Genomic DNA, 72089 nt, shown 5'->3' on the forward strand with positions numbered 1-72089 from the left:
CATCTCGCAAAGTAAAAATAAATGTGACTTGTGCTTGATTATATTGGTCGTCAGGAACAGAGGATTTACAATGTAATCAGCTTCTCCTGCACTTAGTAGATATAAAGTCAGTTATATTTGTGGATTCTAGATCTTCAAATTAATCCTGTGGTCTCGCGTTTTGTTGACCATTGAAAGGATGTTGCCGGATCATCATTTTACAAGTATCCAAGAGGAAGGACAACTCGCGAAGTCTCCTCTTAGGGAAAGTTAATGAAATGTATGTATGGTAGTTTTCTTTTTCCCCAAACACATAATAGACACACTACACATATATACGTTTATACGTTCACCTCTATGAATACATGCACACAATCTTACAACTATAAACAACCTTTCAAGATCTTGATATTGGTGAAGTCACAACAAACATCTCGCTATTAATGGACATATTACTCTCAGTTCATATGAAGAATAATATTTTGGATACAGTTGTTCGATGTAAAAAATCGAGCATGAAATTGGAGGTGCACAGTTTTATTAAGTAAAAGTATAGGTGACCTAAAGGCCTTCCCACTCTCCTAGACTTATATTTGTTCTTCAAATCTCATATGTATATTCTATTTTTCATGGAAGGAGACACAACATCCTGCTCGTGCATGATGCAGCTTATGTCCGTTCTATGACTCATGATAGTTTAACTGGTATGCCAAACATATACAACAAAAAACATGAATTACAAAAATGGTGTACATCGTTGAAACTGACGTAGGCGATATATCTATGATCAAGGTTTGGTCGAGAGGGAAGCTTGGATAATCATCATCATCATCATCAAACAACTCACATGTTTCACCCTTTTTCTCTTATCTCAAAAAAATGTTTTAATAACTTGTAACATGGTAAACTTGTACAAATGTGTGGTTTATCAACTGAGCCAAAATAAGACTACCGTCGTTGGGCCCATGGACCCGCTCCTGTGGCTCGCGACGGCCTGGTCGACGATGCCCCCGTCCGCTGCACCAATCTATACATCTTTCGGAAGTTTTTTACTTACCCATCGCATGAACACATGGTACTCTTATTGGCTGGCCAATTAGAATTCAGGTTCTAAACAACTTCTAGATTTAGAGCTTGGATTATTTTTTCTCTCGAACCGTGAATTATTTTATGAATCTGTTTTAATTACCGTGTTGTTGAGAATTAATCCTACATAATAAGATCTGCTCATAATATATATTTTTATATTTTTTAAAAACAACATTTTAAATGAACTAGTTCAACATTTTTAATGTACCAATTCAACATTTACAAGTAAAACGTTGAATTTGCTTATTCAAATGTTGAATTAGCTTTTATATATTATCGAATCAAGGTTTAAGAATATGTTGAATCTGTATGGGAGTCACTGTTGTCATATAAAATCTTGAATCCTTCATTTTAAATTGTCATAAAAAAACTTGAAAACCTACTTGAATAGAGTTACTCCTATTTTAGATCCTCAAATTATTCTCTCAAGTCACTCCTTCTATTTTAGATCCTCACCAAGATAAAGTTGTTGTCTTCTTTCCTCCTATCATCTAATCAGCCTTATTTGGATCTCAGGGTAGGAGTAAAAGGCATGCTTACTTTGCTCATGTTGCTAAGTCAAAGACAAGATCCAAGAAGAAACAAGGCATAATAAACATTGTTTGCCGTGTAACCTAGCAATGGCACACCACAAACAACCATTGATTGCCGTGTACCACGCCGTTAAGCACACGACAAAGAGGTGATCGCCGTCCTGTGGCCGTGATGCCACTTTTTTTTTGCTGTGAGCCAGTGTTAGCACATGACAAAATATTTACCGTGTGCCCGATATATGACCCACGTCAAATAGCCTCTTTGTCGGCTGTTTGCTATGGGTTCTTTGTTGTGTGCCTTTGGCACACGACAGACAACCTGTGTCCTACCGTGACATTAGTACCGGGGTGGTGTTGCAGCTGGTATTAATATGGGTGGAGGCATTAGCACGGTCTTATCAACCGGTAATAAAGGCTCCCAGATCTTTCCACCCATCTCAAATATACCGATAGGCACGGGATCCAGTACTAATGCAACCATTAGGTACAATGTCTACCGGTATATATATTTGGGTGGGCCTAGATCTTGTTTTCTATTAGTGTTAGAATCATGATCAAAATTCTGTCATCATCGAAGTTTCATCCTAAGCCCAGTACTTTGACGTTTCCCAGATAATTTGTCGTATGTTGATCTGTGTGTGAGCTTTATTGTTGGTCGTCGATCGATAAAGCTCGCCCTTCACCACCGTATGTTGTCGATGGTCACGTCGCATCCAACGTTTGGATATCACGAGCCAAAACATGCATCAAATCCACTCAACGTACCACCGTCGTCCTCAGTTTTCAAGTAGTGGTAGAATCGTGACCAAAATTATTCTTGTCGTCGTTGAAGTTTCATCGTAAGCCCAGTACGTTTGACGTTTCCAGATAATTTGTCGCATGTTTATGTGTGACAGCTTTATTGTTGGTCATCGATGGCCGTCGAACACTCGAACTGGAGGTCTGAAGCTAGCTCTTGACTGTGCCATAGTACTTGTGGTCGTGCTTAGGGTAGGTGCATCCGAGGCCAAACGGCAGCCATCCACCGTACCCCCACCAGTTCTTGCTGCACTCCTTGATGGGGAGGTCGCCGAGCACCCTCCTCCTGGCCCGCGTCACGAGCACCACCTCCTTGCTGCTCTCGAACACGAGCCGGCAGTGCCCGTCGCCGCCGAGCTCCCGGCAGGACCAGGCCTCGGGCCACTGCTCGTCCCACACCACCACCCCGGTCATCACGTTCCCGGCGCAGCGCCACTCGCAGGCCACCGTCGGGCTGGTCCGGTCCAGGGTGTAGTAGCGCGGCGACGGCGCCGGGTCGAAGACGCTGGCGTAGCTCAGGTACTTCATCTCGCCGGGGCCGAAGTGGTACGGCTGGTCGACGTCGCAGTCGAGGTCCATCTCGGTGCCCATCCGGTTCTCGATGTTGCAGTCGAACATAGTCATGTTCGCCGCCGGGTTGTTGATGCGGGAGCACGGCCACTTCCGGCCGTTCGGGTCCTTCTTGAAGCATCCCTTGAACACGTCGTTGTCGGCTTCCGGTCTCGGCTTCAGGGTCACCTGATTCTGGGCGGCCGCCGGGAGAGGAGCCTGCAGGGTGATGGCGGCTACGGCAATAATGGCGGCGGCGCGCAGCCGGCGGTTGAGGCCAGCGGCCTGCGGTGAAATTTTGTCCATCTTTGTTTTGGGGTTTGGGAGGGCATCCACGCAGGTATACGTCTCGTGTCTATCGTATTGCTCGCGCTGGTAAGCTGGCAATTTAACGTGGAGGTTGCCAACTTAAATGCTTGAGGAGCAGTTTTGCTATAAATAAATACATTTATTTACTTTTATTTATTTAGTTACGGTATTGATGCCCTCATGTATTAATCTTGTGCTGTAACCTCTGTTTTTTTTTTCATTTTTCTCTAGACAATATTGCATCCAACGCGAGTAGCCAAATGTATGTGCTTACACATGAGCTCTTTGTAGAAGATATAATGTAGGATTTTTTTTATTTAAACACAAACGCAGACAATCATGTATACATATGAAAAAGTCTAAACTAGACACGTCGCCAGTCAACGCGAGCGCGCGCCAGCCCACCTCTAGACTATGTTGCGTCCACGTACAGCCCAGCAATTCCACGTACCTGTATTTTGGCCAGCCATGTGGGTATGGCCCAGCAACCCCACTCGTCCCTACGCATTGTTGTGTGCTATCAAATTTGCATGCCCATACATGAGGCACAGGTGAGAAGGAAATGGACTCTTTTTATGAAGCTATCCTAAAAATATTTTATCTACATCATAGTACCTCAATTTCGAGAACCGATTGCACCAATGTATTCTATGTGACGAGATGAACAAAACTAGACCCCATTTGCATATGTTTTAATGATGTTTTATGCTAGTAGCAACTTAGGTAATAACTTGCTCTCTTTTCTGTAGCAACTTATGTGTATATCGTATTGTTATAGTAACAACTTTTTTTTGAACGAACGGGCACGATATTGTGCCTATTTAATTGATATAGCAGAAAGGTGCAACCGGCTAGCCGGTGCAAGAAAAAATAAGATTAATCTCGCAAAACTAGACCCGCTACATCTTTCGCTCCTACCGCCACCCAGGCTAGGGCTTCCTTTTTTGTAGTCGACATGACAGCAGTCGCCGACGTTTCCTGATGTCTGAATACTCTACAGTTCCTCTCATTCCAAATCTCCCAAGTAACTAGGATGACGATATGCTTGCCATCGCCTTGCGCAGCATTAATGTTGTCATCGCAGTGTTGGACCACCACTGGGCACTGTTGTTGGGCCATTCTTGCGGACAATGGAGGGTTGAATGCCACGCACTCAAGGACAGTTGTGCCATCCACTCTGCTATGAGATTCCAGATTCTTCTCCTAGCATATCTACATTCGACTAGAAGGTGGTGTGCTGTTTCGGGGGCACGGTGACAAAGAGGGCAATTCTGTGAGTGCGCCCATCCCCTTCTTTGTAGTCGATCAGACGTCCATACACGATTTTGCGTTATGAACCAAACGAAGAACTTGCATTTAGGTGGTGCCCAAGATTTCCAAAGATAGGTTGGCCGCTCTGTTTTGGTGCATCCAAGGAATTGCGCTCTATAGGTTGAAAGCCACAAAGTAATGCCCGGATGAAGTTAATTTCTAGAAGATCTTCCTAATTTGGGCATAGATGGACATTTTGTAGCTTTGTCCGAAGTGCAGCGAACTCCGCAAGGTGTGTTGTTGTAAGGCCGCTATGTAAAGGGATATCGCCAGTCCAGGAGTTGGCCGTGAGTGCCGTTCTCACTGTTATCTTCTTCCTCTTGGCAATATTGAATAGATTAGGTGCGAGATCTTTCGGCCGGCACACTTGCAGCCAACCATCATTCCAAAAACTTGTTTTCATTTCGTTGCCCAGGCTGATGGTCATGCATGCTACGAACAAGAGACGGTCTGTATTGTCACAGGGGATTTCCCGTGCCCACCCAAGCCTTCTGTGGTGCAGTCCATTCCTGCTAGAGCCCACCCAAGCCTTCTGCCGGCCCAAAGGAAGCACTTACGCATCTTGTCTAGATCATCAAGGAATTCTTTTGCTGTCTTGATCACGGTGAGCAGGTAGACCGGCTGGGATGTAAGTACCGATTTGGTGAGGCAGGCGCCCCCCGCTTGTGTTAAGTGCCGATCGTACCATCTTGAGATCTTCGCCTCCGCTTTCTCCACCAAAGGTCGGTACTCAATTTTTCATAGACGCCGCACAGAAAGCGGTAGGTCGAGGTATTTAATTGGGAAATTTGCTCTTCGCATTGGGAAGTTTTTGAGGATGTCAGTCCAGGTCAGAGCTGGTGCAGCTTATAGGAGTGACGGTCATTTTATTGATGTTTGTATGTAGGCCCGTTGTGTTTCCAAACTATTTAAGAATTTCCGCCAGGTTGTCCATGCCATTTTTAGTTGGCTTTATGAAACTGTCGCATCATCAGCATACATTGACACTTTGAAACGCACTAGCCGCCCACCGACCTTGCTGAGCATCCCAAGGTCTGTTGCTTTGGATAGAAGACGATGTAGTGGGTCGATTGCTAGGATGAAGGGAAGCGGGGAGAGCGGATCCCCTTGCCGTAAGCCCCGACCGTGCAGAATTGGCTCAGATGGTATTCCATTTAGTAGTAACAATTTATGTGTATAGCAACTAAAGTTTTGTATCAACTTATGTGTATAAGTATATGATTGATTTTATTTACAATAACTTGTATCTTATACGTGGGAGAAACTCATGTCTATAATAGGTGTTATTTTTGTGGCAACTTTTGTTTTACATATATGCGTGGGAAAAAAATATTTTTATAGCAATTTGTATATAAACTTATGTGTACGGCATCTCACTCCTTTTTTACTACTCATGTGTATGACTTGTTATGTTTGTGACAACTTATGTATATGGTCGATTCTGTTTTTATGACAACTTATGTTCATAACAAATTATGATTTTATGCCACTTTGTTTTTTAATGAGTTATAAATATTTTTTATAACTATTATCTTATATGCGTGGTAATTTATATCTTATATGTGTGCAACTCACGATTTTACTCTTCTTTACTACTTGTATGTATGGCATTTTGTGTTTGTGACTATGTATATGGCAGATTTTGTTTGTGGCAACTTATGTTTATAACACATTAAGATTTTATGACAACTCTATTATATAATATTTTATAAATATTTTTTTACAAAACTTTTATTTTATATATGTGGCAACTCATGTATATAAAACCTTCTATTTTTATGGCAACTAATGTGCATAATATATAGCAATTTGCTACTAGTTCAAAATCTTCAAAATATATGCAAATTAGATCTAGTTTTGACTGTGTCATCACGTAGAACATAATGGTGCAATCGGTATTCAAATGGAGCTCGTACAAAGAAGATAAAGTATATTTTGTGGAAAGATACTTTATACAAAAAAAATTTATTGTAGTATGAAAACGACATCCTCTAGCTCGGAAGGTAAAAGCGGAAGAAGGTGTCACGTGCTGCGCTCCCACGCGACGGGTCGCGTGTTAACATTGTCCTATACATATGTAGACAATTTCTTCAGTATCCTAAACAATATCTTATACTCGATCCAGCCATAAGGGATTGTAGGGGTCAATATTTTTCCAAAAACATAAAAGGATTGCAATATGTTAGGAGATCACATAAGTACCTCACCAAACAAAAAGGCACCCACCTGATGATCAATCCTAATCATCTGGATAACCTACCATTTAATCTCATAGCTTGCCTATGGGATACATGCGTCGTTTTCCATCTAGTTTAAAATAGAAATTATCTTTAAAAATCCTAGAACCCCTTAGGACAAGTACAATGGAGTCGTCTAATAAGCGGTCTTCTGCAATGATACATCATCTTGGGATGACTTAACACATAACTTCTACAATACATTGTATTTTTTTGTCTAGTAGTATACCATATTTCTTGATTTGTAGAATGAGAAAAGAAATATTTTGAGTAGTATGGCAAGAATAAAATCCTACGTGAAACTACACGAGATAATATGAGACCGTTGACGTGTAGCAATGTACTTGCCTTTATATTGGCAGATGAAGGGAGTATCTTTCTTCAGTCTTGACTCATGCATGTAAGGTATGATTCTGTATGTTAAATAAACGGAATGGTATTTGATAATTGATTATTTTTTTCCTTCATCTATGACTTCGATGTTGTCCAACCTATCTATAGTTCAAGTTCATATAGTTTTGTTCCACATTTGGGGAGGACTCTCGTGAGCCTCAATGTAACTAGCTAGGTGTTGAGCTCAACTGGCAAAATTTTTCTAGTAGAACCTACCTATCTTGATTCGAGTCCTCGACTCAGCACGTGTATTCGTATCTTTCTGGATTTACTTTAGGATCTAACTGGTGTTATTCTTCCAGTGGTAAGTGATATAAGTGATGTGCTCGTCGATAGCAAGATGTCTCTGGTGACTTCGTCAATCTCGAAAATTTTCTGGCTCGGTCTTTGAAAGATGCTCATAAAGGTATAGGGTTGCGTGTGTATTCATAAGCGTGACTATGCATATAATGTAAGCATCTGCACCAGTACTGTATTTGTAAAAACTAATAATAAATAATTAGTTGTTCAGAGCTTCTAGAGTTTCAACTCTTGCAAGTTCGATCTCAGGGTATAAAAAGGAAAACTTAGGCGTGGTGAGCAGCATAATAAGGCAACTGACTACCCTACTGTCTTCTTGACTTGCTAATACACACATGCACAGGTGAGTTAGATATCAACCTACTAGAAATAAAGATAGAAACATTTCGCAAACTATTATATCCTCCAACATCTCCATGTTAGTCAAAATAGCAATTTGGAGTTACCGCAAAAAAATAGCAATTTGGAGTAATAATTAAGTAATATGTTTCTAGCTCCTATTTCATAAATGAATGTTCTTCACTCCTATTAAGCTATACCTTTATGAGCACCTAGGGGTGCAAATTGGTGACCTTTGCATGCACCTCCAACCCTCTTTAGTTTAAATATTTTTACTATTTTTAAAATAGGATCACTTTGAAGAAGTGGTACAAATATTTAAACTAAAAAAGTTAGAGATGCACCTAAGATCACCAATTTACACCCCTACTCGCACCCCGCTCTAACATAGCACAAAAAAAATCCTACGCACTCCTAAACTTATCTTTCTAGAAAAAAATGGTAGATATGTGAAATAATTAAGCACAACCGCGGTTACACAAAAAAGCAAGCCAAAAATTAGTTATGATCGAAAGAACTTATATTTCCCAACTTGTGCACAAATCTCGACCAAATTCTAGTCACGATCGCGATATAAATCAATCAACCATAGCCAATACGCGCGCGGTTCAGCTGCGTGTCAACAGTTGGAGCTAGCTAGAAGCTCTTGACTGTGCCATAGTACTTGTGGTCGTGCTTGGGGTAGGTGCAGCCGAGGCCAAACGGCAGCCACCTGCCGAACCCCCACAGGTTGTTGCGGCACTCCTTGATGGCGACGTCGCCGAGCACCCTCCTCCCGGCGGTCGTCACGAGGACCACCACCCTGCTGCGCTCGAACACGAGCTGGCACCGCCCGTCGCCGACGTCCTTCCGGCAGGACCAGGCCTCGGGCCACTGCTCGTCCCACTGTCCCACACCACCATCCCGATCATCACGTTCCCGTCGCACCCCCACTCGCAGGTCACCTTGGGCCCAACGGGCCACACGTTGAAGTTCGGCCGCGGCGCCGGGTCGAAGACGCTGATGTAGCTCTGGTACAGCGTCCTGCCGGGCTCCACGAAGTAGGGCATGATGTAGTTGTCGCAGTCGACGTACATCTCCGCCGCGAGGTGGTTCTCGATCCGGCAGTGGAACACGGTGATGTTCGCCGCCGGGTCGTCCCGGCGGGAGCACGGCCACTGCCGGCCATTCTTGTCGTTGATGAAGCAGTTCTTGCGCGCCGCCGCGTCTGGCGGCCTCGCCTGGAGCTGGAGGCTCGCCTGCGCGTGCGGGCGGCGGCGCTGATCGGCGGCCGACGGGAGAGGGGTGATGAGGATGGCCGCGGCGACAGCAACCAGGACGGCGGCGAGGCCGGCTTCTTGGGATGTCTGCTTCATCTTGGTTGTTGTTTATGGTGTGCTGGGAATGCACCTGCGTACCTAATTTAACGTGGATGTTTTTTTTTATGCCGTTGCAAAATGAATTCAACATGGCTGTTGCCAATTAAATGCAAAAGAACGTTTCATCGTTTTATTTCTGCTGCTGCTGGAGAACTATTACACTACTGTAATTGATCCTTTGTTTAATAGTTTATAATTAATAATTTTGAAGAGATCTATTATTTCTGCTGCTGCTGGAGAACTATCCAGTGTTACCATATTACCGATCGTGATGGCATATCAAAAACTACATTAAAATTTCAAACAAAAAGATGAACAGGTAGAGTATTCCCTCACGAGTCACACCGATGTGCATGTAAATATGACTAGCAAATATGCTCGTGTGTTGCAACGGGAGGTTGCACTTGACTAATCCAATATTCAGGTATAACTTTATATTTATAAAGCATATACCTTGTTACCAAAATAAGCGAGTAAAGATGTTAAAAAAATCTCAAACTGTAATATTGAAACTATGAGGAAATTAAGCAACTCGATTCAGTAGCAGAGAAGAAAACCTCATGACTAATTTAATTAAACATAGAACTTAGATTTTCTTTGAAATAGAAAAAAACATCGAATGTTATGGGGTAAGATAACATCAGCTCAGCCCTCATAAATCGGCATTTAAATTTGCTAGCACATACTTTAGATTTTCTTTAAAAAAGAAAAAAAATCAGCTCAGCCCCCCTGAAATGTACACACAAAGCCGCACATGTTCAATTCCACAACCACGTAGATCTTTGATGTTGATCCGATTAGATGACCATGACGCAGCACTCATCAACAAGAAACCGCACGGCCTTCCTCCCGGACCCGTAGCTTTTATTTGTATCACATGCTTCCACCTTTCTCAAGAATCATAGCGTGACAATGCCACCGTCGACAGTTGCGAATGATGGCGAAGTTCTAAAAGAATTAATAGTACATCATATACTACAAAATAGTTTACCTAAAGGAAAAGTCTGTTTTTTCTCTCTGATGAACTATCATGATCGTCCAATTTGAAATCCAAAACTACAAATCTACATATCCTACACCAGCGAAATAACGAAACCTGAAAATTATCTCTCTCCTCACCCCTCTAGCCGAAACCACCCGATTTCGGGCCACGTCAGCCGTTCGACATAGCGCTACTTGACTCAGTCAGCACCCACACGTACCTTAAAAGACCATCTCCCTCGTCCTGCTTGTGCTCTCACTCTCATGCTCGTGGTTTTGTAGTTTTAAGTTTAAAATCGAACGATCATGATAATTAAAAATGAAAACAGGCTTTTCCCTTTATATAAAGCCTACTAAGTAATAGTACACGTTGAAGCAGAGTTAGGTGGAAAAGATAGGTATCGGACAGGGTTATCTGCAATTTTAGTAAAGACTCAAGAAACAGTAAAATGAGTAGAAAAAAGATGGAGGGGTAAAATGCAAAATCTCCATCCAAGGACTGCCGGGCTACATGGCAAGTCGCTGCGCAGGTCTCCCGTCGGCCGTAGTCCCTTTGTGGGCTGTGGTGTCGGTTTTCTCCTGGGCACGTTGTTTTTCTCCTAGAATTCGGGAAGTCGGTTTTCTCTGGTTCGGATCTATTCCTTCGGTTTTCCATGTCAGGCTTAGTTTGAAACGGTTTTGGACTCCCACCAGCACCAATTGTTGACGGACGAAAGTTAATGATACCGCAGAAACGGACCGTTCTTTATAAGTATGTAAAGACTTTGCACGAAATCGTACCACAAGGACAAACAATGGAAAATCAGTAGATAAATAGTTGTGAGTGAAACTGTTTATGTCAGATTCGCAACCCTTAATTATTATTATTTCTCTCTCAGCGTTGTTTTTTATTGCAAAAGTTTTTATTTGAGCTCCAATTTTAGAGCCCCGTAGACGATTGCATACCTATGAACTCAATGTTGATTTTTTGTGTGTGTGCACACTTTTAGAAGTGCTATCTGGATTGATGATAATGCGGTAATTTAATACATAACCCAACAGTAACACGGGAGGTGTTGCCATCACAGCTCCTGGTCTACTGAAGTTGAAGCGATGAGGTGAACCGGCACCATAGTTGGGATTCGTTTGTTCTAACCGTGGCATTTTCAAAATCTGAATTAGATTGTCAATTTTTTCCGAACATATTTCATTAAGAATAAAGCAATACAATCATTACAGAAGTTTAATAGGCAGAAGCTATTGAGACGAAAACAAAGCACTACCAAACAAGCAAGTGGCATGTGACCCTAACAACAAACAAAAGCAAACCACGGGGGAGGAGACTCACACAACCCCACAAACCTAGACACGACCACATAAATAAACCTCCTAAAAATACTGCAACATCAAGGTTGCAAAGGTCTATAACACATTAAGGGTGGAAAAGCACCCACCCAACCGATAGACCACGGTGGCAAAGCATCCGCCAGAGCAAAATGACGGCAAAATATACGCCAACAAAAAATGGGGCAACAAAGTATCCACCACAGGATAACGACCTATGCAACCCAAACGATGCAAATGAAACATAGCAAGGCAAACACAAAAAACGGAGACTCCAATATTCTAGCTTTGGAGAGGCTCCATCCTACTATAGCTGGGGAGGTGGTTTCTGGATGAATTTTGATATTTTTAAGAGTACTCCCTCCGTTTTAAAATGTAGATCATTTTTAACTTTTGTAGATTCATAAATTTTAATATGCACCTAGACATATATTATATCTAAATACATATCAAATACTATGAATCTGAAAAAGGCAAACGACCTTTGTTTTGAAATGGAGGGAGCATAACATTCATAGTTTGGTACTACCTCTATGAATGTTAACCACATATCAATACCATCCCGCATAATTCATAGATGCACCTCATTTGCACTGAAGCATCCATACAAGGACGACGCAGTGCAACATCGACAACTGATTATGCGGAGGAGCCAGGATTGGTTGGCTAATTTTTGTCCTTCTGGAACGCCCGATTTTCAACAACCATTCCTGCAGATGGCCACGCACGACCAACAATATGGCTTGCATCTAGGGATGCAAGCGGGGCGGGTTCTGCCGCAAGCCCGCTAGGCTGACCCGCGCCGCATACCCGCATAACGCCGCCAATGGGCCCGCAGAGCTGAAGCGGCGCTTCGCGGCCTGGCCGCGATGCCCAGCGGCGCCGCGTAGCTCGCAAAACCAAAGGCTCGCATCCGGCATCTCCCCTCGATCCACTCCGCCGGCCGGCGGCTCCGAAGCCGCCGGCGCCACTCCGCTCCGCCTCCGAAGCCGCCGGCACCACTTCGTCTTCGTCTCCGCTCCGTCTCCGCCGACGCCGGCACCACCCCCCACCAACCCACCGGAGCGTCCACTCCAGCGGCGACTCGAGCACCGGATCCGTCTCGATTTGTTGGTAAGGAATACTTACTCCCTCGCCTCGGTCATTTTTTCTTCGGGAGATGGTGCGGGCACTCTCAGGGAGCATGACGATTCTTGATTTGTTCTGTTCCATTTTCTTCTTCCTCAGCGGCTCTGCGCGCGCAAGATCTATTGGTATCTGTGTAGGAGGCGTATCCATGGTGTCTCCGTCCGCTCGTGTGCCATCGAAAAGAATGGTTCCAGGCCTCCTTGCTGCTTCCCCTGGCCCACTCCTACGTTCGTTGCAGCACCCATCCCTTCCCAGGTCCCTGAACCCCATCGTCAAGAACAGGGAGGAATCTAGACAACAGGGAAAAAACGAAAGGTCAGCTCTGAGTTTGGCAAGAGGGCAAAGGTGCTCCGACCTGCACATCAGGGCTCCTCCCCTGCTGCCACCATTCCCACAGCTGGACATCAGGCACAGCAACTTCCTAGATCTTCTTAATCTCATATTCCTAACTATACTGACTTGTCCATGCATGTTCCTAAACAAATGTGCTTGATCACTGGCCGGAGATAACTAGCTCGCCCAACAATAATTCTCTTACACAGAGCTTTTGGGAAATAAGGCTTGCATTCTTGAACTGAGGTGATCTTTCTGTCTTAATTGCTTTTCAGCAGACTACAAACTGTAATCTTTCCACTTAAAAGGTGTGCACCCTGAGAAATAAATCCAAGCAATGCACCATCCGTACTGAAAACTTTGTTAATTAACCATCTTGACTACATCTTTGTGACCAAGTTTCTCATTGCAGTAAAAGATTTTATGCTAGTTAATTAGAGCTACTGAAGGTTTGAGCATGTATCAACTACCAGTTGGGTATGGAAAACCTTTTTACATCATGCAGTGAATGGCTAGTAACTGCCTATGCCTTCAAATAAATTGGATGTAGTGGACAGTTTTGATAGCAGTTAACTTGCATGCAGTTTACTTTTTCTTTAGTGAACAAGGAGTTGCCTAAACTTGTATTCCAACTGGGCTCATTTTCGCTTCCAGTTTGCTGATCATTGATTTGCAGTAGTAGGGAGTCATTTGGACCGCATTTCTTCAGATCACAAGAACAGGAGCCTTGAAAGAGCAGCCTAGTTGAAGATGGTATTTCAAAATGGTATTTCATACTTTAGTGTCGTCAGATTTGCACAATACAAAACTAGGCAAATCTTTACCTGCATATTTTGGTGCCCTAGATCTTTTACTTGCATTAATTTCTAACTATTTGATCCCATTATTAAGTACAACCACCTTTTCCTTCAATTCACTAATGATGTGTTCTTTTTTGAGAATGCAGGTAGATGTTAGACTGCAATCGAAGAAGCTGCAGCAGCAGGATTGCTAAGCCACGTAGAAGGAAAAATGAGGAGAAAAAGTGATTCCAAGTACAGTGCTAATAGATTAGTGTGGTTCTGTAATGTAATCCATTTTAGTCTTTCCGAGCACTTGCCGATGTCATCATCGGATGCTGAAGTATAGTTGTAACACATATTTGGATTTCGATTTATGGTGTTGCAAAATCTGGAACATATAGTTGTTATAGACTTTTACACATTAGTTGCAAAATCTGGAAACGTCAGCTCTGCTAGCTTGCTAGTGCAGACGGTCAGCTCTGCTAGCTTTGCTAGTGCGGACAGTGTTCTCGAGGTGACGCGGCCTACGCGGGCTGCCGCAAAGCCCGCAAAAACTTTATGCGGGCCGCCGCAGCTGCCCGCGTGAGAGTTTGCGGCGCGTGCGGACGCGGGGCGGGCAGCCGCCACCTGCCCCGCTTGCATCCATACTTGCATCCGTCCAAAAAGAAATCACATCCACACAGCTTAGACGCATCGCAGATACCCCAAAATCACAAATTTAACGAGCGAATATGTACTCGCTACAGGATTGTTTCAACATACTAGATCCATACGAATGCAACTCATGCGAGTGCAATCGTTTTGCTTCTCTTGGCCAACACGTTCAAGGATGCGCCTATCGGCCAGATCTAGTTAGCATGCAAGAAGTCAGAAGCAGCCGAAACATTCTGTGTTTAACGGATGCTCAGGGGAAGGGTACATGTTCAGATGCTTCCCCACTCTTCAGCATGCACATCAACGATCAAGAGAGCAGAGAACTCGCTCAGGGGCTCTTCTACAGATCATCTTTTGGTTCATCCTGCACCAACAACATTGAAATTTCGGGTTTAGATGACACAATTTTCTGAACAATCCTAAAACAGTAGTTTTTGCAATAACAAGCTCAAAATACTCGTTTTGGGGCCATTCTATATTCTACCGCTTTTTCAAAACAAACCCTAAAACAGCAAGTTTTTACTCAAAAACCAGTCGAGCCTTTCACAATATCAATAGAGAATGGCTATGGCTGGAAGGGGTGAAAATGATCCATCTGTCCATCCGACCAGAGGGGTTCAGGTACTAAATGGGATAGCTAGTATTTGAATCCGGATATTCAATATCTGTTCTAATCAATTCCGGATATTAAAAGTTGAATATTTAATATGCTTATAGCATGCATATCTATATCCAACACATTTGACACTATCCGTACCCATATCCAAGTCTGAGGAAAAAATATTTGTATTTGTATCCGTATATATCCGTCCGTATCCATATCCATTTCCATCCCTAGGCTAGTGGCAACATCCACTATCTGCTAGCGATTCCCAGAGCCAAGAGATGTATAGTGTACAGGTTAGCAGCAAACCTTCAGCTTGGAGCTGGCAGTCAAGTCTTTACTCTCACTTTTCATGTTGTCAGGATCCTCTGTATCAGAGTCATAAGCTCCTCCACTCCATAATCTGCTGCGCTGAGGTGGCCTCTTGTCCATGTCCTCCTCTTTCTAATGCAAAAAGACTCTCAAATGAGAAAACATGGAAAACAAAAGAGATCTTAAAATGAAACAAGGAATTGACAATGCAATGAGAGAAACCTCCTCTGGAGCTTCAGGATCTGACGGCCTGTCATGGAACTGAGTGCTGGGAACATGTTCTATCCTTGAGAGATTCTCCAATATCATGTTCCTGCAGATTTGCATAGCAAGGTTAATCTCTGCAGATAGGGAATGTGCACAAGAAGCCCAAATAAATGCATAGTTGTCAAAGATAGGCGCTCAAATGATGCACCACTGAGAAATGGAATTGTAAGAACAAGTGAATGAACTAAGTAATATCAATCCGAGCAACAGAAGAAAGAAAACTCTCAGGACGCATATACAGTGAAATTCCACCATTTTATGGCAATGATGAAGTATTTATACACAGAAAACAAGAACTCTGAATTATAAATGAAATGATTAAGGAAAAAACATAGATAATTGTTTAACTCCCCAAGTGCCAAACACCGAAGCATATGGAACAAGTTGCAGCAAATGATTTCACACAAACAGTAAACATTTGACTTACTTTATGTTCTCCAAGTCCTTCGTAGTATTCAGGTTCTCCACACTTTTCGGTTGGACATGAAGAGTATAATCAGGACCAAAGTACTCATAGTAATCATTGTATGGCAATTTGTTATCAGGTTCAACTCCAACAGCAACTGCTGTCTGCATCACAACCACCCAATTCTGTCAGCACCCGCTAAGTGATAAACTCTCAACCAACTACTGCATTTGACTATATTTAGAAGAAGGGAGGAAAAAAAATACCTCGTAGCACCAGCAGCGTGCAACATTTCTGATGGTGTAACCTCCGCCACCTAAAACCATCATAGGAACATTGTACGACCTAAGGAAACGGAGGCAGTCAGCATGACCCTTCACAGACAGGTTGAAACAACCTAACCTGTCTCCAGCCAATGAGTCAGCTCCACATTGGAGGACAACCACATCTGGCTGATAAACCTCCATAACTTTCTTCATGATGCATTGGAACAGATCACGGAAGGTGGCATCATCAATACCATCACTCAGGGGAACATTGAGAGCATAATGTTTCCCTTCGGCTGCCCCAACGTCAGTGATATGTCCAGTACCAGGGAAAAAGTCCCCATATTTGTGAAAGGAAACTGTCATGACTCGGTTTGTAGTGAAGAAGGCTTCCTCCACACCATCTCCATGGTGGACATCAATGTCTACATATAGCACACGCTGGAACAAATGGACATTATAGCCATCAGAATTATACAAACGAAGTAGTCCAATGCTTGTATTTCCTAGGCTGAAGTAAAGGTTGACAAGAAGCATAGATGATAAGTGCTAAGAAACCTAATTGTTTTTTAACTGTAATATGTGTCCAGGATCTTTTCTATAATAGCAATATTTCATCTAAAAACAAATACTCCCAGAAGATGCATAAATGGGTGACGATGTTTCATCAGAAAACATATTCCTAAACAGAATCATCTTATGGCACTCAAACTGTTGGAAAACTAGATGAAATATGCATTATTAACAAGAAAACACTGAACTGACCTATAATTAGAATCAACCAGTCACCACTCAGTACTTAAAGTTTAAAATCAAAAAGCAAACAAAGAAAGACATATATCATGCATTTAGAATGGCCAAAACATCCATCTCGCCAGAAATATCACACCCAAAAAAAACATTCCATGCATATACACCAACAAATGTCAATTATGTTATGCCAAGAAATGTGAATGATACCAAGCCAGTTAATATTACCAAACACATCTTACCATTGTTCGAACTTGATCCCCCTCGGGACTACATTCACCATTTATTACATCAGTAATATACTCCCTCCGTTTTTCTTTAGGTGTCATACTAGGATTTGGGAAAAAGTCGGAATTAGGTGTGGTATTATGGTCTGGCCGCTTCATGCGCTTCGTGCGTAGAGTCGGAGTAAAAGAAACGCTTCGTTTCTAGTATCTGCTAAAATTAAACATGCATGCAATGCGGAGCCATGCACGTAGTACGCCAAATAGCCAGAGTAGTGTGTGGGCGTGGGCTGTGGTTTGCATGCCGCCATGCAGATGGCTGCGGCTGCGCGTGGTACGAAGGGGAGAAAAGCCGAATTACTCAGACTTAATGACTCCCTTGGTCTGTGCACCACAAGCTTATACGACACCTAAAGAAAAACGGAGGTAGTACATCCCTTTACCAAAATTGGTGCTTCCAAGTTTCAAAGCATAAAATCTGATAATAAAATGTCTCACCATCTAAAGGAAAAGCCATCAGCAGGGCAGAACAAATCATGCAGTAAATAAATATAAGATCTCACTATGCTCAGATTAGGCACAAAATAACCAGGGATGTGAAAGTAATGATGGTTTCAACAAATGAAGTATCTCTTTTAGCACAGGACAGTGTTGTTTTGGTAGCAGAGTGACAGACAGCAACTTCCACTGGTCATTTCCTTCTAAATATTTCCAAATACAAATAAGTTAGGATGATCACCAGTGTATTCTCACATAGTGAATCTAAAATTACTAAAAGAAGATGGTCAGAAGTTCACTTAATGTTCTTAAGGTGGTATGGCAATGCGTTACAAGTTTAGATGGGCCACAACCACAATAGGCAGTCAGCCCACTAGCCAACTAAAGCCCAATAAAAGCCAACAGCCCATAAACCACCCCTCCCCTGTATGCCCTAGCCTCCCTATGTTATCAGCTGCATGCCGCACCCATCCCCAACACCACCTTACACAGATGATGAAGCATGGAGAAGGGAGAAGAGATAAGACCGACTCCACCCCACTGTCCTTAAATTGTGTCTTCCCCTACTCCATGCAGATGGAGTTCTGCCCCCGAGTGCTTCCTGCTAAGCAGAGGCCGGAGGGAATGATGTGTGCCAGTGGCAGAACCAGAGCCGGTGAGGATGGGGTGTGCGGAGATTTGTGATGCCTGTAGGTTTCCCTGATTCAATTTATTTCTTCTCCATGCTCCCTCATCCTTGCTCCCCTTCTTTGCCTAGGCGTCCGGGACACCTTATCCCCTGCAAGCGCCTCATCACCTAGGCGACGCCTTAAAAACACTGAGTTCACTATCCATAGTCGCAAATGTATGCAGGGCAACTCACGAATAGCATAAAGCAATAAATATCCACACATACGACAACGCCAACTTCCCGAAATGCACTATTGCGCACGGTTCCTAGAAACTCCTAGCTTCAGTGGCAGCAAACAAATATTAATACAATAAAACAATAAATATTCACGCATACGACAGCCAACTTCTCAAAATGCACCATTGCAGACGGTTCCTAGAAACTCCTAGCTTCAGTGGCAGCAAACAAATACTAATAATACAATAAAACAATAAATATCCATGCATACAACAACACCAACTTCCCGAAATGCACCACTGCACAGTACCTAGAAACTCCTTGCTTCAGTGGAAGCAAACAAATACTAATAGGATAAAGCAATAAACAACTATGCATATGACAATGCCAACTTCTTGAAATGCACCATTACACACAATTCCTAGAAACTCCTAGCTCCAGTGAAAGCAAACAAATAGCATCCACTTGTCCCCATTTTGTTAGTGGCCACTGAATTGAGAATCAAGACAACCAAAATTCTCTTGCTCCTGCGGAAATCTAAGTAATCTCCAATCCCTTGGGAGATTGGGGCCGCACAACTCCATTCGGAAAAACCAAGCCCCAACCTCAATGCCCCAAATAATCGCATCCATCAATCAGAAACAATTAAAAATCCACATCAAAATCTAGCAAACAACCTACTAAACCTCTCCTCAGATGATGGAACAGTTGAGCAACCAAAACCAAGAGCCCAGATAAGTGCCCCTATATTTGAAGTGGTCGCTGAATTGGGCATCAAGGCAAGCAAAGTTCGGATGCCCCTGCGATCTCCAAATAAGCGCCCTACTCTACTCCTAAAATTATCAGGGCCGAACAATCACATAAATCGATGATAAATCACTTATAATTCAAATCTAAACCTAGCAACCAACCTATTTTCCGAACAATATCTAGCAACCAACCTAATAAACCATCTCCACCGATAACAAAACCACGGATATTACTGGTTAGCACGCGTACCCTATGGAACTTGAGGAGCTCCAGGATGGCGAGAACGATGTCGTTGACGTAGCAGAACCCGGAGGCCTCGCTCTTCTTGGCGTGGTGGAGGCCGCCCGCCCAGTTGACGGTGATGTCGGCGTCCCCGCGGTTGAGCTTGACGGCGGCGCCGATGCTTCCCCCCGCGGAGGCCTGGCAGAAGGGGAAGAGGCCGTCGAAGACGGGGCAGTCCTCGCCGACGTTGAATCGCTTGACGGCGCGCGGATCGAGCATGCCCGGATTCCCGGTGGCGGAGGCGAGGAAGGCGACGTATTCGTCGGAGTGGAAGCGGCGGATGTCGGCGTCAGAAGCCGGGTAGGGGCGGGAGAGCTCGAGGAGGCGGTGGAGGCCGTAGTGGACGACCAGCGAGTGCGCCATCCGGATGCGGTGCGGCTTCATCGGGTGGCCCTGCCCGTAGTAGTAGTCGCCGATCGATGGCTCGTAGAAGTAGCTCACGCGGCGGCGGTGCGCGTCCTCGCCGCCCGCCGGAGACGGCAGCGACGCGCCCTCGCCGGAGGCCGCCATTTCCTCGAGCTTTTTCTCTGTTTGCTCCCCCTTCTGATTTGGGGGTTTAGAGGCACGCACAAGAAAATAGCGAGGGGGTAATGGGTATTTCACTGGAAATAAAAAAAATTGTGAGAGTACATATCCAACGGACTCTTTATATCTTTCGTAGAAATAGAGATGTCGGAGGAAAAAATATCCTCCAACAGCCTCTTCAATTGCATATCTAAATATAGACATCATTTATTTCGTATTTCGAATTTCTCGCTAGTCAAAGATGGAGAATCAGAGTTGCTCTCTAGACTGCATACAAGATATAGAAAAGTTGTTAGAAAGTATAAGAATATAGAAAACGATTTTTACTCAAATGACTCTCTAAATGATGATTTAGAGAGTAGATTTTAGAAAGGCTCTTGGAGATGCTTAATGGATTTTAAAAATATGTAATACTAGGTTTTTTATAAGATGTAAAATAACTTTAACAATAAGTTTAGCCATCTTGAACAAATATATAATAATACAGTACATTCTATGTACGGTACTTTGCACGTAGAAAAAGATTTAATGTTGTATTGCTAATTTGTAAATATGGATAGCTTGGTTTAGAGCATCCTTAACAAATTCCAATTTCGTGGTATAGTACTCTAGTAGTTTGTCAATCCAACCCTAGTTTCATAATTTTTTTTTCAAAACCCCAAAATTATCCTTCTACCTCCAATGGAAATGGGGAACCGCCCTCAATTTTAATTTTTTTTGACAAGTAAACCAACTATCGCAAACCCGTTGAGATCATCTAACAGATAAAAAGAGAATGGAGCAGCGAGGAATAAGGAGAAGTTCACAAACCTATGGAGGGGGCCAAGAGTTGGGCAAGGAGGATGGTCATGTGAATCAAGCTCTGGTGCTTCTATATTTGTGACTCGCCCCTTCACCATCGTCAAGGTGCAAGGCTCGCCATGCCACTCTCCCTGCATGTGTTGGACGTAGAGGCAGAGTGAGGGAGGTAGGGTGGAGGGGACGTAGAGGCAGAGTGAGGGAGGTAAGGTGGAGGAGCATTTGGCGGCCGAGCACATCAGACGCATATGTGGCAATGGAGAGGAAGGCAGAGAAGTGTGGTCATCAAAGATAAGGGGGGGGGGGGGGGGGGGGAGAGAGAGAGAGAGAGAGAGAGAGAGAGAGAGAGAGAGAGAGAGAGAGAGAGAGAGAGAGAGAAGCAATGTGTAAGAAAGAGATGGCAAGAGAAGGTAGAATTTATCAGATAAGGTACGGTGGAGAATAAAGGAAGCCAATGGACCACTTAGATCTAAAACTATGGAAAATATACTAGGGCTCTAACCTAATACCGTATTTGTGTGATTAAGTGTTGTAGGACCGCTAGAAATACTCTTTCATGGTAATATTGTACTAGTGAGACTACATAAATCTTCCACGAATTACTATATACATAGGATGTTTACTCTCTTCTCACTGTTTTATACATCTTCCTGCCTCCTCTAAAAACCAAGGGTGATAGTAGACAAATAATGATGAGGCTTAGGGTAGATGTAAGTGGGCCATTTGGTGAAGTCATATTACCATCAATGGATTGTCGGGATAGGAAACCACAGGTAACATAGAAGTAATAAAAAAAAGTTTATTTGCATGCTATCTTTTAGATAGCATGTGATAGTAAACAAACAATTATGAGGCTTAGGGTAGATGTAAGTGCGCCATTTGGTGAAGTCATATTACCTATTCGATGGATTGTTGGGATAGGAAGCCAGAGGTAACATAGAAGTAATAAAAAAAGGTCTATTTGCACTCTCTCTTTTAAATAGTGAAGGATCGGGTGCTCTAGCCTAAGAGGGGGAGGGGGTGAATTAGGCTCTCTAAAAAACTTAGACCTATGGCTCCAACTAGTTTGCACAAAACTTAAACTAAAACAAGTTATCTAGATGTGCAACTATGGTTGTTCTAGTGTGAAACACCTATCACAAAAGAGTTTAGCAACCTATAGTCTTTCCTATCAAGAAACTACTCTATGAAAGTAGAGGCATACAAATTGCTAGAATGAAATGTGGAAGCTTAATGAACGGGATAGGAGATAGCAAACTCTTGACGCGGGTGTTTATCCCGTGGTTCGGTTAGCCACAAAGGCTCACCTACATCCACGTTGTTGTAGCACTCACTAAGAGTATTGCTACTCGGCCACCAAGTCTCTTCCGTGAACACAATCATGGTCACCTTGGCCCGGGGTTCCACTAAGGAGCTTCTCCACAAAGGATGGGGGTCTCCACGTCCCCCGCACAAAGTGTCGTCGCCGCTCCACACCAAGTCGGAGGGTCGATGACGTTGCCGGCGAGCTTCACAGCTCCAAGGGGCCGGCGCACCAAGCTCTTCTTTTGGTTCACTAAAGAACCACATCACAAAGGCTCAAGGCCTTGCAATCTCACTCACTAAGAGCTAATCTAGCACTCACACTTTACAAGGCTAGTGCTAAAGGCTAAGGATATGATCAATGGGCTCTTGTATGGCTTGGAGATGATCTTGGGTGTGTGTGTGACTTCTAGCAACTCCAGCAAGCTTCAAATGGCCGCGGGATGCCATATATATAGGCCTCCAAGTCGTGGAGCCGTTGCTCCAACGGTCAACAGAAATCTGCGTACCATCGGATGAACCGATGCCTCTGGCTGGGGTAGCATCGGTTCATCCGGTCACTCTAAGACCCGAAGTAGCCGTTGAACTCCTGACAGCTGACACAGTGACCACCGGTTGAACCGATGCTTAGCCGTTGGTTAAACCGGTCACTCACAGCACCCAACTAGCCGTTGGCCCTCTTCTCTTCTGCTGACGTCATTACACCGATGGTATGCACCGATGCTTCACTGGTTCAACCGGTGCTGAAGACTTGGCTCTTGCGCGACTTGCATCGTCTCTGGAACACAGTATGTCCAATGCACCGATGCCTCTCTTGACACCATCGGTTCATCCGTTGCTTCACTTGTTGCTTCACTTGATGTCCAGAGGCGCACAGACTTGTGCCACCCAATAGGGCGTCGGATCTTCCGACAACCGTCGGATGCACCGATGCTAGAGGCATCGGTTCTTCCGGTGCTACTGGTTTCGGTAGAACTCGTCCAATTCAGCGTTTCTTTGAGTTCTTTCTTCGTGTTTTGCTTGGCATGACCTTTTTACTTCATCCATGAGATCTATAAATGTTCTCTTAACAAAACCATTAGTCACATTGATTGCTTTGTCATTTGATCACCAAAAACACTCGAAATGGCATAAATGGTGCCATGTTTGTTACAAATAGCATGATAGATTAGCGCTACCGTAGTTTCCACGTGCACCATACATCATATGCACATGATGATCAACTCTTATCCTATTTTAAGGCCGCACCAATGTTCAAAAGGTGGTCACCGCCTAGAAATCTACAGTGACTAAGCTTAAATGTGGTTATGTGTTTTTTAGCAAGATTCATGAGATACTAAGACAAAAGGAAGGCTAAATGTTGGGTTTAAAAGGCATAAACAGACTTTCCAAGGTGAACTCAAATAGTTTTAAGCAAAATAAAGAGTAATTAATAATCCAAACATAATTAAGGATCTATCCAAACAACAAATCAACAATGTTGATATAGAAGGGAAAAGAGAAAATAAAACTTAACAATGTTGCACACGCACATCCTAGGCTTCAAACAGCAACACAATGAGGCAAAAAATCTTACAACTCATAAATATAATAAGAAAACAATATTCACAATTCATTACATTGGCTGTGTGCACTCGCAGAGACTGGAAACTATCTTTCTAAAAAGCTCAAAAATCAATATTACATGTCTTAATGGTCCACGAAAAAGCTTGCAAACTACATTGTTAATTTCTATCACTAGTCAGGTGGTCACAAATCACAAAACACAAAGGACATAACGAACATAATAGTTCATGCCGCAAGAGACATAGTGGACTAGTTACTGTTTACAGATGAATCTTTAAAAGACCTAAAACGGGGGGATCCCGTGCGTCGGATCGCACGTGGATGGCTCAGGAAGGCTCGACAAGTTTATGAAAAACCTCTCGAACTTTATCAAAATTAATATATAGTCCAGCCCACACTCGGTTAGTTTTATAGAAATCCCCTTGGACTTTGCAGAAATAGCATTTGCTCAAGCCACCTCGCAAACAGTTTTACAGCAACCCCCTTAAGCTTTATAGAAATACAATTTGAGCCACATCATCCGAAATTTCTCGGCCATCGGATCGCGCATGAATGGCTTGGATTATCCATGAGGCTCGACAATTTTATAAAAAAACCTCTTGAACTTTATTAAAATTAATATGTAGTCCAGCCCACACTTAGTTAATTTTATAGAAACCCCCTTGAGCTTCGCTGAAATAGTATTTGCTCAAGCCACCTCTCAAACAGTTTTACGGTAACCCCCTCGAGCTTCATATAAATACAATTTTAATCAAGCCAATTCTCAGGCAGTTTTATGAAAACCACCGCTAACTTTGAACGAATGCCAGCAAAGCTGCCAATTTACAAAACTCTCCCAAACTTTATCAAAATTAAACTGTAGTCCAACCACTCCTCCAACAAGTTACTGAAACCCCCCCGAGCTTTTCATAAATATCATTTATTCAAGCCACCTCTCCGACAATTTTACGACAACTCTCTCGATCCAGCCACCTCTCAGGTAATTTTATGACAACCAACTCGTGATCCATGCATTTTTTACAAACCTAAGCTCTACAGCGATTAACCCACGCTCCACAAACTTTTACAAAAAAGGCCCTAAACTTCCGAAAAATATACCCACAGCTCGAAACTTTGCAGAAAATGCCCCCCAGATTCATGACGATCAACCTTCGTACCCTAAAGTTTCTATAAAACGCCGCGCCATTCTTTCTAGTAGATAACCTAGTGGAGGATAGAAAACAATTTTCTTTTCTAAAGAAACTCACAAATCATCATTACATGTCTTATGGTCCACGAAACAGCATGAAAGCTACATTATTTACTTCTCTAAATAGTCCGGCATTCACAAGTCACAATTCACAAATGACAAAATAGACATAATATTTCACGCCACAACATGCATAACAAACTAGCTAGTATTTAAAGATGAATAGATAACCTAGTAGCATTATGCCATCATCCAACCTCCTCATGCCGTTTATGTATTGAAGTCGAGTTCTATCATAATCTACATCCTCATTATATATCTCATCATCCAAATAGTCATCAATTTCAGCATTAGTTTCATATTCCACTCTTCTTCATCCACCTCTCTAGCCACTCTTGCACAGCTACAAGGATGAAGCTATTCATCAGCTCCCAATGCTTCTCCGAGTCCATGGTATATATATCTACTAATGCTTCTCCATCATGTACATCATCACCCCTAAAGAAAACTAAATGCATGAGGATCCTTGTTATTAAAAGAAAAATCCTTAAGCTCTAGTAGCATATAAGATCTTATATTAGGAGCACTTCATAGTTCTTTTTTGAAAAAAAACTATTTCTTTTTTGGATATCAATTTATTATTGAATTAGATGTAAACAAGAGAGTTGATATGCTATGCAATTAATCTACATAGTATAAATCAAACTTTAAAATCAGTACATCAAATTGAGACTTAAGAGAAATTAGTAAAGGTAGATATCATAAATTGACCTTTCCAAAGGTCACCTAATTTTTTATAGCTAGAAAAGCTAGATGTCAATAAGAGGATTATAACAATCAATTTTTGCAATTTGTTGTGTAGTCTTCATAATACATACGGTGAAATCATCATCTTCTTTATGAACTCACAAAAGGGCTATATGTTCCATTTTCATAGATGAATAGTATTTCACAAGGACTATATATATTCTATTTTCATACATGCCTATGAGATGTGCTACTGTTGTTGTAGGGAAGAAATGATGCAACAATTTATTTAATGTGCCAATATGCATATGAAGATTGGCACTTTGTTGTGAAATAAAAAGGTGTTTTGGCATCAAATGCAAGATCCATCATTAGCTACTGACGAGGAAGCATTGGTCCTTTTGCATCACTGCTTGAAATATTTGGGAGGCAATAAATGTGGTTTATAATGGTGAAAAATAAGTTCATCCCAATTTAATTGCAGAACAGGTGAAAGCTTATGAACAAATGCCTTACTACACTTATTCAAATAACCAACATCACACAGGTCACAGGTGTGAATCTGAATACTCTATTCCAAAGTGGATTCCACCACCAGATGGGTGGTAGATGATTAATGTTGATGTAGCAACATTGAAAAATCCACCTCACATGGGTGCTAGAGTTGTGGTTCATGACCACAGAGGAAATTTCATCGCCATTTGCTTCAGTTAATACAAAGATTTGATGACCCAGAGCTAGCTAAAGCAATAGAGATAAGGAGAGCACAATTTGCAGCAAGTTATTGTGATCTTTGGCTCTCTGAGTACTATTGGGAAGATATATAAAATCAAAGTTTATGATAGATCTCATGTTGGAGTCATTGTCTCCGAGTACTATTAGGAAGATATATAAAATCAAAGTTTATGATAGATCTCATGTTGAAGTCATTGTCCAGGATGTTAAAAACTTGATCATTGAAGATGTAATGAGGCAGCATATGTTTTATAGCTAAGCAAGCTGATGAGTTTAACGATGTAATTTGGTTTAATGAACCTCCAAAGACGGTTGGTTTAACATATTGCTGCCTTGTTATGAAAAAAAACATAAAGGAAAAAACTATAAGAGAATATGCGCGGCCTTGCATGCATCGATTACAGCTAGAGAATATCCTACAGAACAACTGTGGACTGTAGTCACAACAGCCTATTATTAGCCTATACAACCATAGAGGACGTTGGACAAAGTTTATACTGGGTGATCTTGGTCTTGCAAACCCATCCAAATCTTCCACCTTGGGGATTTCCTCCATCCGTTCATACATGTCTAACAAACTGACTTTGCTAACCTACATGACGAGCTCAGGATGTGAATTTCATTTGTAAGCTGATGACAGCCTACATGGTGCCACCTGATGTCTCTGAAACCTCGTAGCCTTCAAATTAGCGGCGACAGTTTTGGCAGAAGCACAACAGTGCCACGAACCAAGGATGATGAACACCATGACCCCAACAATCTGTAGCCGTAATCCGACTGCCCTGCTGTTCCCCGGACTCATCCTCAGCTTCCTCCTCTTGTCGACACGACACAACGCCGCCGCGTCCGAAAACGGCAGCGTGCATGCCGGTGCCAGCAGGTCCCTGGCGTCGTGCCTCGTCGCCTCCGGCGTCCGCAACTTCTCCCTCGCTGGGTCCCCGGGCTACGCCTCGCTCCTCGGCTTCTCCGTCCAGAACCTCCGCTTCGCGCTTCCGGGTGTACGCAAGCCGGCCGCCGTCGTGCTGCCGGCCTCCAGGCGCGACCTCCGGCGCGCGGCCATCCGCGTGCGCAGCGGCGGGCACAGCTACGAGGGCCAGTCCTACACGGTCGCCGGCGCCGCGCTGGGGGGTGGCGACGCGCCCTTCGTGGTGATCGAGCTCATGAACCTGAACAGGGTGTGCGCCGACGACGCGTCGGCCACCGCGTGGGCGGAGTCCGGCGCCACGCTGGGCGAGGTCTACCACGCCGTGGCGCGCTCGGCGTCGCCGAACGGATCCTCCTCCTCCTCTTCCCTGGCGTTCTCCGCCGGGTCGTGCTCGACGGTCGGCGTGGGCGGCCACGTCTCCGGCGGTGGGTTCGGCCTGCTGTCGCGCAAGTTCATGCTCGCCGCCGACAACGTGCTGGACGCGCTCCTCGTCGACGCGGAGGGCAGGGTCCTGGACCGGGGGCCATGGGCGAGGACGTGTTCTGGGCGATCCGCGGCGGCGGGGGCAGCTGGGGCGTCGTGTACGCCTGGAAGCTCCGGCTCGTCCCTGTCCCGGACACCGGGACGGTGTTCACGCCGAGCAGGGAAGGTTCCGTGGACGCCGTCGCGGGGCTCGTGCACCGGTGGCAGTTTGTCGGCCCTGCTCTCCCCGACGAGTTCTACCTGACCGTCTTCCTCACGATCAGCGGCGCATCACAAGAAGATACTAACGTGACAGTGTCCTTCACAGGGCTAGTTCTTGGACCGAGGGAGCTCGCCATGTCCGTTCTAAGCGAGAGGTTCCCAGAGCTGGGTCTCGCCGAGAGAGAGTTGTCGGAGATGAGCTGGGTGGAGTCCGCAGCGCAGTTCGCCGGGCTGAGCTCGCCGGAGGAGCTCACCAGCAGGGTCTCCCAGACGAAGCACTACGGCAAGAACAAGTCGGACTACGTGAGGCAGCCCGTCGCAAGGGACGCCCTCGCGGCGATCCTCCGGTACCTGTCCGCGGGGCCGGCGGGGTACGTGATCCTGGACCCCTACGGCGGCGCCATGGCCCGCGCGGGCGCCACGGACACACCGTCCCCGCACCGCGCCGGCGTCCAGTACGGCGTCACCTGGGAGGCTGGCGAGGACGGCGAGGCACGCATGGCGTGGCTCCGGGCGCTGTACGCGTACATGGCGCCGCACGTCTCCGGTGGTCCGCGCGCCCAGTGGCGGACCCAGCTTTTTATTAAGGGCGCGATTAGTTCCTTCCCCCAAAAATTTTTAGATGTCACGTCAGCACTTTGACCAAATGTCGGGAGGGCTTTTCGGACACTAATTAAAAAACTAATTTCAGAACTCACTTGGAAACCACGAGATGAATCTTTTGAAGCCTTTGACCACAGCATTAGCACATGTGGGTTACTGTAGCACTTATGGCTAATCATGCACTAATTAGGCTCAAAAGATTCGTCTCGTCGTGTACAAACTAAAATTGCAAAGTCCCGCTCCTCTTCATTGTGCAAACTATAACACCAGTTGGCAAATGCTCATGTCAGTGCCAATAATCTTCATATGCATTTGAATTTGGGAATTGGGATTTCAGAGTTCGGAGAGAAATTACCAGTCGAGGCGTCGAGCTGCCGGCCGCCTGACTCGGCAGCCTGGCGGTGCAGCCCGCAGCGGTGCAGACCGCAGCGGTGCAGACCAGCAGGCAGCAGCGGCAGGCGCGTAGCGCAGCGGCGGCCGGCGACCGACGGCGGCTGCTTCCCGCAGGTCACACAGTGGAGCGCGAGACGGCACGGGGCCGCAGGGGACGATGCCGACGGCCGAAGGGGGAGGCGCCGCGCGACGCCGATGGGGCACGACGGGTCGACGAACGACGGCGACTCAAGCGTGCGACGGTGCGAGATCCAGGCGAGCGAGGCAGCGGCGCAGCGCTGCGAGTACCATTGCGGCGGCGGCTTGCATGGGTGCCCTGCTGACCTGCTTGTGTTGTTGGGCTACTGGGCCAAAGATTGAGGGGGGGTTGCAATTGTTTTTGGCCCACGACTAGGGCCATGGCCTTAGTGGCCTGGGTCGCAGGCCCGCCCCTGCGCGCGCCGCCGTGTGAACTACATCGACCTCGACCTCGGCACCGCCGCGGCGAACGGGTCGGCGACAACGGCGGTAGGACGAGCCTGGGCGACCTGGGGCGCGTCCTACTTCTCCACCGACAACTTCGATCGGCTCGCCCGGGCCAAGACGCGCATCGATCCTGCCAATGTCTTCAACAACGCCCAGAGTATACCACCATTGCAAAGGAGCGGTTGAATACTTGAACGCTTGAATCTGCATAGAGAATAAGACTAGAAAACGCATATATATAGGTGATCATAACAATAAAAATGCGTAATTCCCACTTTGCACGCGCATGTGAGGGATCGACATCAAGTTCACCAGAAAATGAAACTGAATTATAAGAATCTGGCATGAATCGGAATGAAATGGATTTGTGGATTGCACAACACAGCGAAGCGTATACAGTGGGAACACTGCCTTGGCTTCAGCATAGCTCGATTGTATCTTGGGTCATCGGTGCATCTGCACGTATCATGGGTTGGACAGTCATTGTGTTGGCGTCCTGGCAAGTGGCAACATAGAGGGAGAAGGTTGGAGAGAAAGAAAAATAATAGTATTTTGAATGTCAAATGAGGATAATTATATCCATTATGTAATATATTATTATAATTTACTTATTTGATGTGTTAGAGATGTTAATATTTTGGGAAAAGTTCGGTTTACACCCTCAAACTAACATAAAAGTCCGATTTTCAACCTTCAACTATGAAACCGGATAATACAAGCCATCCAACTGTTGAAACCGCACAAATTTAACCCTTTAGGTGGTTTTGCATTTTGTGAGGATTAAAATATTCAAATTGAAACTAAAACAATTCATAAATAATTTATTTTTAGTAAAAAAATATGAAATGTGTATCAAAAGTTTTCTAAAAATATAACCTATCTATTGGCACAATATTTGTCAGTTATTCAAATCTAATTCTTTTATGTTCATATGATTTGGTTGTTTGTAGTTATTAACTAAGATTCAAATAGAGCAATAATAGATAAGTTATATTTTTAGAAATTTTTTTGTACTAGTTTCATATTTTTTGATATAAAATGAATTAGTTTTGATATGTTAGATCTAACTAGAATTTTTTTAATTATTTTAAAATACAAAACCACCTTTGATATCACCCCAAGAGCTAAAATTGTGATAGTTGGATCGCTTATGTTATCCGATTTTAGAGTTGAAGGTTGAAAATCAGACTTTTACGATAATCAAAGGGTGTAAATCGGACTTTTTCCTAATATTTTTTCTCTATAAACTTGATTAAACTTAGACTATTTTGACTTATAACAAAGGAAAATATCTTGTATTCCAGGACAAAGAGAGTAGATCTTGAGCCAAAAATGGCGAAGTGAGATGTGGCTGATTGTATAATGCACCATTAGCTCCGAGTAATTGCACCACACGATGGTGCCATGCCAACAATATCTGCAGAACAAATTTGCGGAATAAATGGTGGCCATGGAATGGGACAATTTCACATTGCCTTTTTCTGAAAGACCTACTTCGTTAGAAACGCATGGCAGCATGGTTACCAACAATATCTTCAAAACAAATTTGCAGGAGTTAATGGTGGCCATAGAATGTGACAATTTCACATTGATTTTTTTTTTCTGAAAGACCTACTTCGTTAGAAACGCATGGTATATAGCTAGTGCGAACAGTATGAGCCACAACATTTATGTTATGGAAAAAAGACAAAAAAAAGAAACCTTCAAGTTGAGGGGGTTCCCATCACATATCGATTTTTTGATAAACCACCACAAAATTTTGACTTGGGGCAGATTGAAGTCAAATAACATTTATGCCTACGTGACTACAGTTACTTTCCATAGAATTTTTTGGAACATATATTTATTGATTTCTAAAACAGAACAACCGAACAAGACATGAAGGTAGGAGATAGAGTTTCTCAGTTTTTTTTTAAGTACTCCCACTGTTCCCACTATAGATCTATGCTGGAGTGAAGTTTGTAAAACAGATTAAAATATTTGTATTTTTATTTTAAATCTAAAATAAAAGTATAATGACTCAGCAAAAGATCCTTTATTTATTTATAGCTCTAGCTTCAAGAATTTGTAGAGTTGGGTATGAGGAGCTCCAAAAACTCCACAATTTTTCTAGACTTGGAGCCCTTTGGTCTAACAAGTTGTACTAACGGAATATGTAAGCCCCAAGTATATTTTCCATAGTGGTCAGGGCCGTACCAAAATTTGTGGGGTCCTGATGCTAAATACAAAATGTGGCCCCCAAATTTAGAACATACAAGTAACAAAAATGTATTTGAATTTCACTGTATAACTTCATGTGTAATACTAAGAACTGTCATAGGAATTCATGTATTTGAGAAAAATTCAAGTCCATTTATGCTTCCTGCTATTTAAGGACTACACGCGTACTCCTATTCTCTAACTCTAGAAGACATGATGATAAAGTGATTCAAAAATAGAACAAATCTAAATTGAGCTACACATTGTGGCGCAACCGCCTAATTTATAAATTCAGCGGTTCCGGCACACACATGACACCGTGGCATCCTAATTGAGAAATAAGAAAATAGAATTAGATAATTATATAGTGGCAGGGCAGCAGTCCTAGATCATCGATGGACTAGCTCCCTGATTCGCAGCATGCGGCAGCCTCAGGACATTGTATTCGGCATACGCGGCAACTCATAGCAGCGGCGAGATACGGCATTCACGCTTAGCCACGATCGCGTAATGCATGGCGCGTGGAAACATCAAAGGCAAGGGCTTGCGTCGTGCTATAGTAGTGCCCACAAGATTCTAGTACTTGTTGTAGTGGACTTGTGGAAAATAATTAAAGCTTAGATGAACTAATTGTTGATTATGAGACGCTTTAAATTTGGAGGTCCGTGCGGTCGCACCATTTGCCACATGCATTATATAACATCTCGTAATTTTTTACGGAATGTTAAATTATCTGAAAATACTAGTTTTCAAAAACTTTTTGTGTGCTTATGATAATAGCTAGGAAAAATATAAGATTAAATGCTATCTCCCTCAAAATTCCTAGAATTTAAAACCAAATAAATATAAGGACAATATTGTTAGTGTGAATTATTTGGATTTTATTAAGAGTTATTTGGATCTACCATGTTTATTTGAATTCAAGTGAGTTTATTTTCTTTTGTTTGAATTGTGTGGTGTTTTATTTGAAAAAGTCATTCAAATAAAACACAAAAGCTAGCCTAAACCTCTAATATCTAACTTCCCTGACCAGCCTGCTAACTATCCAACCCAAACCCACCTACCAGCTAACTCAAGCCCCTACCAGCCAACCCAACCCACCTAAACCTACCTCAGCCCGGCCTGCAAACCCCCAAACCTAACCGGCCCGCTTGGCACGTCACCGCCCTCGGCTTGCCCCGCTCGCCTCCAGCCCAAACCCGACCTCGGCCTGCTACCGTCCCCGGCCCGATCCGCTTCACCTGCCAGCCTACACGGCCCATCTCGCCGGCCCGTTTTCCCCGCGCGGCCGGCCCAACCTGCGCACCCCCTCACCCCTCTCCCACACCCGCTGACAGGAGGGCCCCGCTTGCAGCTTTTAGCTTCTCCCTTCTGTTTCGCTTCCTCACGCGGACGATGACGCCGTCGCTCTCCTCTGCTCCACCTGTCCGCACACCCCACGCCTCGCGCGCCTCCCCGCGCCGCGACAGGGCTCCTCAACCGCCCGGTCTCCGCGCCGCGGCTCTCGCTGGAAAGCGCCTGCTCCCGGTGTCCCCTGTGCGCCTCTTGCCGGCCACGCCCCGCGCACGCGCGCTGCCGCTCGCATTGCGCCTTGGCGCGGAAGCCATGGTCCACCGACCTCACCTGCTCGCCTGGCCGCTGCAGCTCACACCGCCACTCCGGGCCCGCGGGCACCCCGACCTCGAATCGGAGAGGGCACGGATGCTCGCCATGTACCCCTGCGCCATGGCCGTCCCATCTACGCCGTCCCCCTCGGCGTCCGTGCCATCGTGGGATGCAAGCCACGTCCCCAGCGCCTCCTATAAAACCCTCTCCGCCACCAGCCCTAAACCCAAGACCACCCCTGGGGGTGCTTTTCCCGTTCCGCCGCCACCAGCAGAGAAGAGGGGAGGAGAAAACAGAGGAAGGAGGAGGAGAGGAGGTGGCCGCCGCCGCCACCGCTAGAGCTCTTCACCATGCTGGTGCCCCCGATCGACGACATCGACGTTGCCGCGCTCCCTGCACAGCACCGACTCACCATGGCCGTGCTTCGTCACTGCGCCGCTCCTGTCCTCGACGAGCCCGAACGGTGAGCACCACCTTCGCCTCGCCGTTCCCCTCCATGCTGCCCAGCCACAGTACACACCGATGAGACCACCGTAGCAAGCCCCTAGGCGATCCCGGACCTACCCTCTTCTTGCAAGAGCCTGACGCCATTGGTTTTTTCCCTTTTTTTTCCTCCGATGGTTCCGCCGTCGCCACGGCCTCGCCACGGCTTCGCCATGCGAGCACTGTGCGCGTGTATGCACGCCGGTGTTCAAGGTCGGGTCTTTGCCCTGCCTTGGCGCTGGACTAAGCTGGAACGCCGCCTCCATGGGCCTCTGCTCGTTGCCGTTGAATCGAGCTCACCGCCGCTATTGACCTGAGCGTCGCCGGTGTGCGCGTTGGCCTCGTCACCATTACGTCGCGCCACGGCCATGCCGAGCGCGTGCGTGTACCCAGCGTCATGCCTTTGGCTGTCGCTTTGCCTTGGCCTCGTCACCTTGCACGTGCACGCGCCCACGCTCGTGCCCTTTGGCACGGACGCACACACGAGCTGTCCTGGCCGGTTCGCCTCGTCCCCACCTTGCCTCACCGTCGCTGTGGCCCTGCCTTGAGCGGTGGCCGCACACACACACGGCGCCGCCACGAGCCCTTGCCTAGCCACGATGCCATTCCGCCGTCGTCCTGTGTCGCCGCGCCGCCGCCCTGACCTGGCCGCCGCCTGGACCTCGCCCGCGCTCCACCTCCGCCGCGCCCTATTTCCACCTTGCCGTCGCCGCCTGAGGTCGCGTCGCCGCCGGACCCTGCTGTCCGCCTTGTCGCCGCCACACAGGCACAGGGGTACGCCGGCGCACGCGCGCCGACCGCTGCCATTCGCGCACGTGCACATGCTTGTTCCGCACCCGATCGAGCACGAGCTGCAGCTGATCTCATCATCACCGACACATGGGGCCGGCCTGTTAGAGAGAAGAGGAGGTGCTGCCGCGCGGGACCAGAGTGTCAGCGAGAGAAGAAGAGAAGAAAGGAGGAGGAGAAAAAGAAAAGAAGAAGAGAAGGAATGGGCCGCCAATGCCCCAAAGGCCCAGTCCGCCAAGCCGAGCCGAGCCGAGCCGGCCTGTCGAGCCGCGACTCGACCAAGCCGGACCAGCCCGCCAAGCCGTGAGCCGCTAGAACCTGACCCGAGCCGGCCTGATCTGCTTTGAGCCCGCGAGCCCAACAACCCTTTTTTTCCTTTTTCTTTTTTCCTTTAAACCGACCTGACACGCGAGACCCACTGGTTAGTGACTCGGTGCCGCTGACATGTAGACCTCACCTAGACGTGGACCTAGTTTGATCGTTGACTTGGTCAACATTGAACAGGTCAACACTAATGTCATCAAAGGCCTTGATGACGTCAGCATTTGGCGGACCCCGTGCTGATGTCATGCTGAAGTCAGCAGGACACGTGGCCCTCCCTGGTACTGCCACGTGTCAGCCTGTGTGTTTATCTTTTTTTTTCAAAAACCTTTTATTAATTCCAGAAATTGTTTTAAGCTTCCAAAATTCATAATAAATCAACCGGAGCTCCGAAAATTATGAAATAAGTTTTATAATTCTTCTAAAATCATGATCTATATGTTAGAGTAGGTTTTGTTGTGAGTTGGATCTTATTTGAGTAGTTTTGTGCATTTTTGCACTTTGGCCCCTATAGTAATCTATAATTACAAATAGGTCCTGTTGATGAAGAGAAGACCGACACCCAGGACTACCAGGAGTCTCAGGAGTTCTACGAGGAGCACTCAAGTTCACGCCCATCTATGATTTGAATTCCTATTAGGCATTGCTTGCTAGAATTGCTATTGCTCTACTTGTGTGTATGTGACACATAAGCCTGCACGGCCTACTTATATATATACCCTATTCCTTGTACCCTATGACTCCTTGAATGTTTTGGCTACTATGAGAGTGAATGGGTATGGGAATGCCATGTTATGATAGTCTTGCATGCTTGAGACCCACTTTGTGAGGAGCCAGAGATAGGGCTTTTAGTGGGGGCAAGCTACTGGCCGGGAATGTGAATTGGGCACATTCTGAGGAGAACCTATGGCGGGTGCAGGAAGAGAAGGAGGGGCGATACCTATTATGGGTGCCCAAGGAGAGGCGAGACCAGTTATGAGTGCATTTGGCGGACCACTGCGGAGGGCTGCGAGTAGTGCTTGCCCCGGCTCTTATGGACATATGTGGTATCTGAGATTGGTAGGACTTTTCTTACACGCCACTTACCCACTGTGATGGTGGATCCGGTCCGAGCTAGCTATGCGCATCACCAGACCTGTTAGGAGTAGGGTAGTGCGGGGGAGGCACAATGCGGGAGGAGCATGGGCGCTTGGTGGAACTTTGGATGGCATGGGAAGAGCCACACAACTCCAGGGCGCCGCAACCACGAGGGGGTTGCATCCCAACCTGGGGGGACAGGAATGGTGCCGTAGCGAATAGTCTTGTTCTGGTGTCTCGGAGAAAGTCGGGTCGCTCCTGGCTGGATTCGGGGCGAGTGGGTACATGTGTACAACTCCTGCAGGGTGAAATCTATATGTATAGACGCGTACTCGGTCATGTACATTTCCTACTCTTCTGTTACTTCATCTAGAGTAGTAAACCCAGCTTTCTATCTCCCTCTAGTCCACTTTCCCCTGTGGACTCAGATGAGGTGCAGGGAGAGGGAGTTCCTGCACCGACCTGGGATGGGTGAGAGACATGATTATGGATATGTGTAGATGTATATATACTTGTGTTTGCATAGGAAATCTCAGCCTATCATTGGCTACTTTTTATACTTTTGCATCCACTTAACAGCTTGCATACTGATGGTGACGTGAACGTATCCCGTCCTTGGGGATAGTTTGGCAAGATGCAGGATCCGATCAGGAGTTCGACACCAACAACGACGGATGGTACGATTGAAGTTTAGAAGCCAGTGCTACGCTCAAGTGCTGCCTGTGGAGATGAAGTTCGAGATGAAGGAAGGCCTGAAGACCAGCTACTGCTTCCGTTTTCTATTTGTTCCAGCTTAGCCCAATGGGCTTGTAATAAATTCGTACTGCAGATCCTCTAGATTTTGTATTAATTAAATCCATGTTTGAACCTCTTTTAAGTAAGAATGAACTAATTTACTGCCTGAAATGAGTTCTATATGTGATAGCTACTGATTTAGGGACTATCACGATGATACAGGGATTCGGGTTGTTCGTTCGAAATCCCGGGTCGTTTCAGTTGGTATCAGAGCATACTTGACTATAGCACGAGCCTTAGGACTGGCCGATAGATCTAGGACACTCTGAACGACTCTTTCTGCTTATTATACCCCCTTGAACTATCGAATACTATCCTTGACTCATCTTTCCTCATTCCCTAACTCATTCTCTTATCTGCGTCAATGAAGTTTCTTACGAAGCCTTTTTGGATCAGAAGAAAGTGAACTTGGTTGACTCCTGAGAGACCCTAAACTTCATGAAGTAGAGATCACCACTCTGAAGCAGTTATGAAGTAATTAGATAGAAAAGTTTGCTAGATTAGGAATGTTTGAATGTTTGAGTGCTTGCATCTTAATTGCATCTTATGGCTCTTATTCTTGAGTGTAGTAGATAGTTTTGTGCTCTTTCCTAGTGTGTCGAGTTAGCTCTTCGTCTATCATTCTCAGAAGATGTCGACCCGGAGGTCCAACCGTCTGCTTGCCCGCTTCGAGGAAGCCACTCGAGAGGAAGCTGCTGCTGCTGCAGCATGTGGACGTGGTGTAACGTCCCGCCTCCTCGAGGCCGGGCCCGCTTACGTCTGGTAGCTTAATTAGGACACAGACTATCCTCATAGACCAACACATGTCTTTTCTGCACACTTTGTCATCACTCGTGCACACCAGGGAATAACTTCCCGGTCGATCACCCATCCCCAAATTGCTCCGGGCCAAGCACGCTTAACCTCGGAGTTATTTGGAGACCAGCTTCTGGAAAAGAAGTTGCAACTTGTTGGTATGAGTATCCTATTAATCCTATTAAGCCTTGGGCCGGGGTGTCACACGCGAACATGGCCGCCCAGCCGGTCGTGGACGCGGACATGCCCCGGCACGTGCACCACCTACAGGGCGTGGCAGAGTCGCAGCCCTGGCTGCCCAAGCCCCTCCAATCCCCGTGGGACAGGTGGAAGAAGGAGATGATGAAGGTGACAACAATGAGGAGAACAACGTCGAAGCAGCACCCGCACCACAGCCAAGAGGAAGAGGCAGAAACAACCGTCAACAAGCACAACCTCCGCCACCGCAGCCTAACTTTGCCGAGGTTATGGCTGCCTAGACCCAGTGGCTCAAATGCCTGATCCAGCTAGCAGAACAAGAAAACAACCATAGAGGTCGCCATCAGGGTCCCCAGGATGAAGGTTTGCACCATAAGATTGAAAGGTTGATCCGCCTGAAGGCTCCTACGTTCAGCTACTCAGAAGACCCAATGGATGTCGATGACTGGCTTAGGATCATCGAGACCAAGCTTGACCTCACTGACTGCAATGATGAGGAGTGTGTCGCCATTGCCGTGCACCAGCTGGAGGTTCCTTCCAAGTCATGGTGGGACAGCCACTGTGACTCACACGCCGATCTGGCGCACATCACTTGGGATGAGTTTGCCAAGGCATTCCGTGACCAGCACGTGTCGAAGCAAATTCTCATTCAGAAGGCCCAAGACTTCCGTACCATGACCCAAGATAGGATGGGAGGGGAGGAGTATGAACGCCATTTCATGAGGATGATGAGGTACGCCCCGGATGACACTAACACTGAGGAGAAGAAGCAGTTCTGGTTTCTCCGCGGCTTGCACCACAGGATTCGCCAGGTGGTTGCCGGATGTGAGTTTCTCACACTCCGCCACATGGTGAATCGCTGCATTGCCATCGAGAGGGAGAGACTTGAATGGCAAGATCGCCAGCGTAACAAGAGGAAGTTTGAGAGTCAGCATCGTGACAGGAACGCGTCACACTTTCCACCCAGGAACAACTACCGTTCTGGCTTCAATCAGCCGAACGCGAGCTTCGGTTATGGGAACAACCAGTACTCAAGCAACAGGATCAATGGAGGCCAGAATCAAGAAGCAAGCTACCCCCGTCAGCAGCCTGCGCAGGAACCCAACACCCCGTTCGCGCCGATCGTCTGCTTCGCCTGTCACAAGGTGGGCCACAAGGCTGCTTACTGCCCAGAGAAGAAGAAGAACCGTACGCCCAGACCAGCCTCGGGTTCCGCGACCAAGTCTGTTCAAGCTTCACGCACCGCCGACCATTGGAGGCTCACCCATCTGACAGCAAGGGAAGCAAGAGATCCACCCTACACCATGACTGGTCAATATCTCGTCAAAACTCCAAGCTTCGATATCTGCTGTCTCCAAAAAGTTTTTGTTCTTCAGAACTTTGGTAACCCCTTAATCTCGAGGATAAGATTCTTTTGAGGGGGTGGGAGTCTGTAACATCACGTAATTTTTTACGGAATGTTAAATTCTCTGAAAATATGAGTTTTCAAAAACTTTTTGTGTGCTTGTGATTATAGCAAGGAAAAATATAAGATTAAATGCTATCTCCCTCAAAATTCCTAGAATTTAAAACCAAATAAATATAAGGACAATATTGTTAGTGTGAATCATTTGGATTTTATTCGGAGTTATTTGGATCTACCATGTTTATTTGAATTCAAGTGAGTTTATTCTCTTTTGTTTGAATTGTGTGGTGTTTTATTTGAAAAAGCCATTCAAATAAAACACAAAAGCTAACCTAAACCTCTAATATCTAACTTCCCTGACCAGCCTGCTAACTATCCAACCCAAGCCCACCAACCAGCTAACTCAAGCCCCTACCAGCCAACCCAACCCACCTAAACCTACCTCAGCCTACGCCTGCTAACGGGGCGGGGCGAAATGGGTTTTTTGGGGCGGGTTCCATAATGGAATGTGTACAGCCGGGTGAAAACGGGTCCTCCGAACTCACGGGTCGGGGCTTGTTGGGTTCACAAAGAGAGCGGGTTGGGGCGGGTAGGGAATTGGTGTGTTCTCCCCTTGCTCCCATTTCACGATTCTAAGAGAAGCACCGCCGCCGCCAGCTCGTTGCCATCGTTGCCGCGCCTCCGCTCCAGGCTCCAGCGTCTTCTCCTCCAACGCCGGTAGCAGATCCAGGTGCTCTTCCTCCAGATCTACTCCCCTATCTTCTCCTTGGTGTCATCTCCTTCTCCTTCCCCTTCTCTTTCTGCTTCTTGATACGATGATGGTGGTGGAGTAGTAGATCGACAAGGAGCAAGGGGGCGATCTGCCCAATCGATGGAGGGGGAGGTAGAGTAGGCCAACGACGACCTCCCCGAGTCCCCATTCATGGCCGGTCAAGCAAGCCGAGGAAGGGTTCTGCTCCAGCAGTCCCACCCAACATCTGCAGACACTAGTGACCACACCAACACCAGTCCCACCCACCCCCTGAACCCCACCGCAAGCACCTCCATCTGTAGACAGTGAGTGGCCGGTGGCCCCCCTCTCATGCTCTTGTTCAGTTCCTGCAGGCTGGAGCTAAAGGATCTTGTTTTAGTTTGTGCAGGCTGCAGGCTGCAGGTTTGATTTCAGATTGGTCTCCAGATATGTTCTAACTATATCTAGAGACTAAACAATTGTTTCAGAATGGGTTAGTACCAGACTAAAATTGTATTTTTCACTTCCGCAGTTTCGCTGTTACATGCTAATTATATGCCATTTCCGAAATAGATATCGCTAGTCTTCCTTTAGAAACATCTGGAACCAGTGATAGCGCCAACCATTCATCACAGTCTCCAATTAGAAGATCCAAGGTTTGGGAGTATTTTGAGCCAGGGCTGATTGAAGTGAATGGTATCATGAAGGCAGTGTGCAAATATTGTGGAGCTAAGTTGACTACAGGCAACAAATCAGGTACAAACAGCCACCGAAATCACATTGCTGAATATTGCCCAAAAATAAGTACCGAAGATAGAAAAAGGTTTCTTGATACAGTGAAGAAGCGTTCATTAGAAGGCCCATTTACCTTTGATCCACGAAAGAGTTGTGAACTAATGATAGAATGGTGCATTAGTGCTGAGGTTCCATTCAATAATTCGAGGATCCTAAATTTGAACCATGAATGGAGTCTTTGCAGCCTACTTTAGAATGTATAGGGCGTCAAACAATTCGTAATGATTGTGTGTCTATGTTTCAAAGAATGAAAGGTGATTTGCGAACTGAACTTCAAAGCACTAATTCTCGCATCTGCTTCATGTCTGATCTTTGGACATCAAACCAAAAGTTAGGATGTATTTGTTTGACTGCCCACTATATTGATCCTAACTTTGTGTTGAAGAAAAAGATCATTGCTTTCAAAGATGTGAAGTACCCACATAATGGTTTAGCAATTCAGGAAGCAATTACAACATGTCTGATATATTATGGAATAAAGGAAAAGATGTTCACTATCACTCTTGACAATGCTGGCAATAACAAAACAGCTTGTGATCTTTTGCAAGAGAGTGGGAAAGCCGATTTGTTGTTTGGTGTTCAGCACCTTTGTCGGTGCCCGGACGTGGTGCTTGTGTCAGGATGATCGCGACCAACGTTCCCCTTTAAGGGAGCCCGTCTCCTCCCAGGACTCACTCCTTGAGGGGCACGTGGCGACGCCGGACCCCCTCCCGAGCAGGGAGCTGGTCCGGGGTCATACGTGTGATGAGGTGGAGTACGGACAGCCGGAATTGGCAGAACAGTAACAGGAACTGTGCCGAGCGCGTCTTGTCCCGCGTCGCAGGCTCCACAGTACTGCCACAGCGTCCAGGATGGCGGAGCAGTGACCGGAGTTGGCGGATGGGACTCCGATCACAGTCACTGTGGGGAATGGCGTCCTGACGCCGTCTGTCTTGGGCGCTGTGGAGGAGTGGTTGGCATTCAATGCCCCCGTACGACGGGCGGGTGAGCGGCAGGGCCGTTTGTCCTTTACACCGAGGGGTGGCCTCGAGCGAGGCGGAGATGAGTTGCTTGCTCGAGGGTAGGTTCGCTACCCTCGAGTGAGGCGGAGATGTTTTGCCTACTCGAGGGTAGATTTTCTACCCTCGAGTGAGGTGGGGATGCGGGGCGTAGTCGAGGGTCTCGATGGGAGCCCTCGAGCGAGGCGGAGATCGCCCCGCGGGTCCGAGAGGGGTGCGAATGGGCCGCATACTGGGCTTCTTTGAGTTCTTTCCTTTCTTCCGGTTTGGAAGGAGGCCGTGGGCCTTTGTGGGCCCAGTCGCCTATCATGTGTTTGCGTTTTTTAGGGTGACCTTAGTACCCAGATTAGGGTGTCCCTAATCGTGGTGCCCGACAGTAGCCCCCGTGGCTTTGGTCTAGTCATGGGATTCGGCCAAAGGGTATTTTGGCGATTTTTCCCCTTTGACGTGATCGGTCGGTGCTGTGCACCCGCCAGGCGCACCTGGGTGCCGGTCCAGCGGATGTGACAACTCGTCGGTCGGGGTAGTGCGCCTGTGGGGAAAGTACTTCGAGGAGCGCGCCCCTTCTTGTTTTGTTCGGGGGACAAGACGCGTCAGCATGCCGAGCGGGCCAGGGCCATGATGGTGCCTGCTGCTCTGCGGCTGGTGCGTTTGCCATGCTGTCCCATACTCAAGGTCTCGGCCCTGCTCCCCTGGTCGCGTTGCGGCGCGCCATTCGAGGGCAGTCGGCCAGCGCCGATGCTGCGCCGCTCAGCGTCCAAGGGCTCAGCTTTGCTTTGTCACGTCGTGTCTCAGCACGGCGACCGAGGGTATCTTCGCGCGTGGAGGGCCGCACCATCACGGGTGGTCCAAGCCTTCGCCCTTCGACAGGCTTGAGGCTTGGCGCCCGCCGCAGCTATAAATAGGGGTCGTGAGACTCCCTTTTCTCTCCAACTTCCCTGCTCCTACTTCTAGCATCGCCTAAGTCCCATAATGTTTTCCTTTGCCTCTCGTGACCTGCACCCAGATGGGGTGGCCTGGCTTTTTTAGGCTTTGGTACTAGAAGAATGCTTGCGAGCGGCGGGGGAAAGCCGGAGAGGGCGTGCGCACCATCCCTCAGCTTCAGTGGGACTAGCATAAGAGCATTGGGCCCATGGGGTCCTGCTTCTGCGATGTCGCCTAGCCTGAAGGGGGATGGAGACGCCTGACCGTGGCGTTGGTGCCAGGTTTGGTGGCTGGTCTTCGCATCGTACCCCCTGGTGATGAGGTTGCTCTCGGGGAGATGGTGCGGAGGGTGCTGTCTGCTAGCTCGACCCCCCGCATGGTCTTCGGTGGCAGAGATGCTAGAAGAAAGCTCGCGAGGAGAGCATCCCGCTGGACCCGTGCGGCCTGGGGGCTGTTCCTCGCATCCCTAGAAGCCTGGCCGTCGCGCCAGCCAGGGGCTCGGTGCTTTTCTTCGTCGCTCACTCCTCCCCAAGACAGGGAAAATTGCCACGCAGGTGGCAATGCGTTTGTACTTTTCGACGTTTTTAAGCCGATAGCCCTTTGTAATCCTTGTTTGTAAAGTGCAATGAAGTCTCCTTCTCCTTCGCGGAGAGGATGACCGATAGTGTATGGGTGGGTGCCACCCTTGCAGGAGATTTCGGTCCTCAAATGTGTGAAGTTTCCTCCGTGGGGGCGCGTCAGCGCACCCGCGGGTGTAGCCCCCGAGGCCTTGGAGGAGTGTTTGTACTCGTCCAAGGGCTATAAACGTCGCCCTGCTTGGTTGCTTCACTGGGGCGGCCATCTAGCATCTTTTTCAGCCGGCATCAGCACTCTTTCAGCCGCCCTCGGCATTCTCCGTGCTGGCACAGCGACCCAGTATCCAGCTTAACCGTTTAGCAGTCGTGCGTCAATAGTAGGGGTTTTTGATTAGACACATGGAACCTCACAATCGACGATCGTCGACCGATTCGAGGGTGCGGTGTGCGAGGAGCCCCCGAGCCCCGGCCTAGTAAAGGCATTCAGGGAACCCTCGACTTTGGTTACGACCCTCGTCGCCCTTCCGCAGGGAGGAGGGTTGAAGCGCACCATGCTACCCATGCCCGGTCCGCGAGCCATGGCTGCTTCGGTGAGCTGTTATCGGGTAGTTCAAGTGGACGTCCGTGCCCCGTTCGATAAGGGTCGGCTCGTGGTCCATGGACACGTCACATAAAGCGCTTGCGAAGGTTCGCTAGGCGGGGCTCGGACCCATTCGATAGGGTCCGAGGGCTCGATGCTCTCCCTCGATGGGATCCCCCTGCTAGGCACCCTCGACCGGCCTTGAACACTACGTAGGACGCCTCGAACTCCGCGTTCGAGGGTAGATTGTATGGCATGTCCATGCAGTCCCTTACTCTTGTGATCTGGGGCGCCTGTCGAACCCTCGACGGGCCAGGCTTCGAACCCCTGATCAGTAAGGCCTCGGAATAAGGTTCCCTCGAGGGTGAAAGGCCCCCGAAAGGAATATTTCCTCATGATTCGCAAGCGGCGCGGAGTCGCTTGTCATGTGCGCGGGTCTTCCGCTGGTCATGGGCGACGTGGCCCGATTCGTGCGGTGCGGTGCGGGCGTGCCTTTTCAGGCGGCTACCTCGGGTAGACGAAGCGGCGTGGGCGGCGGCTGACGGATGGAACAGCGCAATAGTCGCGCCGCGCCCGTCAATTACCGTGCCGTATTTATTGCCGAGTGCGCGCGTGGGAGACTCCGCGGTCATGGGACCCATCCGTCAGCGACGGAAAGATCTACCGCATTGAAGGCGGCGGATTCAGGCCGGGCGGCGTATCCGTGCGCCGTGGTGAAATAAAAGCGCGAGAGGGGGGCTGTTTGGGCTCGCCTGTCCATTTGCCTTCATCTCCCTTGCCTTCTTTGCCTCCCCTGCATCCTGAGCCCGCAGCCAAGAGCGAGAGGAAGAAGAAGGAGAGAGTGAGAGCATACCTTGGGCACCTCAAAGCTTGTCTTCCCACACCTCCCTATAGTTCAAAGCCATGTCGGATATTCGGGAGCCGGTGCCGTGGGGGAACTCCTCTGCCACGGAGGTGGTCCTGGAGCAGCTGGCGGCTGACCGGCTGCTACCAATGAACATCAGCCCGGAGCGACCGGCGTGGAATGCCCCGCGGCCGGAGGAGACCGAGCCAAAGCCCCCCGAAGGCTACATCGTGAGCCTCGTGCACCTGCACGAGCGGGGATTCGGCGTCCCCATCAGCAGGTTCATGCGGGCCTTGTGCGAGTACTATGGAGCGGAGCTGCACAACTTCGGCCCCAATTCCATCTCGCAGGCGGCGGTCTTCATTGCCGTCTGCGACGGATACATGGGGATCAAAGCCCACTGGGATCTGTGGATCCACCTTTTCCGCGGTGAGCTCTTCATCGAGAACGTGCGGGGGCAGCTGAAGCGGTTCGCGCGCGCCGGAGGCCTGATGCTCCATCTGCGTCTGAGCCAAAAGAATCTCTTCATCCCGAAGAAGATGACCACCAACAACGCCGGGTGGACTCGTGGGTGGTTCTACCTGCGCAACTTTGGCAACAAGCTCCCGGCCTTCACCAACAAGGTGCTTCGAGAGAGACCAGCCAAGTGGGACTGGGGGGTGTCACCCCCAGTGCACCAAGCCAGGCTCGATGTCCTCATCGAGGCGCTGGTGCACTTGGCGAGGAAGGGGTTGACGACGGCTGCCGTCATCGCAAACTTCCACCGGTAGAGGGTGATTCCTCTGACGGAGAGAAGCCTGGCAATCTTCGGCCTCACCCCCGGGGTCCCGGCCTCAGGGTCGAAGACGTCGATGGTACTGCTCCCTCGAGGCATCGCTGCCCGGAGGGCAAGGAATGCGGTGGCGGAATTCCCCAATGACGCAGCCGATCTCTGGGAGATCAAGATGCGCCCCGAGCCGGGGTTCCTTTCATTGGTAAGTCTCGATTTCGATCCGTTGTCGATTCGTGTTGTCCCTTTCTCCTTCCTGTTTTCTGACTCCAATTTGATTGTGTCTTGCAGGGGGTGAGTCGCAGGTGCCACCCCTCGAGGCCTCTAATCCCGGAGGAACGTTAGGTCAACCGCCTTCACGCAGAGGTGGTGAAGAAGTGGAAGGAGGTGGCAGTGGCTGCCGCTAAGAGGAAGAGGAAGAGGAAAGCGAAGCACGACAAGGCGTGCAAAATCGCTCGCACGGAGGGGAAGCCGCGGCCTGCCACGCCCGAGTCCACGGACGAGGAGGAGGACGCCTCGGATGCCGAGGCCCACCTTCCTGGTGGTGGCGAGGCTGCAACAGGTGCGGATTCCCCGTCGGTCTATGAAGAGGCCGGCGACGAGGACGCGCCAACGACACCGCATGAGGCGAGGCCCGCACCAGGGCTGTCGGTGGACCTACCCCTCGTGGGGATGGAGCGAAGGTCGCCCACGCTGGTGGCGGGACGAGGGTCACCCGCGCCGGCAGTGGGTGGAGGATCGTCCGCGCCCGCGACAGAGTGGAGGTCGCCCCTGCCAACGACGGGCGAGGGGGTCCCCATTCCCATGATGTCGACGGGCGGCGATGGGTCCGCGGCGAGCGTGGAGACGTCCGCGCAGACGACCTCAAAGCCACAGCCTACCCTGAGGGTGACACCCTCGGATCAGACGTCGAGGGGCGTCGGTGTGCCATGGGCCCGAAGGAGCAGTACGGGCAAACGTAGCATGAGTACCCGGTCTGGGTAAGTGTTTAGGTTTTGTTTGTTGTGTTCATTTGATCGCTCCCCCAGTCCTGCTGACCTTGGCTTTCCTTCCCCGATTTCCAGCTCCAGGGCCGTTGCCAAGGACGCCGCCCCGCTCGCGCCGACCAAAGCCCTTAAGACCGGGGCGCAAGCCACGCCGCACTCGGCGCCACAGCCCCTGCCCGTCGTGGATATCATGGCGGAGGCCGCGAAGCTGCGGGAGGCGATGGCTCGCGGGGCCTAGGCGGCCCAACAGGCTCGAGCGCCAGGGAACGGGGCAACGCCGGCAGAGTGGAGCTGAAGCAGCTGCTCCGGCTGACGCCGTGCGGGAGGCCGGCCGGGGCGGCGCAGATGACGCCGCCCGGCCGAACGTCGAAGCCGAGGTCGGTTGGAGCGGCACGAATGGCGCTGCCCGGCCGGTCGCAGAGGAAGGATCTGGTGGGGGTGCGCAGGAGGGCCTCCCCAGCCAGACGGAGGTAGAGACCCTCGTCCCTGAGCCCCTGAGGGCTGGGGTCGAGGGAGTCACGGAGGAGTCGCCGCAGAGGGCGCCGATGGTGGAGGAAGCCCATGTCCTAGTGCTCGCAGAGGGCCAGGGCAAGGGTGTCATTGCGGCGATGATGACGCAGACGGTGACGGCATAGGCGGCGACGGATAGCGTGATCCCGGTGGTGCAGCTGCCGGACAGCAGCAAGGAATAGGGGGATTCGAGAGACATCGACCCCGCTGCTACGGCGAGCGCCGCCGACAAGATCGTTGAGTTCACGTCGGCCTGCGCGGAGGTGCTCGACGAGGGGACATCCAACGGGCCCCAGCATGGGGCGATTGTCCAGTCCGTGGTCCCCCGGAGTTTCTCCGCGATGAGCAAGAGGAGGAGGAGGTCGGGCAGGTGCAGATCGAGGCAGGTTCTCAGATTCAGAACCACCTCGATTGCGCCCTGGAGCTCCATCGGACGACAGATTACCAGATCAGCCAGGTAAGCAGCTCCTCCCCGAGAATCGTTCGTATTTTGGCCCTGACTTTATTTGTTTTACCCACGCCTTTCCTCTTGCAGCGGCTGAGGGACATCTTGCGCAAGAAAAGTGCCGAGATGACCCAGCTGTACTCCCAGGTACGCTGGCTTGGGCAGCACAACGCTGGCCTGGTGCTCTAGAGTGTCGACGCCAACACGAAGATGACGGATCTGGAGGCACGTCGGCAGGCGCTGGAGGAGGAGTTGGCGCGGACCGCCGGTGAGCTCGACGTCCAGAGAGCTGCAGCAGAGCAGAAGGCTCAGGAAGCCGAGGCGCAAACCGCCGAGCTGCAGCGCACCAGGACGGCGTTCGAGCTGAAGGAAGCCAAACTCCAGTGCAAGGAGGCCGAGCTCCAAGACAAGGAGGCCGAGCTCCAGCGCGAGAAGGCAACCATCGCCACGCTCACCGGGACCCTCGAGGAGAAGGGCAAGGCCCTCGTGGAGAAGGAGGTGGCCCTCCAGAGTGCGGAGGCCACCCTCAAGGAGGAGAACTCCTTGTCTTCCCTCGAGGAGGCCGCCCGAGTCCAGCGAGAAGAGGCGCAGAGAAGCATCGCAGGTGAGTGCTCGAAATTTCGATGTTGTTGGGTTGTAGTTTTTCGTAACTCATCCTTGTTTGTTTGATCAGAGCTGAGGCTACAAGTGGCAGACGAGACTGTGGCAAAGGAGGCGGTCAACACCGCGCTCATGGCGGCGCAGGCGGAGTACGCTGACCTGGAGCGAACCGCCGTGAGCGTGTGCTAGGAGCTCGAGGGGGAGGGCGCCGTCTCTGGTAGCTCGGTGATCAGCCGCCTGCGAGCGCTAGGTGGCCGGATAGCCGAGCATGCCAAGAGCACCTTCCGTCTCTGTGTCCTGCGGGCCCTCGCCATGGCCTCTACGCACTATATCATGGATCTCCAGAGGGTGTCGTCGGGGTACGTCGTTCCCAACGACGCCGATGCGAACGCCGCATCAGTTATCATGGACAACGCCGACGCAGCCGCGGAGGAGTTCGCCACTGCCTTAGCCGAGAAGCTCGAAGCTGACATCCCCCTGATAGCCGAGTTCGATGCTGTTGCAGATCCACAGAGGGGGATGATAACCTGTAGATAGACTGGGCCTCGAAGCCCATGTAATGAATTAGTACTCATTGTAATCGTACTTTGTATTTGTATCTATGAATATAGAAATTTGTTATCGTTTAAATCGACAGTGTGGCCCACCAAGGCCTTGTGCATTCGAGCCCGCGTTTTCTTTACTCTACTTCCGTGTTCTCATATGCGATTTAGATAAACTTCTGCGAGGAATTTCGCGTTCATATGCGACGTAGGTGTGGGGTGGTGAGGGGGGTGCCGTATCCCGGAGGCGTAGGCGGCCCCTCGACTCGGCCGGCCCGTACCGTAGTTGCTTACGCCTCGCGTCTGTTTTTCCAAGTGCACGAGAAGCGTAGAGACGGGACAGAAATTTTTCGAAAAAACATTGGTGATTTTTGGGGACGTTCGGGGGTTCCCCCCGTAGTAGCCCCCGAGTGAGGCTTGGCTTTGCCGAGGGTAAAGCCAAGTGTACCTCAGTGTTCGTGCGCATCCGAGCCCTCGGGGGTCCGGAAGGTTCCCAAAAATAAACAAGTAAAGCATACTTCTTTATTATTTCGGGAAATTGAAAATGCGAGTTCAAACGATGTACAAATAGCTCGGAATTCTAAGGGTAAAAGCGATGTAGCTGCTGTATGTTCCAAGCGTTGGTGAAGATTTCGCCATTTTCGTTCGCCAGCTTGTACGTACCGGGCTTGAGCACTTTGGCGACGATGTATGGGCCTTCCCACGGTGGTGAGAGCTTGTGGCGGCCCCTGTTGTCCTGTCGAAGCCTCAATACCAAGTCCCCTTTGTTGAGGTCTCGGCGCCGGACTCTCTGCGCTTGATATCTTCGCAAAGACTGCTGGTAGGGCGCAGAGTGCAGGAGTGCCACATCTCGAGCCTCATCCACTTGATCCAGCGAGTCCCCGCGGGCTCGTTGGTTCTGCTGCTTTTGATAGGCCTTGAGCCTTGGCGACCCGTACTCCAAGTCCGTGGGGAGTTTGGCCTTGGCGCCATAGACGAGGAAGAACGGGGTAAAGCCCGTGGCTCTGCTTGGGGTCGTCCTCAGGCTCCAGATGACTGAGGGTAGCTCCGTGAGCCACCTCCGGCCAAACTTGTTCAACTTGTTGAAGATTCTTGGTTTCAGTCCTTGGAGGATCATGCCATTGGCACGCTCCACTTGCCCGTTCGTCTGTGGGTGTGCCACAGCCGACCAGTCCACACGTATGTGGAAACTGTCGCAGAACGCCAAGAACTTCTTGCCTGTGAACTAGGTGCCATTGTCGGTGATGATCGAGTTCGGGACCCCGAACCTGAAGACGATGTCGGTAAAGAACAGAACCGCTTGCTCAGATTTAATCTTGCCGATGGGTCGAGCCTCGATCCACTTGGAGAATTTGTCGACTGCCACCAGCAACTGGGTGAAGCCCCCGGGCGCCTTCTGCAGCGGACCGACGAGGTCCAGTCCCCACACAGCAAATGGCCACGTGATGGGGATGGTCTGCAGAGCATGGGCCGGGAGATGTGTTTATCGAGAGTAGAACTGGAAACCCTCACAGGTCCACATGATGTCGGTGGCGTCGGCGACCGCGGTGGGCCAGTAAAAACCTTGCCGAACCGCATTACCCACGAGGGTACGTGGTGCGGCATGGTGGCCACAGACGCCAGCGTGGATGTCGCGGATCAGCTCTTTGCCCTCGGGAATGGGGATGCATCGCTGCAAAATGCCCGAGGGACTGCGCTTGTACAGCTCATGGTCGATTAAGATGAAGGACTTAGCCCACCTAGCAAGGCACCGCGCCTGAGCGCAGTTCGAGGGTAAGACCCCTCGAATCATCCAGTCGAGGTACTGGGCGTGCCAATCTTGCGAAGTGGGGGCCTCGTCGATCTCCATCGCTTCGGCCTCATCCGAGGAGGAGGTCCCGAAGTCAATGTCCATGGGCTCAGCCTCGTCCGCCGGGGGATTCCCGCCGGAGGGCCCAGCGGTCGAGGGGCCTGGTTCCGCCGGATCCTTGAATTCGACGGAGGTATTGATGATGTCGCGAGCCAAGATATTCGGGGGGACGGTGGTCCACCCCGACGCGATCTTGGCTAGTTCGTCGGCATCCTCGTTGTACTTGCGCGGGACATGATTGAGTTCTAGGCCGTCGAATTTGTCCTCGAGGCGGCACACTGCTTTGTAGTATGCCTCCATCTTCGGGTCGTGGCAGCTAGACTCCTTCATCACTTGGTCGATGACGAGTTGAGAGTCACCGCGCACGTCGAGGCGTTTGACGCCGAGCTCGACGGCGATGCGGAGGCCACTGAGGAGGGCCTCGTACTCCGCCATGTTGTTCGACGTAGGGAAGTGCAGGCGTATCTGTAACACCCTAATTTAAATTTCAGCATTTATTAATAAATTTAATTGGCTTTATTTAATTTTCTAAGGTTTATTGTGTTTAGCTGGTATTTAATCCAATTTTGTTCCTCAAGAAATTAAAATTTATCATAGGTTTTAAATTTTGATGATGCATACATGCTGGTGCATATTTTGTTTATTTTGGTTGAGTGCTAGGGAGTTTGAATTCAAATTTGTTTGAACTCAAACTTTGTTTGTTTTGGAATAGAAATAGAAAAGGTTAAAGAAAACCCAAACCCCAAGCCCAATCCAGCCCAAGACCCCCAAACCCACCCCAGGCCCGGCCCAGCGCGGCCCAGGTCTCCTTCTCTCTCTCCTGCGGCCCGTTCCTCCCTTCCCCAGCGCAGCGCTCCGGCCCAGCTCGGCCCATGGCCAGCTCCCAGCGCCCACGCGCCCAGCCCCGCACCCCCGCTCGCGCAGCAGCCCGCTCGCCCACGCCGCGCGTCGTCCGCCCGTCACGCCTGGCCCCACCTGCCAGCGCCTCCCCACACTCGTCCCGCGCAGCGCCGCGCGCGCGTCCCCCTCAGCCGCTGCGTCCCGGGCCCGCACGCCACGCGCGTCGCCCGCCCGACCTGCCGGTCCCACCCGCCAGCGGCACCCCGCTCGGGCCGCGCTCGCCCGACCCCACCCCTTTTCCTCACTGACCGAGCGGGCCCACGCGTCAGCTCCACCCCCTTCCTCGCGCAATGGCTGCACTCGTCACGCCGCCTTTCCCGGCGAGATCCCCCACGCCAGGCGCGCACGCCAAGGCCGCCGCCGCCCTATAAGAAGGGTCCCCAGCCTCTTCCATACCCCTCACCCTCACCTCCGCCGCCAGTAAACCCTAGCGCGCCGCCCCCGTGCTGCTCCGCCGCGCCGCTCCTCTGCATCGCCGCGGTCTCGCCGCCCTGCCGCAGCACAGCCCGCCACGACCCCCGAAATAGTTCCGCCGTGTGCCCAGGACCCACCCCAAGCATACTGCCCCCGATCCCGGACCCCGCCATCGACGGAATTGCGTGGATCTTAAGTCCGGTAAGGTCACTCGCGCCGCCACGATTTCACCCTGCCGGTGCAGTTCGTCCCGAATTGACTCCGGTTCTTGCTTCGTAGGTGCACCCCTCGTCGACCAGTGCAGCTCTAGAGCCCTGGGGAGCCTAGCGTCGTCGGGACCACGCGTGTCGCCTCAGCACCGCCTCCTGACCCCGCCGTGAGAACTCCTGCGATCCGGTTCTGGCCGACCCAAGGCTTCAGTAAGCACCCCTAGATCCCCTTGGTACCTTTTCGCCTGATAACTCAGCTTGTAGACCCCTTCGGGGCTTAGAACGCCGCTCGCCGGCGAGCTAGCGCTGCCCGGCGCCATGGCGAACCCCGCAAAACCCCCACCGAACCCAGCTAGCCACCCAAGTGGTTTACGCGTTCTCTGGTGAATCTCCACGTCCAAACCGCAGTCCAAACCGAGCACCGTAGCCCCGGAATCGACCTTCTCCGGCGACCCCCTTCCAGCGCCGCCGCTCGCCGTGGCGTCTGCGCCGCCGCCCGCGTGCCCGAGCCCTCTGAGCCGCCCATTTAGAAACCAACGGCCGGGATTAGATCCGATCCAGATCTAATCTGGACCGTCAGATCCAAAACCGACAGCCCCGATTCGAAGATACCCCTTCGGCGGCCACTTTTTGCTAAAGAGCCCTCAGTCTTCTGCTGAATTAACCCGCAGTCCACCGCCTTTGAAAAATAATTGCAGTTAAGCCCAAAATTTTGCACGGACCCCCCTGAGCTTCTTTAATTTTGAACCCGCCATCCACCCGTGGCAGTTTTATGCGTTAGCCCCTGAAACTAAGGTTTAATTACGTTTTAGCCCTCGGTTTTAGCAGAAAAGCCCCTGAAACTTCAGTTTTCTTACAAATAAGCCCCTAGGACTTGTTTTCAGCCTAGAAAATGCGTTTTAGCTCTGTTTTTAGCGTTCTTTATGTCCACGCGATCGATGTAACGCGTAGAATAGTTCTAGAGTAGTTTTGTGCGCTATTTTTATGTATTGATGTACTGTTCTTTAGCTTTTGTTAGAGTTTGCTTGTCTGCTTATTATTGTGCATTGTTTTGGCCATGTGTTCGTGAGTAGACGTTGATCCATCTGAGGAGCCCCAGTACCAGTACCAGGAGCAGCCGTCTTCCGAGCAGTTGGAGCAGCAGCCAGAGCAGTACGAGGAAGGCAAGTATAACATGAACAACCTATCATCTTTAAATACATTTTCATACTGCATTTTAATATTGTATGCCTTTAAGGATTTCCTAGCCACCTTATATCCTTTATATATGCCTTTGGGTTGCATTTTGGTTAGTTGTGCTAGGTTGCTGCGCTATAACACACTCTGGTCCTTTTTAATTAAATTGATTAATGGTTTACTTGAACTTAATTCTGAGAGGGGCACTCTGTGTGGCTTGAGTGGCTCACGTCTCGTTAAAAGTTGTTTTTGTAGAAACATGGTTTAGGGGGCCAGCACGGTGCTTAGTGCTTGGTTGGCCACTCTCCATAAGGACCGGTTCATAGAGCGACAACCTGGGACAACAGCGCTACCACAAGGCTAGAATGGGATAGACTTGGCGTAATAATTAGATCTTTTTGGTTTGGAGTAACTTACCTGCGGGGCAAGAGTAGTAAGCTTCAATGGTCCCTGCTCCTCCGGCTTGGTCTGTGCTTGGATTGCGCTCCTGTGCTTGTACCCCCGGAGGTGGGCCCCATCGTCGCCGACCTAACTCTCGCGGTTACGCCTTACCAACGAGATTCTTTTTAAAGGCCTCGTAGTGAGTCGCTGGCCATCTCACCTAAGGAAGTGTGATGAACAACTGGCGTAGCTCACGACTTGTGGGTAAAGATGTGCAACCTCTGCAGAGTGTAAAACTGGTATACTAGCCGTGCTCACGGTTATGAGCGGCCCAGATCCTCCTTTTGATTAGTGAAGTTATCTCCTTCCGACGAGGGAGGTGCTTCTCGGGGTTTACCTTGGTGGCTTGGTTTTGGTTTGGTTTCTCAGTAGTTACATGTTTAAACTTGACTAATTACTATGTAACCGGGTTAATGGTAATTCATCAACTCGTAGTAAATAGCTTCAATAAAATTTTGCCAACGCTTAAAAGCTAATGCAGTTGAGTCAGCCAGCCTAGAGCCTCATAGTTTGTGTTATACTTGTTGAGTACAAGTTGTGTACTCACTCTTGCCTCTTCTCTACTTTTTCCTCTTGGCTACGCTACTGCTGCTCAGTTGCTGCCGACACGAGGGAGTTTGTCCAGCGCTACCAGGACTACGAGGACTTCTAGGTGCTTCGTCTCCCAGTCGACGTCCCTGTGGCGCCCTGCTTCAGCTTCGGAGAGCTTCATCGTATTTTGTACCTCGCTTCCGCTGTATCAGACATTTTGTCATTATTGTAATAAATAACATTCGTATTCGCTTTATTATATCTTTTTACGTGATATGTGCTATGATATACTGTTCATTCTGTTGTATATACGTGTGACTTGATCCTGGCACGTATATGATTGCTCGGTTTATGTGCTTTATAAACCGGGTGTTACAGTATCACGTATCGCATGAGATCTCCAAGGGGTGAGATGAAAAGGAGGCCGGCGCCGGCGCCAGTTTTCATCACCGACCCGTCAAAGTACATGGTCCGGCATTCGGCCTGGATTTGTGGTGGGGGTAGCTGAGTGTCCGTCCACTCAGCCACGAAGTCAGCCAAGATTTGGGACTTGATCGCTTTGCCGGGGGCATAGGTGAGAGTTTCTCCCATCAGCTCCACAGACCCTTTGGCAATTCTACCCTCGGCTTCCCTATTCCGGACCATCTCTCCCAAAGGGAAAGATGAGAACACGGTGACGGGATGGGCCTCGAAGTAGTGGCGCAGCTTGCGCCGTGCCAAAACCACCGCGTACAACAGCTTTTGAATCTGTGGATAGCGTGTCTTAGTTTCATACAACACCTCGCTGATGTAGTACACCGGCCGTTGGACGGGCAGAGCATGGCCCTCCTCTTGTCTTTCGACAACGACCACCGCGCTGACCACTTGGGTCGTCTCGGCTACGTACAGATAGAGGGGCTCGTCATCCGCGGGTGACGTGAGAATGGGGGCGTGAGTAAGCGATGCCTTCAGCCTGTCGAGGGCTTCTTGGGCTTCATGGGACCACGTGAAGCGCTCGGCTTTCCTCAGCAGTCGATACAGGGGTAAGCCTTTCTCACCGAGACGCGAGATGAATTGGCTAAGGGACGCTAGGCATCCCATGACCCTCTGTACCCCCTTTAGGTCTTGGATCGGTCCCATCCAAGTGATGGCCAAGACTTTGTCAGGGTTGGGTTCGATGCCCCGCTGGGAGACAATGAAACTCAAGATCATGCCTCGAGGGACTCCAAACACGCACTTCTCGGGGTTGAGTTTTACCCCTTTGGCCCTTAGGCAATCGAATGCGATCCTGAGATCAGCAACCAGGTCGTCTGCCTTCCTAGATTTTACAACGATGTCATCGACATATGCCTCTACGTTCTGCCCGAGATTGTCCCCGAAAACGTGGAGCATACACCGCTGATATGTAGCTCTGGCATTTCTGAGGCCAAAGGGCATCGTGACGTAGCAGTACATGTCGAAAGGCGTGATAAAAGAAGTCGCGAGCTGTTCGGACTCTTTCATCTTGATTTGGTGGTAACCGGAGTAAGCATCAAGAAAGGATAAAAGTTCACATCCCGCGGTTGAATCTACGATTTGATCAATGCGTGGCAAAGGAAAGGGAACCTTCGGACATACTTTATTTAAACTAGTGTAGTCTACGCACATCCGCCAACTCCCATTCTTTTTCTTCACTAATACATGATTAGCTAGCCACTCGGGATGGAATACTTCCTTGATGATCCGGCCGCCAAAAGTTTCTGCGGCTCCTCGCCGATCGCCTGGTGCTTGAGCTCATCGAAGCGTCGCAGGCGCTGGTTCACCGGTTTGGAGTTGGCTCGGATATCAAGGGAGTGCTCGGCGACCTCTCTTGGTATGCCAGGCATGTCTGAGGGGCTCAACGCGAAGATGTCTGCATTGGCGGGGAGAAAGTCGACGAGCACCACTTTCTATTTGCTATCGAGGGTGGCACTGACCTACAACACCTTGTCGTCGGAGCGATTCGGGTCGAGGGGCACCTTCTTGATAACCTCGGCGGGTTCGAAGCTTCCTGCGTGTCGGTGTGTGGAGTCCAAGGCCTCGCCTGCCATTTTGTCGAGGGTGGCTGCGAGGGCTTCGTCCTCCGCTTGAGCCTCCGCGTGCTCAACGCACTCGACGTCGCACTCGTAAGCATGCTCGAACGAAGAGCCGACGGTGATGACACCCTTCGGACCCGGCATCTTCAGCTTGAGGTAGGTGTAGTTGAGGATGGCCATGAACTTGGCGTAGCAAGGACGACCAAGGATGGCATGATAGGATCCCCGAAACCCCACCACCTCAAAGGTGAGTACTTCCTTGCGGAAGTTGGCTGCCGTGCCGAAGCAGACAAACAGATCGATCTGGCCGAGGGGTTGGACTCGCTTCCCCGGTGCAACACCATGAAATGGTGACTTGCTGGAGCAAAGCTTGTTCAATCCAATCCCCATGAGCTTCAAGGTGTGGGCGTACATGATGTTGAGGCTGCTCCCTCCGTCCATGAGCACCTTGGAGAAGCGGGTGTCGCCGATGATGGGGTCGACAACGAGCGGATACCGTCCCGGGTGCGGGACGTAGTTGGGGTGGTCCTCGCGGCCAAAGGAAATAGTGTCCTTCGACCAGTCGAGGTTGGACGGCGTGGCCTTGGTGACGGTGAAGACTTCCCGGCGCTCACGCTTGCGCTGCCGAGGGGTCATGTTCGTTGTTGGTCCTCCAAAGATGAAGAAGGCGTTCTCCACCGGGGGGAACTCGTCATCTCCACCTTTGTCGCCAGCATCTTTCTTTTTGTCCTCGTCGCGATGCGCGATGCGGTTGTAGTACTTCTTAAGCATTTCGCACTACTCGAGGGTGTGATTGACCGAGCCCTTGTGGTAATGGCACGGTTTCTTCAGCATGTCGTCGAATAGGCCGCCTCCACCTCGAGGGGGACCTTGAGGTCCTTTGCGGTCCGGGGCGGCGACGAAGGCCTCGTCGGAGTCTTCCGCCTACCCCAGTCCACGCTGGATTAGGGGGGCTTGCTTCTTTCCCTTTCTCTCCCGCTTTTGCTTCTTGGCGGGGGCATGGGTCTTTAGGTTGCCGCCCTCCGCGGGCGCATCTTCCTTACGCTTGTTCGGCTTGTCGTCGAAAATGGCACCAATAGCCTCCTCGCAGGCGGCGTTGTTGGTGGCAGCGTCGAACAACTCGTTGGTGTTGGCGGGACGTCTTCGCGCAAGCTCGTGCACCAGGTTCCTGCACGTCGTGCCCTCGATGAAAGCATTGATGACCTCGACGTGTGTGACGCTGGGGAGCTCGGTGCATTGCTTGGAGAAGCGTCGCACGTAGTCGCGCAGGGACTCATTGGGCTTCTAGCGACACCCTTTGAGGTCCTAGGAGTTCCCAGGGCGCACGTTTGTGCCTTGGAAGTTGCCCATGAAGATCTGGACCAAGTCGGCCCAGTTGTGGATCTGGTCCGCGGGCAAGTGCTCGAGCCACATTCGTGTGGCGTCAGCGAGATGAAGGGGAAGGTTGCAGATGATGACCGCGTTTTCCATAGCACCGCCCAGCTAGCACGCTAGGTGGTAGTCGTTGAGCCAGACTGCAGGATCGGTCTCGCCCGAGTATTTGACGAGGGTGGTGGGTTGTCGAAAGCGCGGGGGAAAAGAAGCGGTTCGAATCTCCCGACTGAACACCCGGTTGCCCGGAGGCTCCGGTGACTCACCCCTTTCGTGCTTGGGGTCTAAGCGTCCACCCCGCCGAGGGGTGTACTTCCTACCATTAATGATGTAGCGGTCGTCGCCGTCGCCGGCATGCCCGCGCGTGTCGTGGAGTCGCTCCCTTGCGGGAGCCTTTCTGATGCGGTCGTGCACCGAGGCCTTGTGGTCCTGACGTGCAGTCCCACCGGGCTGCTCCGGGGCTTTCGAGCGCATACGAGACGAAGAGCTCTCGGCCTACTGCACGGCAGTTTGCTCGATGAGCGCCTGTGCCTCGCGGCGCAGGTTGCGACCCGAAGTCGTCGATGGCTCGGGCTTCGCTTGGAGTAGGTAGGCCGCATCGACGTGTTTTTCGCCGGCTGTTTTCAATTCCAGAGGTTTGTCGACATTGTCATCGGGTAGGATCCGCTCCCGGGCAACACGTCCCGCCTCCTGGGCATGTGCACCACGCGCGGTACGCTGCTGCTCGAGTGCGGTCCGCATCTCCTGGGTCTGCCGACGCTGCTCGTTGAGCTCCTTGAGCTGCGCCAGCTGTGCTTGCCGCGCCGCCGAGCTTCACGAAGAAGAAGGGGCCGCAGGCGGCACCACCGGTTGGTTCGCCTGCGCGTCTGCCCCACCGTTCCCGTCATCACCCGGAGCGTTGTCGTCTTGCCCGTCCGCGAGCTGGACCATGAAGCACTCCCGGGCGGGATCGTAATCCCCCTTGCTGGAGTCCTCAGAGCAGGTGAGGCAGTAAGCCGTCGCCAGCTAGAACGAGCGGAAAGCGCCGGGGTCACGGACCCCGGAGTAGTCCTCGGCCTCCTCGGCCGTGAAGTTGTCCATGAAGAAGTTGATGTCGTCGGCGATCGAGCTCGCCGTCTCAGGGTAGGAGTCACTAGGAGATGACGCGATGAGGCTGCGGATCGACAGGTGGTGATGACCCGGTAGGTCCTCGTACTCGGCGAAGTTGGTGCTGGATGAAGAAGAGAAAGGACGCAGCGTTGCGCATCCCAATGGGGAAGGGCGACGCCGCAGTCGCGCCCCCCTGGGAGGCACTAGAGCTGCAGTCGATGATGACGTCGGCGCTGCCGATGCCAAAGCACGTGATGACGAAGCGGTGGCCCCGTCGGCCGCGACACTGAGCCGCGACATGGCAACCTCAACCCACGTATTGGAGGTGAGCCGTGCCGCCCGGCGCCACTCTGCGCGCGCTTGCCGCGAGTGCTGGCTCGAACGCCTGTTGCACCGGGCTGGTGAAGCCGGAATGTCCGGGTTGCGTCTGGGTGAGAGGAGCTCCATGAGGTAACCGTTCCTGGTTGCTCTGAACTCGAGACTCCCGAACCAGATCACGTATCCTGCTGGGAGCGGATCCGAGACGCCCATGGGGTATGGGTTGGATCTGCTCGCCATCCCTGGAGATCAAATGGGAACAAAAGAGAAAATGTCACGCAGCGAGGCCCCACCTGGCGCACCAACTGTCGGTGCCCGGACCCGGGGTCCGGATCCCAACTAGTAAATGCTGCGTGTTTCCTCGTCCCAGATGTTGATGCAAGAGGCAACACAGTAACGCACGGGTTTATCCTAGTTCCAGCCACGGGGCCGTACGTCCAGCAAGGGGGTGTGCGAGGGCACTGTATTATCTTGCACCAGAGGTGCCTGTAGTAGGGGGTACAGGCAAGGCGAGAGAGGGAGGGAAGCTCCCAGGTCTCTGCTAGAGGAGAAGCTGACAGAGGCGAGTGCCAATATCGAGTGCTGAGCGTGGTGCTTGTGTCAGGATGATCGCGACCAACGTCCCCCTTTAAGGGAGCCCATCTCCTCCTTTTATAGTCACAAGGAGGGACAGTGTACATGAGCAGGGTATCATGGAAGTTGTCGTTTTCCCCCGAATCACGGGGTGCAGCGATCGAATACTGTAGGAAGTACACTGTGGGGCATGGCGTCAGGCGTGGCAGTCGTCCTTGGTCTTGCGGAGATCGCGCCGGCATCCTGCCAGCCACAGTGAGCGGCGTGATCGTCGCTGTAGGGTGTATGGTCTTCCAAACGTGGCGTGATGGCGCCCCGTGGGCCCTGCAAGTCAGGGTCTTGCGTGCTCCAGCGGCACGTGGCGATCCTGGACCCCCCTGAACGGAGTGGTGGCGCACGTACTAGGAGGCCCGGGAGACACACGGAGTTCCCGGACCCCTCGAGGGGGAGGTCCGAGACTCTGGCTGCGAGTACTGAGCGTCCCTCCTTGAGGGGCACGTGGCGACGCTGGACCCCCTCCTGAGCAGGGGGTGGGTCCGGGGTCATACGTGTGATGAGGTGGAGTGCGGACAGCCGGAATTGGCAGAACAGTAACGGGAACTGTGCCGAGCGCGTCTCGTCCCGCGTCGCAGGCTCCACAGTGCTGCCACAACGTTCGGGATGGCGGAGCAGTGACCGGAGTTGGCGGACGGGACTCCGATCACAGTCACTGTGGGGAATGGCGGCCTGACGCCGTCTGTCCTGGGTGCTGTGGAGGAGTGGTTGGCATTCAATGCTCCCGTACGACGGGCGGGTGAGCGGCCTGGCCGTTTGTCCTTTACGCCGAGGAGAGGCCTCGAGTGAGGCGAACATGAGTTGCCTGCTCGAGGGTAGGTTCGCTACCCTCAAGCGAGGCGGAGATGTTTTGCCTACACGAGGGTAGATTCGCTACCCTCGAGTGAGGCGGAGATGCGGGGCGCAGTCGAGGGTCTCGATGGGAGCCCTCGAGCGAGGCGGAGATCGCCCCGCGGGTCTGAGAGGGGTGCGAATGGGACACATGCTGGGCTTCTTTGAGTCCTTTCCTTTCTTCCGGATTGGAAGGAGGCCATGGGCCTTTATGGGCCCAGTCGCTGTTGACGCTTCTTAAAGCGCCAATTTACGTACCGCAAGCGCACGGATCGTGTAGCTTTTCCCTTAGAGTATATTCCCCCAATGTTTATCAATCCACGGAACAAGTGTATCACTATGCTTAACTAAGCACTAATGATGTTGGTAAAAGATCTATATGGAGTGTATGAGTGTGAAATAGATCTAATCTAACCAATCTAATCTAATCTAGACTAGTGAGCAAAGATAGATGTGTGCACAAGATATGAAGAGCATTTGTCCATAGGGTCTAGGATCACTAGAGATGTAATCGCCAAGCAACGAAGAACGGATCTAATCTACCAAAGGTGTGTTCCAAGATCAAAATCTTTCCCTCCCGCATATTGTCACTACACGAGGATAATCGGTAACGAATCAACAAGAACACGATAGTTGATGTAATCTAAGTAAACCATGCAAGAGCAAAGCAAACCCAAAGCCAAGCCGCGAACTATTAGGCATCAAAGCATCATCAACAAGAATCATGATAGATCAATCTCATAAAGAATTCGGCAATTACAACTCAAGATCTCCTTACAACCCCATGAACAAACGAGGACTTTACCCCATGAAGCTAAGCGAAGCGTAGTCGATCATGGTGATGAAATCTCCAGCAAGGGAGGGATCCCTTGCTGTCCTCCAACTTGCAGCGGCGCCGAGGGGCGATGAGGCCTCCGGTGTCGCCTTTCTCTTGTGTCTAACTCGAATGTATCTCTGGATGCTCTTTTTGTGCGATCTCTGCGATCCCTCTGAGGTGCTCCTCTTTGACGGCGGCTTCGGGGTATTTATAGACAGATATGGTCGGTGGTTTTGGTATAACATAGATTAGGGTTGACGCATACTTCGTGCTGAAGAAAACCTAGATCAAATGGACTCCGAAAAGGGCTAGGCCGGCCGGCCTGGGCCTTTTCTGGCCCCTTTTGGTCCCATCTTTTGCGTGTTGAATCTTCCTTTTATTCCTCATCTTAGCCCAGTTGTAACCATGTGTTAAAACATCTCCGAAAATGTCCAATTTCCTGTCAAAATACAACATGCTCCAAAATCCAGGACAAAATCGAAAATAGTCAAGTTCGGGTGCCAAGTGGCGGGTTAGTACATGAAACATCCCAAAGAATTTACCAAAACGACTCCTAATCATATAGTAAAATGGGTACTTAAGGAGCGCCAACATTCCCCCCATGCTTAGCTTTTGCTCGTCCTCGAGCAAATCAAATCATCATATCCTTCCATGGTTGCTCGAGAGTTCTCAAATTGCAAAATTTACTTATGCAAACAAGTCTTACAATATTTCTTCAAACAAAGGTCAGAGGAGCAGCAAGGATAATCATATCATGGGCATTCCAAAACTCATCCAATATTACTCCACAACTCTTACCTTTAGCCGGCAACTCGAATATCGACAACACTTGCTTTTCTTGCCATCCTTGGAGGTTTTTCTTTCTTTTTTTTATTTAAGAAACAAAATACCCTGCAACAAAGGTTAGACCAAAAATTCTCGCACAAGTCCTTTCATGTCTCTCAATATAAGTGGCTATCCTATTTTTATTTGCAAGCTCTCATCTCCCGAAAGTCTCTCAAGTATAAAGTGGGGCTATAGGTGAGGCTTAGCAAAGTATATACATATATTGTCAAATTAAGAAAACCTTCTAATGATTGCTTACCTTCCGAGCCAATGATCATGAGAGTTTCTCCATAATGTAAAGGGTTCAAGGGTAAGAAGATTTAGAATGGTGGACATGTGCAAAGGTATAAAAAAAATTTGACTTCAAGGCACAAGCATCGTCCTCGTTGTAGGATTGCACATGGTTGGAATTGAGGACATTGTTCTCAAACAACAAGGTGATATCTCTTTGCACTTCTCTAACCATAGAATCCCTTCATTTATTTTTTTCTCTTCTCTTACATTTTTTTCTTTTCTCTTTCTTCTTCTCTTTTTGTTCCGAACCTTTTCATAGGACACTTTCTATAAAACATAGATAGGCAAATCTCCGAAGTGTCTCCCTGAATTTTTGGAGCCCGAACCGAGACCAGAGAGGCCTAGGCCGGCCGGCTAAAGAGGTGTAGGCCGGCCGGCCTGGGGCTTTCCCAGGTCGGATTCGGTCCGTCTTTCCAGTACTCCTTCCTTTCTTCATCCCAAAGTTATGTTTTATACAAATCATGCGCAGAAACAGAACGTATCCTCACAATTGGGTTGTGGTCAAGGAAGACGATAATAAACAAGAAAATCTTGGGTTCGGGTTTTGGAATCCGGTAGATCTCATGAGTTATTCCAATGAGGAATTCTCATTACCGAATATTGATGTGGCTAGCAATTCAGAGATGAAAAATACGGACATGATCATTGCTCGAAATTAAAACTCCCAAGAGAAAGAAATCCTAACTCAACTCAATGCACATCCAATGCTTATGGTGGAACGAATATAGCTTTTGGATGATAGGATTTTTACTCTCAACTTGCCAAGAACTTGATCAACCTTATGTTTGTAGGGGTTTTATTATTTTTATGAAATTAAAGTCCTCCAAATCTTGCCTTACTCGCAAGCGTAATCAAAACCAAGCGCTAGATCAAAGCTCAAGTGTGGGTATTAACATGGATGAATAATTTACTAAGCTCCACAAATAAGATATAAATTTCATGACAACGCTCGTGAACAATTGCTTTAAAGAAAATAAAGAAAAACTGAATGCATAAATAAAATTGCACGATCCAACAAAAACAAAGACTCTTTTTATTTTGTTTTCATGACTCAACGCTAATTTAAGACTCACTCTCACACATGCGAAAAATAAAGCACACAACGCTAAACTATGACTCTCACACATGCGGAATTAAAGCACACTCACACGACGAACTTTCGAGTAAACAAAGACTAACGAAATTGAATCTACGAGTCGTCACACCTCCCCCCCATGCTTAGATTATGCGGCATCCTCGTCGCAATTATATAAAAAAAATAGGTGTGACACTCGTCGGCGTTCTCAACGGCACCTCGAGCAATTGCATCTTGGACGCCCTCCTCCTTGCTTTTGTAGATCTCCGACCATCCCGAATAACTTCCTTATGTTGTGAACAAGGAAGTTGTAGTCTTTTTCGGCCATGCTCTCGATGTCGTACATCCTTCGATCCATTGCCACGATTCGATCGAGACACCTATCGACGGTGGCGCGGAGATCCGCGATTTCATTGCGGCACTTGAAACAGCACCCGAAGTGATGCCCGCCGCGGTTGGCGCTGTCATCTTCGGGTTCGTCGTCGTCCTTCTTCTTCTTGCCGCTATCACCTCCGGAGGGGTCGTCTTCCTCTTTTCTCTCCTCTTCGGCCCACCCCGGCCAATCATCATCGTAATCACGACCGGTGGCTCCCCATGAACCAGGGCTCATGATGCTCTCCCAATCGCTGTCTCCAGCATAATCCTTCGGCTCCGGGGTGTGCTCGATGTAGTTCTTTCTTTTGACTCCGAGGAGGCGCAAGGAACGCCTAGGTGCGGGTGGCTTTTTGTCTTGTTGCTTCTCGCCTTCGTCTTCATCGCTGCTGATGACGACGATCGCCCTTTGGGCTTGAGCTAGCTTCTCGTTGCACCATTGAAGGCCCTTCCCTCCGACGCTCATCCGTGCTTGGGTATTGAATTTCTTCGGAGGGGCCTTAGCTTCACATCGCTTTGCTTCAACAAGGAGGGGCTGCGCACCGGTTGCCGAGATGGGGCTAGGCGTCTTTGGCGTGGGGGTGTCAGGCGTCCAACCCCTCTCCTCGATCTCCATTGCTGCAATCATGGCTCTTACGCTCACTGGACCGGCCATTGTCGACGTCTCTCTCGAGGTGGTGGTGTAGATTGAAAAGTATGAGAGAATAGATCTACCCTGCCCCTCTATTTATATCCCGAAAAGACTTGGACGAGAAGTCCAAAATCTCTTCGGTTTTGGCATGCGAAATCTATAAGGCACAGGTTTGAAATTTCCTTATCTCGCACCTACCAAAAATTGAGACCGATTCGAACACGAGGAGGCTTAGGCTGGCCGGCCTAGGGGTGTTGGGCCGGCTAGCCCAGGGGGTTTTTCGGCCCCCTGGACTCCAACTTTTTCCGAGGTGCACACCAATAAATTAGAAGCCTATGTTTTACTCAAAGTTCGTCCAGAATAGAAATAAAACAATGAAAATAAAATCTAAAAGAGAATATTTACAAACTTACCTTGCTTAACATCGTTAGGCTTGACATTCCGGTTCCTCCTCCATGGTGTATATGTCGATGTAATGAAGGGACACGACATCGGGCTCCAAGAATACCTTTAGTCGCTGTCCGTTCACCACATATTGGTCGCCTTTCGCATCCATGATTGTCACCGCTCCCGTGGGTGAAACCGAGTGTACGACGTATGGTCCATCCCATTTGCTTTGCAATTTTCCTTTGCCAAAAAGTTTGAATCTTGAATTGTAGAGTAGGACCTTGTCTCCTTCTTTGAATTCCTTGTTTTGTAATTGCTTGTCGTACCACCTCTTCATCCTTTCTTTGTAAAGTGGTGCACTATTGTACGCTTTCAATCTTAACTCCTCCAATTCGCTTATTTGGATTCTCCTTTCAATTCCAGCGGCTTCCGCATCAAAGTTCATTTCCTTCATTGCCCAATACGCCTTATGTTCTAGCTCAACCGGCAAGTGGCATGTTTTTCCATAAACAAATTGATAAGGAGTCATACCAATCGGGGTTTTGTGTGCCGTACGATATGCCCATAGTGCATCATCTAGTCTCTCCGACCAATCTTTTCCTCCTTTTACCACGGTCTTCTTTAAAATATCCTTCAACTGCTTGTTCGAAGTTTCTGCTTGTCCGTTTGTTTGAGGATGATAAGCCGTGGACACTCTATGTTCAATTCCCAATTTCTTCAAGCATTTACCAAAGTCTTTGCCCGTGAAGTGTGTTCCTCCATCGCTTATCAAGATTCTCGGGACGCCATATCGAGGGAAGATTACCGATTTAATCATGTTTATGGACTCCTCCGTTGATGCCTTCCGACATGGCATAGCTTCAACCCACTTAGAAACATAATCCACCATCACCAATATATGCTCAAACCCATGTGAGTTCACAAATGGTCCCATGAAATCGATTCCCCAAACATCAAATAGATCTATTTGCAAGTTGTAGTTCAATGGCATGGCATTCCTTTGCGAGATATTCCCAGTCCTTTGGCATTCCGGACAAGTCGAAACAAATCTTTACGCGTCTTCATGCATCTCGGGCCAATAGAATCCACTAGCCCATACCTTAGCTTGAGTTCTAAAGTGCCCATAATGTCCTCCATATCCCGACGAGTGACACTTTCTTAGAACTTCTTCACGTTCCTCCCTCGGTATGCATCTTCTTAGGACTCCATCTTCTCCATATCTATATAAGTATGGTGGATCCCAATAGTATTTTCTTCTTTCCGCGATCACTCTTTTCTTTGCATTCTTGTCCAAGTGATCCAAGGGCATCCCTTTTATTGTCCTTATTATTTCATTCATCCAACTATCTTTGTCGAGAATTCTATATAGGTGATCATCTCTCATTTGATCCTCGATCGGTTCTTTTCCATCATCTCCATGGTTCATCCTTGATAGGTGGTCGGCCACAACATTTTCTGCCCCTTTCTTGTCCCTTATCTCCACACGAATTCTTGTAGCAATAGGATCCATCGAATCAAGCGTGGTTTAGCATCTTTCTTGGACAAGAGATACTTGATTGCTGCATGGTCGGTTTAAACTATCACCTTTGAATTTACTATGTATGATCTGAATTTTTCGAAGGCGAATACCACGACAAGCAATTCTTTCTCCGTTGTTGCATAATTAACTTGGGCTTCATTGAGAGTCTTGCTTGCGTAGTAGATAGCACTTACCTTTCCCTCTTTCCTTTGTCCAAGAACAGCTCCTACGGCGTAGTCGCTTGCATCACACATGATTTCAAAGGGTAGATTCCAATCCGGAGGTTGCATGATAGGAGCACTTATGAGGGATTGCTTGAGTGTTCGAAATGCGTGAAGGCAATCACTATCGAAGATGTATTCCACATCTTTTTGGAGAAGTTGTGTCAATGGCTTGGTGATTTTTGAAAAATCCATTATGAACCTCCTATAGAATCCGGCATGACCGAGGAAGCTCCTCAAAGATTTGATGTCCTTAGGTGGTGGCAATTTCTCCACGGTTTCTATTTTTGCTCTGTCCACCTCTATCCCTCTCTCGGAGATAACATGGCCGAGAACAATTCTTTCTTTCACCATGAAATGACACTTCTCCCAATTAAGCACAAGATCAACCTCTCCACATCTTTTAAGAACTTTCTCCAAATTTGCCAAGCAATCATCAAAGCTTGTACCATGCACCGAGAAGTCATCCATGAATACCTCCATAATCTCTTCTATGAAATCTGAAAATATAGCCATCATGCACCTTTGAAAAGAAGCGGGCGCATTGCACAATCCAAAAGGCATCCTCCGATATGCAAAAGTTCCATACAGGCAAGTAAACGTGGTCTTATGTTGATCATCCGGATGAATAGGTATTTGGAAGAATCCCGAGTATCCATCAAGGTAACAAAAGTGTGAATGCTTTGCCAACCTTTTTAGCATCTCGTCAATGAATGGTAGTGGAAAATGATCCTTCCTCGTTGCCTTATTCAATTTTCTATAATCGATGCAATCCTCCATCCCGTAATGGTTCTTTGCGGTATCAATTGCTCCTTCTCATTTTTCACAATCGTGAGTCCTCCTTTCTTCGGAACGCAATGCACGGGGCTTACCCATTCACTATGTGGCACGGGGTATATTATTCCGGCATTCAACAATTTGATAACCTCCTTCTTCACCACATCACGCATAGCATGGCTCAACCTTCTTTGATGCTCTACCACCGGCTTGTATTGCTCCTCGAGTTGTATACGATGTGTGCAAAAAGCGGGGCTAATACCTTTCAAGTCGTTAATCGAGTAGCCGATCACCTTTTTGTGCTTCTTCAATAAATTCAGCAACTTCTCCGTCTCTTCCGGGCTCAATTCGTCGCTAATAATCACCGGAAAAGTCTTGCCATCTCCCAAAAATTCATATTTTAATCCCTTGGGGAGTGGCTTCATCTCAACATCGGGCGCACCATCCTCTTCTTGATCTAACTCTTCAATGTCTTCAAAATTTTCTTCCTCCAAATTCCCGTGTCGCGGCTTCAACTCTTCCATTGTTTCCACTAGTTCTCTATTTTGATCATCTTGAGCGTCTTCATTCTCCAAAGCGCGTTGGAGAGGATCCCTGAAAGAATCAATGGAACGAATGCTCTCTACCTCTTCGTTATCAAGAGGTAGAGGTGAAGCAAAAGACGGTTTTGAATGAAATTCGAATGAGCGCTTCTCTCCATCTAGATCAAAAGTAACAATCCCTTTTCCAACATCTAGAACAGCATTTACTAGTTTGAGAAAGGGTTTTCCAAGGATTATGCCTTCATGCTCATCATCACTAGCATTAATCACAAAAAACTCGGTAGGAATTTTTTTACCCGCTATGACAACATTTAGATTTCTAAGCACTCCTAGCGGTTTGATTAATCTACCATCTCCCATGATCAATTTAATGATTGTGGCATCTAGGTTTGATGTTTCATTAAAAAGCTCAACATAAACCTTGGAACTCATCACACTAACATGGGCGCCAACGTCACATAAAACATTGCAACATTTTATTCCTTCTATTATGCAATCAACACAAGGTGTGGGTGATGGGTTACCTTCGCCTTGATCGCTTCCAATCGCATATACTTGGGCTATGTGCGCGTAGGGTGATGATTCCGAGTTCACTCCTAGGGTCCTTTTGATCTCCAGCACTTCGTCTAAGTCAATCTCTTCCTCTTTTTCTTCAAAAAGTTTCCGAATAATATCACCGGCCGATTCCTTGCCAAATGTATATCCCGTGTGATTATCCGGCGGGAAGTCTTCCGCTATCACCTTTCGCCATTCCTCGCTGATTTGGATGTGGTCTTGCTTTGTCGAACAATCTTCCGAAGTCAATTGGTATCCAATCCATTTGCCCGAATTCCCTTAGCGATTTGGCGGTGCCCATGGTTCTTCCTTTCTTTTCCGGGTCGTCTTTCGTTGCACTCCAGATCGATGCTTCTTCATCGTGGTTTGTCTCTATGACTTTTCCATGCTTCGGTTGTTCTTCCTTCACTTTCGATGCCTCTTTTCTGAAAATTCCAGCAAGCACCCGCACTTGAGATTCTTCCTCGGAGCTTGCTGAACATCGTTTTTCCCAATCTCTTCGCATGGCCGCACCCTTGCTGATTTTTTGTAGGAGTTGGGCGGCTTCCGTGAGTGTTTTCTCCATGAGATCTCCTCCTGCACGCATTTGAACAAACTGCATTCACTCGGGGGTTAGGGAAAAATAAAAGGTATGCAAGAGTACTTCACCGAAAAATCCGAGCTTCGGTCCTTGTTCAATCAATCCATTGAATCTATCCCATGCTTGATCTATCCCTTCTTCTTCTCCTTGCGCGAAGTTGATCACTTGCTTCCGAATATGTTGAACCTTGCTTAACGGAAAGAACCGCTCGCAAAATTTCTTCATCAAGTCATCCCAATTTCCTTTTACCTCAAAGGATGCAAGTGCAAACCATCTTCTCGCTTCTTCCGCAAGTGAGTATGGGAAAAGATTCCATCTAAACCAAGCTAGCGGAACTCCGTCTTGTTGTACCGTGTTGCATAGCATTGTGAACCACTTGATATGTCTATATGGGTTGTCCGTCTCATCACCTCGAAAGGGGTTTGCCGCCGCCATCTTGATGATTTGAGGCTTGATCTCGTACTCGGTGGCTCGCAACACCGAATCTGATTTTTGCATGTCGAAGTCCTCCGATCGCGGGCTTGCATAATCCCTTAGTGATTTTTCTCCTTCCTCCATGTGTTGAATGAGATGGCCCATCTAGACAATCAAAACAAAAACAAAAACAAAAAAATATTCTGGAGAAAAAGGTTAGTTGTTAGTAACCAACAAAATTAATACAAAGTTAAATATAGCAAAATCGCTTGTTCCCCGGCAACGGCGCCAGAAAAGCTTGTTGACGCTTCTTAAAGCGCCAATTTATGTACCGCAAACGCACGGATCGTGTAGCTTTTCCCTTAGAGTATTCCTCCAAGGTTTATCAATCCACGGAACAAGTGTATCACTATGCTTAACTAAGCACTAATGATGTTGGTAAAAGATCTATATTGAGTGTATGAGTGTGAAATAGATCTAATCTAACCAATCTAATCTAATCTAGACTAGTGAGCAAAGATAGATGTGTGCACAAGATATGAAGAGCATTTGTCCATAGGGTCTAGGATCACTAGAGATGTAATCGCCAAGCAACGAAGAACGGATCTAATCTACCAAAGGTGTGTTCCAAGATCAAAACCTTTCCCTCCCGCATACTGTCACTACACGAGGATAATCGGTAACGAATCAACAAGAACACGATAGTTGATGTAATCTAAGTAAACCATGCAAGAGCAAAGCAAACCCAAAGCCAAGCCGTGAACTATTAGGCATCAAAGCATCATCAACAAGAATCATGATAGATCAATCTCATAAAGGATTCGGCAATTACAACTCAAGATCTCCTTACAACCCCATGAACAAACGAGGACTTTACCCCATGAAGCTAAGCGAAGCGTAGTCGATCATGGTGATGAAATCTCCATCAAGGGATGGATCCCTTGCTGTCCTCCAACTTGCAGCGGCGCCGAGGGGCGATGAGGCCTCCGGTGTCGCCTTTCTCTTGTGTCTAACTCGAATGTATCTCTGGATGCTCTTTCTGTGCGATCTCTGCGATCCCTCTGCGGTGCTCCTCTTTGACAGCGGCTTCGGGGTATTTATAGACAGATATGGTCGGTGGTTTTGGTAAAACATAGATTAGGGTTGACGCATACTTCGTGCTGAAGAAAACCGAGATCAAATGGACTCCGAAAAGGGCTTGGCCGGCCGGCCCAAGGACTCCAGGCCGGCCGGCCTGGGCCTTTTCTGGCCCCTTTCGGTCCCATCTTTTGCGTGTTGAATCTTCCTTTTATTCCTCATCTTAGCCCAGTTGTAACCATGCGTCAAAACATCTCCGAAAATATCCAATTTCCTGTCAAAATACAACATGCTCCAAAATCTAGGACAAAATCGAAAATGGTCAAGTTCGGATGCCAAGTGGCGGGTTAGTACATGAATCATCCCGAAGAATTTACCAAAATGACTCCTAATCATATAGTAAAATGGGTACTTAAGGAGCGCCAACAGTCGCCTATCATGTGTTTGCGTTTTTTAGGGTGACCTTAGTACCCCGATTAGGGTGTCCCTAATCGTGGTACCCGACAACCTTCTTGTTAGATGTTGTGCTCACATACTAAATCTTCTTGTCCAAGATGGTATAAATGTTGCCAATAGTGTTATAGAGACAATAAGAGATCTAGTTAGGCATATCAATTCTTCACCATCACGAATCCAAGCTTTCAATGAGAATGCTGAAAGGGAATGCTCTTCTACAAAGGCTGGCTTAGTGCTTGACGTGCCGCACCGTTGGAATTCAACGCACGACATGATTCTTGAGGCAGGGGAGTATAAAATTGTTCTAAAGAGGTATGCCACTGCACAACAGCAAGCTGTTCCAAAAGATGAAGAATGGAGCAAAGCTGAACTTGTGGGTGACTTCCTTGGGGCTTTTGCAGCTGCTACAAAGTCGTTCTCAGCCGATAGATATCCTACTTCTGACCTTTTCTTGGACAATGTTCTATGTATCCACGACACTTTAAGAGGTCAACAGTGGCAAGAGAATCTGGTAATAAGAGATTTCGCTAAGGTGATGGACAGAAAATTTGACAAGTACTGGGATGGTAATTATAACATGGCCCTTGTTATATGCACCGTATTTGATCCAAGGAAAAAACTTGATTACCTTGACTTCTTTTATGATAAAGTAAGTCAGAGCTATCATGATAGGATACGAAGTGTGGATTTGGCTAAAGATTGGTTGACCAAGTACTACAAAAGTTATGCAGCTGATCTTAGGAGAGATGACACAAGTACAGTGTCTCAATCTGGTCAATCTAGAAGCTTGTTGGGTTCACCTGTGTTGGTGCTGGGCAAAAGAAGGCTGGATGAAAAATTCGCTCAATTTAGTTCTCAGAGAAGAGGTACTAGTGTTGACAAGTCTAAACTAGATGCTTATCTGGAAGAAGCCCTTGTAAGGGGTGATGAGAATTTTGAGATTTTGAGTTGGTGGAAAACAAACTCAAATAAATACCATGTGTTATCACTTATGGCAAGAGACTTTCTAGCCATACCCCTTAGCACCATTTCTTCAGAATCCGCATTCAGTTGAAGTGGTTCAATTCTTGGTGACAACCGAAGCTCGATGATTCCACAAACACTTGAAGCTCTAGTTTGCTGCAAAGATTGGCTTTATAAATACCAGTGAAGGTATAAGTCTTCTTATATGTGCTTCACTTTTTTCTAGTATTATAATCCTCAAAGATTGGTGATCAGCACTGTACTTTCTGATACAATACATATGTCTTAGCATCTTT

General features: G+C 48.7%; 1 protein-coding gene, 1 long non-coding RNA gene and 1 pseudogene across 2 annotated transcripts; 2 read left to right on the forward strand and 1 right to left on the reverse strand.

Annotated features, from left to right (window-relative positions):
* Window positions 1–12861: 12861 nt before the first annotated feature.
* On the forward strand, window positions 12862–14138 carry LOC120712109. The gene is made up of 3 exons (XR_005690690.1): window positions 12862–13206; window positions 13637–13726; window positions 13907–14138. It is a non-coding gene; the product is annotated as an uncharacterized LOC120712109 (long non-coding RNA).
* Window positions 14139–14440: 302 nt separating this feature from the next.
* On the reverse strand, window positions 14441–20992 carry LOC120712108 (histone deacetylase 6-like). Its single transcript, XM_039997832.1, has 7 exons — window positions 20938–20992; window positions 19570–20204; window positions 16252–16692; window positions 16007–16149; window positions 15535–15625; window positions 15310–15444; window positions 14441–14760 (listed from the first exon to the last, which is right to left on the reverse strand). Exons 1-7 carry the CDS (start codon window positions 20975–20977, stop codon window positions 14737–14739), a joined length of 1509 nt encoding a protein of 502 aa, XP_039853766.1. The 5' UTR covers window positions 20978–20992; the 3' UTR covers window positions 14441–14736.
* Window positions 20993–27210: 6218 nt separating this feature from the next.
* On the forward strand, window positions 27211–28823 carry LOC120713352 (annotated as a pseudogene).
* Window positions 28824–72089: the final 43266 nt, after the last annotated feature.

The sequence above is a fragment of the Panicum virgatum genome, chromosome 6K (assembly GCF_016808335.1).
Source record: "Panicum virgatum strain AP13 chromosome 6K, P.virgatum_v5, whole genome shotgun sequence".
Classification (NCBI taxonomy): Eukaryota; Viridiplantae; Streptophyta; class Magnoliopsida; order Poales; family Poaceae; genus Panicum; species Panicum virgatum.

Excerpts from the sequence above, each read along its gene's own strand:
- LOC120712108 (XM_039997832.1), bottom strand. The coding sequence starts at position 20,977 with ATGACCATCCTCCTTGCCCAACTCTTGGCCCCCTCCATAG. Across the intron at positions 20,205-20,937 it reads ACTCTTGGCCCCCTCCATAG|TGAAATACCCATTACCCCCT; the intron begins GTTTGTGAACTT and ends TTTTATTTCCAG. Across the intron at positions 16,693-19,569 it reads AGCTCCTCAAGTTCCATAGG|CGTGTGCTATATGTAGACAT; the intron begins GTACGCGTGCTA and ends CATTTGTTCCAG.